This window comes from Amblyomma mixtum, chromosome 5 (assembly GCF_055824585.1).
Source record: "Amblyomma mixtum isolate Tamu chromosome 5, ASM5582458v1, whole genome shotgun sequence".
In the NCBI taxonomy this organism is placed as follows: Eukaryota; Metazoa; Arthropoda; class Arachnida; order Ixodida; family Ixodidae; genus Amblyomma; species Amblyomma mixtum.
Window position 1 is genome coordinate 172,807,514 of NC_143016.1, and position 72,089 is coordinate 172,879,602.

The window sequence follows — 72,089 nt, forward strand, 5'->3', positions numbered from 1 at the left end:
ATAATGTGCCTGGAGCTATCAAGGTTTTCCGGTTTCTACTTTGCTGCCTGCCACTATGCACAGAAGTAGTCCATAATGACGAAGCGTTTTCTTTTCTGAACATTTTTATCCAGATTTGTTATTCGCAACGACTTGATTTAGCAGGGCTTTTACTTGCTAACCAAAGTGTCCATATTAACGAGGTATGACTGTACAAGGCAGTTTGTAATATTCCTTTAATCAAACAGGTACCAGAAGGCCCACATAAAGACACGTAACAGCGTCGAAAGGGCCTTTGGAGTGTGGAAGCGCCGCTTTCCTTGCCTGGACATGGGGCTGCAGCACAAGACAGAAAAAGCGGCCTGCATCATAACAGCCTGCGCAGCACTCGACAACTTTGGCTGCTTGATAAAGGAGCCGCAACCTCCTAATGGCAGAGCTGCAGTGAACCCCTCCACAACTACAGCGGCAAGGTGACCGCTGCACCTGCCACCTGTTAAGGACCTGATTGACAGCACAACAGGGATGCAAGCACGGCAGCTTCTCATCCAGAAGAGCTTCACTTAGGTAAGAAATGCAGAATTCTCCACACTGTTCCATGCATTTGGAGTCAAACATGCTTGCAAAGTGCAGGTACATGTACTGCCCACACCCTGCATTTAATTTTGCAAGGAGAAAGCCTTCAGATTTCTTCTCAGCTTGTACCATTTTACAAAGCTCTTTTCCTTGTTAGTGCTACTGAATTTGTTGACAGAGCGTCTGTTTTTGTCATGCCATTCTTCAAGAGTGCTGCATTGTCCTTGCAGGAGGAGAATACAATCAAGCTGCTTCTACAGAAGGGCAACTTCTCCAAATGGGCGACCCGTTCTATGGGAGCTCCATCATTAATGGCCACTGCTGTAGTGACTACCGCGCCATTTCTGCATCTTTCTGCAGCAGGATTGAGGACACTGTTGGCGCTCACACTGCAGAAATCGGTGCTGCTGTAATTATCTTTTGCTTGTGTGGCTGTCATGGCTGATCTTCTGTGGCTGCCATTTTAAAGGACTACAGACACAAAAGTTTTGCTTTCATGTTTTTTCTTTCAAATGATGCGTTACGTATATACATGAATCACCTCATGGTATTCACATATTACTGCTAATTAATTTATAATAGAATTTATTGAGGCTGTTTCAGCTTATCAACCAAAAGATGGCCGTAGCGTATTGTTGAACTTTAGGTTACGAGAGACAGGAAAAAAATTGACATTACAACTGCCGATATGTCGTTTGTTGTCACTCCAGGTCTTGAAGCAGGCTGGCGAGTATTGTAGAGATTTTTAAAACTACGCATCAGTGTTTATATTGTCACAGATGGGTCCTTAATCACACAAGCTAGGCACAGGCCGCAAACAGAGAAGCAGAGTCCCAGCTCCGAGAGCACGCGAGTTCCTCACTTCTTCGTCCTTTCGGCGCTGCCTGGGGACACCTGGCGGCATTATTCCCCCTCCCCCAAAAAAGAAAGCAAAAACGTGGGCGCACATTGAGTGAACGGGAGGAAGTAAGCAAGTGAACAAACGGTCACATGCCGCTCAACGGCTGGAGGCTACGTCCCTTACTGCGTACAGTAAGGCTTCATGCGCAGTACGTGCACGACCTCAGGCTGATGTCGACGGCGCGAACTCGGTAGAGTGCCATCGGGGAGGACTTCATTCGTCACATCCGTGATACGGCGCAACAGTGTTTACGGTCCAAAGTAGCGGCTCAGGAGCTTCTCCGACAGGCCTGGGCGACGTACTGGGGTCCATATCTACACTTTGTCGTCGGGGTGGTACTCTACGTGTCGATGTCGTTGGTTGTAGCGTTGTGCATCCGTGGCCTGCTGCCGTCGGATGTGCATACGGGCCAGTTGCCGGGCTTCCTCTGCGTGCCGGGTAAACTCCTCGGCGTCCGACGTGAGCTCCTGGTCGTCAGGGGCGCACGGAAGCATGGCGTCGAGCATTGTCTGTACGTCACGCCCGTAGACGAGGCGAAACGGCGTAAAGCGAGTCGTTTCCTGAAGCGCCGTGTTATAGGCAAACGTCACGTATGGGAGGATCTCGTCCCAGGTCTTGTGCTGTACATCGACGTACATGGCGAGCATGTCCGCTAAGGTTTTGTTGAGGCGCTCCGTGAGCCCGTTTGACTGCGGGTGGTATGCACTAGTCTTGCGGTGGGTAGTGTGACTCAGCTGGAACACCTCGTGCATGAGCTGTGCAGTAAACGCAGTGCCTCTGTCGGTGATTACGGAAGACGGGGCGCCTTGACGTAAAACGATGTGGTGTATGAAGAAATGCGCGATTTCCGAGGATGTACTGCGCGGCACCACCTTGGTTTCCGCATAGCGCGTCAAATAATCAGTCGCAACTATAATCCACTTATTGCCAGATGCTGATACAGGAAATGGGCCCAGAAGATCAATGCCGACTTGGTCAAAAGGTGTGCGAGGTGGTTCAGTTGGATGGAGAAAACCTGCAGGCTTTAGCGGTGGCGACTTACGACGCTAGCACTCACGGCAACCTCTGACGTAGCGATAGATGGTCGCTGCAAGTTTAGGCCAATAATAGGCCTGACGCACTCGGGCGAGCGTGCGTGAAAATCCCAAGTGGCCTGATGTGGGCTCATCATGACACGCTGAAAGGATGTCGTCGCGGAGGTCTGATGGCACGACTAGGAGGTAGGTCCGGTCACCGTTACGTGAGTTTTTCTTGTAGAGTACGCCATTGCGAATACAAAAAGAGGACAGGTGGCGGGAAAAGGGTCGAGGTACGTTGGAAGCATGGCCCTCTAGGTGATCCATGACAGATCGCAGGTCAGCGTCAGCACGCTGCCTTGCCACCAAGTCCGAACTGCTGACCACACCTAGGAAACGATTGTCGCCCTCTGTGCTGTCATCAGCTTGCTCGACGGGTGCGTGCGAGAGCGTGTCGGCATCTTCGTGTTTACGTCCGGACTTATAGACAATTGTATAATCAAATTCCTGAAGGCGAAGGCTCCAGCGTGCCAGGCGGCCTGATGGGTCCCGGAGATTGGTCAGCCAGCACAAGGAATGGTGGTCTGTGACGACTTTGAAAGGGCGACCGTAGATATAAGGCCGAAATTTCATCGTGGCCCAGTTGACGGCGAGGCACTCCTTTTCTGAGGTGGAATAGTTGACTTCGGTGCGCGAGAGTGTGCGACTCGCATACGCGACCACACGTTCCACGCCTTCTTGATGCTGAACGAGGACGGCACCAAGCCCAATATTGCTAGCGTCGGTGTGTATATCGGTAGCAGTCTCCTCATCAAAGTGAGCAAGCACAGCGGTAATGTGCAGTCGTCGTCGCAGCTCTGTGAAAGCAGCCTCTTGCGCGGCAGTCCAGACGAACAGTGTATCTTCACGCGTTAAGCGGGTCAAGGGTTCAGCGATGTTGGAGATGTCTGCGATAAAACGGCGGTAGTAGGTGCGCAAACCCAAGAAGCGCTTGAGCGCTTTCTTTGTAGTAGGACGGGGAAACTCGGCTACGGCGGCAGTTTTCTCGGGGTCGGGTTTTACACCGTCGGCGCTCACAACATGGCCAAGAAACGTGAGCTCTTTGTAGCCAAAGTGGCACTTCTCGGGTTTAAGTCTCAAGTCAGCCAACCTCAGGGCATCCAGCACGGTCCGCAGTCGTTCAAGGTGTTGGTCGAAGGTTTATGAAAACACCACCACGACATCTAGATAAACTAAACAGGTTTGCCATTTGAGGCCAGCCAGGACAGTGTCCATCATGCGCTGAAACGTCGCAGGCGCTGAACAAAGGCCGAAGGGCAACACCTTAAATTCATATAGGCCGTCGGGTGTGATGAAGGCAGTTTTTTCGCGGTCACGTTCACCAACCTCAATCTGTCAATATCCGCTCTTTAGGTCGATCGATGAAAAATACTTGACGCGGCGAAGTCTGTCGAGTGAGTCGTCGATGCGAGGCAGCGGGTAGACGTCCTTTTTCGTTATGGCGTTCAGCTTATGGTAATCAACGCAAAAGCGCAAAGTCCCATCCTTCTTCTTTGCCAGAACAACAGGCGACGACCACGGGCTCTTAAAAGGCTGAATTATGCCGTCTGTAAGCGTCTCCTTCACCTGCGTTTGGATGGCGTCGCGTTCCTTCGGGGAAATGCGGTACGGCTGCTGTCGTATGGGGCGAGCATCATCGGAAGTGATGATTCGATGCTTTGTGACCGCCGTTTGCCGCACTTTCGAGGAGGATGCGAAGCAGGTTTGGTATTGAAGCAGTAGGGCGCGTAGGTCGCGCTGTTGAGTCGCTGATAGCCCGGAGCTAATATCGATGCGATCCAGCGACGTGTCCGGTTGTACCATGCCTTCGGACGCAAAACACTCAGTAACATCTGCCAATTGGTCGGCCCACGCGATGGCAGTAGCTCGGAAAAGGCGACGAGGTTCGTTGGTAAAATTAGTAATCAGGAGCTCCGACCGACCGTTATGGAGGTAAACAAGGCTTCGGGCCGAGCAAATGCCGTGTATCAGTAGCAAGGAAAGGTTGCCCTCGGCGACTGCAGGTCCATCACGTATCCTATCACCGCATTCAACTCTTGCAAGAACACTGGCGCGCGGCGGGATCAAAACACTCTCAGTAGAAATACGAAGGGCGGAGCTGCGTTGACGAACATCGGAGGTGTCGTCGGTTTTCGCTGTAGAAAACGTAACGGTTCTGTTCCGCAGGTCGATAACGGCACCATTCTCACGGAGAAAATCTACACATAAAATCAGGTCACGAGAACAGTCGCGGAGCACCAGGCAGCTCACTACGGATGTCGAATCGATGATCTGGACCCTAGCCGTGCACTGTCCAAGCGGAGTAATGGTATGGCCCCCCGCCGTCCGGATCTGCATGCCAGAGCAGGGAGTCGTGACTTTCTTGAGAAGCGCTGCCAATTTGCCACTAATAATTGAAAACTCTGCTCCTGTGTCCACCAACGCGCTAATGCTGTGACCGTCGAGAAGCACGGGTATGTCGAGTGAGAATCGCTCCTTTAGATCAACTGCTGTCGTCGACGTCGACAAACCTCTATCATCGGATGTCGGCGTCGTCAGGGGGTCCTTACAGCATCGATATCCAGCGACCACGCCCCCGGAGGCCGCTGTCCTCAATTTTCCCGGCGAGGACTGGGCGAGCGGTCCGCTGTCGCTCGCGAAAAGTTCTGCGAATTCGGTGAAAATGATGACCGGCGAGGGGACGGTGATCGGGACTGACGGCGCGCCATGGACCACATAGGTTGCTGCGTCACGTACTCTTCAATCGCAGGGGGCCGTTGACCAAATCGGGGTCTTGGCGCATCGGGGGAAAAACCCTGCAGGCCAAGTTCACGATATGGGCACCGCCGGAGCAGGTGACCGGGCTCCCCACAATGGAAACAGAAACGTCGTCGGTCTGGGCCACGCCAGACGTCCGCTCTGAGCAGGGATCGTCGGTCACTCGGGATGTGCTGCACTGGCTGCACGGAGGGTAGCGGGACGTCGTGATGGGCTTGAACAAACGCCGTTGCATTTGGGGCAGGGCGTCGTAAAGCGTCAGCATACGTCGGATCCCAGTTGAAAATCCACCAGAATGTTCTGGTGTGTTCTGGTGTTAACACCAGGATTTCCTGGTGTGGCTGGTGTGGGCACCAGGCCAGCCTGGTGTGCACACCAGACCAGCCTGCTGGTGTCTGGTGTGCACACCAGACGAGCCTGGTGGTGCTGGTGTGCACACCAGACCGGTGTGGTGGTGTCTGGTGTGCACACCAGACCGGTGTGGTGTTGTCTGATGTGCACACCAGACCGGTGTGGTGTTGTCTGATGTGCACACCAGACCGGTGTGGTGTTGTCTGATGTGCACACTAGACTGGTTTCATGTCGTCTGGTGTGCACGTACACTAGACTGGTTTCGAGTCATCTGGCGTATATGATCCAGCTCAAGCACACCAGACCTGTTGCTGTATTCATGTGCGGGAGCCGAGCGCCACCAAAAAGATCTGTTCGGTTCATTCTAGTTTGCATGATGTACCAGATACAATCTCAGGCACATGCCAGACATGTGGCCAAGGATTATTTCATGCACTGACCAACATGTAGGTTGGTTTGGTACTTACTGAGATTAATGAAAGATTTCTGTCCTGCTTAATTGCATAGTCCATTGTTGCAACTATGGGTGTTCATGTCTTCACACCACAGTCAAACCGTAAAAAAGTCCAAGGTAAATTGTGAGGTGCATTTGCATATCATACAGCATATAATTTAGTATTTATTACTATTACACTAAGGATGAATGGCAGTCTGTTTATTATGTGGACAAAAAAGGCACACTTTTTTAGCTTCCAGGTATAGTTAAATGCTCATATCAGCCAGGACAACAAAAAATTTGTATCTGGTGTGACTATGAAAACATAAAGGCATGACAGCAGGTTGAACTAAAGCTTGAAAGAAATTAAAACACATTTATTCTCAAAATTCAGCATAGAACTCCTTCGTTTCAGAGTTGCAGTAGTGCCTTCGCGAAATGGGCATTTGGGAAAGTGCCCCTGAAAGCATCACAAAAGAACACCATCAATTCATTCCCCTGAATTGTAGCAATGTGGGGCCTTTCATACAGCCAGGCAGCTTCCACAGTGCTTACCAGTGCCTTTCACAGTGATCAAGGCAATGAAATTACTGGAATCAGAATGGTGATAAAGAGGTGGGCTTTTGTGCAGACACAATACTTGACGGGCAGGTGGGAAAGTACTGAAGTGCTGCCAGCTGCATTAAGCACAACAGCAAATGCCAGCTCAGTTGATAACAAATTTTGCAAGGGCATTTGAAGACAACTTCACACAGCACTGTGCATTTGCTCATCGACGCAATGCCAGAAACCATAAGGAACAGCAAGACAGGAACAGGCATGGCTGAGTTGGCAACAGTGAAAAGTGCTACACGGCAAAACAGCTGAAAACATCCTAAGCTCCCCCTGTGCTATAGATTCTGCCTGTAAGAGCTTAATTTTCTGACTGACATGAGAGCTGTACATTGTTAAGAGATGAAGAAGAGAATGTGAACTATCAAGTTTAAATGGCCAACGATTATTTCGTGCACTGACCAAACACCACCAGTTGCATAGCTGCTAAAAGGAGCATGTTGCTACTGTAGTTTACTTGTTTTAACACCCGCTAGGTGAGATGCCCCAGACAACTTTTTCATCAACAGCCAAACAAAGTCTCAAGGTCAGCACATGTAGGTAAAAAAAACAAGCAAAAGACATTTTACATATCATTATATAAAGGGTCTTGGAAAACAATGCCCTTCCAAAGTTACATGCACTGAAAAAATTCCCCGCTGTACATTACCACTGAAGGCTATGGAAAGGTGCAAATGAAGTGCAAATACACTGTAGAGAACATCTTCAGCATGAGTTGCTGTTTTTCATGACAATGCCTACTTCGAAGCATGAAGGACAAGAATAAAAAAACTCGTGCTCAGCAGCAGAGCAGCAAATAATGCACAAGACAGTACACCGCAACTTGACATTACTTAATAAGGCACAATATTATATAAAAAAGGGCTCATATCACAGGATACAATGTCAGTCAGGTTATCCAGCTGAAGTAAGCAAAGAATAAAAATAAATGGGTGCAGTTTTCACTGGATATAAACGAATGCATGAGAACTGCTTCAAAGAACTGTTCATGAACTCGGAACAGATTGAAAACACAGAGATAACAGTCCCTGATAAGTGTGTTCATTTAACAGAAATGAACACTTACAAAAAAGCTGGCTCATTCGGGTTGCTAAGTCATATATATAGGGATACATCTTGTAGAGAAATCATCAGCTAAACTGCATATACTGTGGGGCAAAGGCTTCTCCGAATACTAAGTTCCGAACCTCATGTGAAGCACGGCACTGCAAGAGCATTCATGCTTTGGTTGGTCTGTCCAGCGGGCTCAATATTTAAGGCTACGTGTTCCCTTGATGGAGACAGTTGGCAAGTACGTATGTGAATTTTGTACTAAGCTGCCATTGAAGCATGTATGTGTTGACGTGTTGGCAAATGCAAAGAAAAACATGCCTATCAAAACATTTTCTTGCTGAACATGCACAAGACAGTGTACTGGATGCCACTGCCATGTGACAGTGAACATGCACAACAAACAAGACAGTGTGTTAATGATAATGCAACACGCTGCAACCTCAAACAACACTAACTAGGTACCTTGCAATGTGCTGCCAAGTTTCATGACATTTTGAATTTTGTAAAACGCAATAGCAAGTTGGCCACAATCATAAATGGAGATCAGCGAAAAAGTGGATGAGTGAAACTGCTATGAGGAAGATGTGCAACAGACTGGGCAAAGGGTATTTTGTCTATGTCGAAAAGATCAGCATCATCATTTTTGCATTTTTCACAAAGCTGTATTCGTGTCTCAAATGCTGCATACATATCGTAAAACTGTGCTCAGAATGACATCGCTTTGAACCAGTTTTGACCACTGGTTTTGTAGAAAAAGAGAGGAACAGAGCTGTAGCAATCACTTCATAAAAAGACCTCAAATATGGTAAATATCCATACCGCAGTCTTTTGGATGTATAAGACGACTTGCTTGTACACTGAAACTTGCTTCAAGAAGTATTATGTTGCAGTTCACCGATGAAAAAAGCTCAAAAGCTGAAGAAGTTTAAATTTTTGTTTCCCTGCAAAAGTGGGCCGTGTCGAACTGTACGCCCCTGCTTGTAAAAACATAACACCAAGGAGGCCTAAAAGTTAAAAATATGCTGAATGGTTTGTTTCATAGCTCGGTAGTATCCAGCATGCAAAAATATGGTGCACAGGGGCGACATTTTTCCATTTGACAGCATTTGAAGCAAGTGGGATACAAGTGTCTTACTCAAGAATATTTTCATGCTGTTCCCTCATGGTACTGAAAATGACTAATCACTTTCATGAAGATTAGGCATCTTCACTAAGAATGTGCTCTCTTGTTCCACAAGCACACAAGATGAAACAACGCTTTCTTCGCAAAGCATGCAGAGAGCGATGCCAAATGGAGGGTGCTCGATTCTTAACAAAAAGGGCAGCTCAAACACATCAGTAATCAATTCTTGACACAACAGCAAGATTTTGCTGTCAGCAGCAAACACCTTGAGAATTCTAACAAGTTTGCCGTTACTTGCTTCCAGGTAGCATGAACATGTTCTTTCTGCTTGTTGATAATGGGCGCTGTGTACAGTGAACCCCTTGACACGAGCTCTAAGGTACTCACTTACGCATGCCTCGGAACCAATGTTTTGCCTCAACAGTATTTGGATGGGTTCTTCATAGACACAAGGTGGCAAAGCTGCACCTAAGACACTAGATTTGTGTTGTTTAGAAATTTTACCTGAAATTAGCTCCTGCTGCTTTTTCAAAAATGGAGGAAGAGGTACCAGACGTTTCAAAGAATTTAGAACTCCATTCATAATGAATCTTTCTGATATTTGCCGAGGAACCCCTTTCGCAGCAGACACAAGCTTCAAGATGTCCCCGTTGCCCCCTTCAAATGGGAAGGTTGACGTGGCCCACAGTGGACCTGTCATCCTAACAGATTTCGCCAGATGTAGAAGTTGATGAACATTGAATGTTTGCGCACTTTCATCATAAAATATTTTCACTTCCTCCACAAACTGTTCAGCAACCTTTCTGCAATAAAAGTGTCACTGCGTTCAACACTTTCTCTCAGCAGCATAAAAATGCCTTCTACCGGCAATGAAAAATGCCTAATATATCTATCTGGCAGAATGTTTTGAAGGCATGGCACACTGTAGTATAGCAACCAATACTTCCATTCTGTGGCTTTCCAGAATGCCCTCTCTGAAATTGGCCTTGGCAGTCTCGAGAAGCTTATTGGTGGCCGTGCTTTCAATATACGCTGATTTAGCTCGGCAATTCTATTTCCTACATACCAAGGCTTCCCAGTTGCAGACAGCCAAAGCTCTGTCATTTGTGCAGTCACACCCTCCAGGACACAATGCATATAATCGGGAGGGAAGCCCCAGACCAAGTCCAATGTTCCTAGCTTCGTAACTGGAGATGGCCCCTTCACTCCATCGACAGAGCACTTTCTTGTAACTGCAAGGGACATGGCTGACAGCACAGTGTCGTGGGACCTTTCAACCATGGCACCGCCTTCAAACGTGTACTTTACTGTGCCTACAACAAAAACACAACAAATCATTAAAATCAAAACTCACTTCATGCCGCACAGATCAAAGCAGTAGTAAAGAACAAATGAAAATAATTAAAAGCATGAATATAACACCGGCAAAGTATAAAACATCCAACTAGCCAAGTAGGCTGTTATTCCTTACTTTTACCGCTGGCAACCAATCTGCCATGTAAAACATATGCTGTATATCTGTGTCCTTCATAAGACTGAATGAAAGCAGGAGTCTCACCGTCAACTAAAGTTCCCTTGTTAAGACACCAAGTGCAGCCGTAGTACCCGTTGTACTGCTTTGCATTGAGCAAAGCAGCTCTGGCCGGTGAGTCGACACAGCAGCACACAATTCTGACTGCAGACTCCACAACTTGATCAGCAAAGGTCCACATCAGGCTGCCAACCTCTTGGAACTTGTCCACAAAGGTTTTCATGAAGAGATGTGCAGGTGGATGCTCCTTGCCGAACCACACTGCTCCAACCAAAATATTCTTCCACCGCAGAGGAACGGGAAGCTCATTGAGGGCAACTTGTATTGGCCACACAGAACCTTTGCTTGACTTAAATACCGGTGCACCATCAGTATTCATCGTCAAAGTTAGGTCACTCCACTTCATTTTGTGGTCGCTGCGAACTTTCTTGTAGAGCAGGCCATCTGTGATATCGGTGAAAGCCTCTGGGCATGATGAAGCAAGCTGAAGCAGGTTGCTTCCAACTATTTTGCCCATGCGTTTCAGGAGCTGTTGCAGTTGTCGTTTCAAGTTAAGAGTGATGAAAAAGCTCCCCTTCTTCAAAACCTCTCCTAGGCTTGCAACTTCTGAACAAATTCGGCAACGCCGGTGGCTGGTACCATTGCCATCAATTAAGAACTGCCAAGTCGGGCAGAAGGCATGAATGCTCACCATTTTTGACTGCTGAAGCCTCCACAGTTTTCGAAAACCATATTTGGTTGAAGGAAAAACCTCTTCAGCAAAGAGGGCGTTCAGAAGCTTGAGCAAGCTGTCAACTTGTGTCCATGGTAGCTTAGCTGCCACAACAAATGATAATATCAGGAGCATGGCTTGCAGTCGAGTTGTGGACTGGCCAGGAAGAGTCGTCTTTGAGTTGGCTGCGATGAAATCAGAAAGATCATCATCTGGGTGGTCAGCTTCCGCATACACATCAGGGTCTCCCTGCTCAGCATTCTGGTTAAAAGAGGCAGCACTTCCTGCTTGTTCAGAGAGCTGAGGTAGTGGCAGCAGACATTCTTCACTCTCAGTTTGTTCGTCTGTAACCTCAGCGTCCCCTCTTGGTACCTCATTTACTGCAGCTAACTGCAAAGAATAAACAAAAGAGGAATGTATTAGCTACATCAGACAGTGACGAAAGCCCGAGTGGCATGCTTTGAGAAATCTGGCCGATTAGTGGGTCAGCATCTTATCATGGCATGATGTGAGCCCAATTAATGCTGAATTGCTACTCCATCCTCACACCGCTTGTTCTTTACCCAGATTGAGCATTTGAGACTATTCCAGCTGACGAAATGGGAATGGATGTGAGAGGGCAGCAGTTGTAATTGCGTCCACTGCACACAACTCTGCCATTCGCTGTGATAAGATGCTGACCGAGTGACCGGCCCTAGCTCTCACAGTGCTATAAAGTGAGCTTCACACACTGACATGAGAAGATTTGTCTGAACCGGTGTTCTGCTGGACAAAGAGAGAGACCTGAGAGATCCGCTATGTTGAGGGCTCAGTGTTTTTGCTTTTTGTCATTCTTACTGGTATGCACAGGAATTTTCCATAAAAATTACTACGGGCTTTAAAAAGTATCAGTGCAATCCGTGCTGCTCACAGATGATGTCAGAGCAGAATTGCATGCATACTTCCCGGCATTTGTAGCATACTTAACCAAGTGTTGTCAGTAATCAGAGCTTTATTTCCTCGGATGTCTTTTATGCCATCGCCTAGGATGGTGAGAAATGATAGGTGGTGGCTAATGTACGACACGTAAACTCAAGTTTGCCACATCTACATATAGTATGCCGATGTAGTCGACACCTCTGACACATTTATAGTGTTCAGTTGGAGTTCGTGTTTGACTGCATTTATGTTGATGAACTCTTCTATACGCAGCATTTTTCATTGGCGTCTGTGCTCAAGTCCCCAAATGATGGCGGCTACATCCAATTTGGCTGCTATTTGGCTGTATTTCAGCCTGGCTATGTTACAAAAGGCCCTCACAACGCAATATTTCGATCCACATTTCACCTCACCAGTCTCCTTCTGCTTCTGTTTCTTGTTCCTCTTAATTCGATGCTGCGGAGTGCTTTTTTTCCTGATCATTGTACACCCGCGCTCCATTGCTCTTCTGCCACAATCTTTGATGCGACAAACTTTTTTGCCATGGTTTCATTCATCACATTCATCATTTCCGTTTCCTAGCCCTGTTTCTCATTTCTGCATGTTGCGTTCTGCTATCAGCCGTCTGCATCCATCACAGACAATATTTTGGACGTTGATAGGCCATGTAAGCAATGTAAGCTCCGCCTTTTCAGGAACTCTCTTTAGATGCTTACCGCGCAGGTAAGAGCATGACCACTGCCTGCGGTGGGTGTAAGGACGCTAGGTTCTCGCGATTCCGCAAAAGAAAAAAATCTGACTTTAGCTTAATCCCCCCCCCTTTCACAAAGAAAAAAAAAGTGTGTGTGGTGGGGGGGGGGCAAGTTGAAATACAGAATAAACGAATAGGTCCAAGTTATTCAAAAGGCAACGCTTCAAAGGAGCGCGGCACAGTCTAGCGAAGCAAATCTCCATTACGGTAATGCACGCACAACGCACAGCAGCAGCCGCGCCGTCATGATCCGTGCCGCCGGCGCTCGGCGTTTCGAGCTGTCCTGCTCCAGCACCCGTTTGCCCTTCTTTGCTGTCCCTACTTCACTCAACTTCTGCAGTGCCTTTTATTTCGCAGCGACCCGTACCTCTTTTCCGCATCCACACCCACAAATATTCACTTGCTCGCCCCGCGTTTTGCTTCAAAAATTCACTGAAAAGCGGGCTTCTCCTCACGGCTCGCAAGCCTAATGGCAAAGGTCTCTTTTGCAACATTGCACAGCTCGGAAAAAAAAAAAAACACTTGCGGATTCTTTATGAGTTCATGGAATGTAAAACTTTTCGCCGCAGAAAGTGAATGGGCCCTAGCATATGACGTAAACAAGTCGGTGAATTACCTGCGGTGCTTGAGACGTTGCAGCGGATTCCTTTTGCAGCCGGCTCCATGTCGTCTGCCGCGGAATTTTCAGTGATAGCGCATTTGGCTCCAAATAGGCGCGGTAGCGTTTTTTGGGAGGCATGTTGGAGGACCTCCTTTGCACGCTTGTAACAGGCTTGTACAAGTAGATGAGGCGTTGGCTTGTATAAGGTGCAAGAACGACACTGAAGACAGATGGAACGTACAACCAAGGAGGCGACTACAGACTGCGCGGGAAATTCCGCGCGCCCGCCTCTCCTTTCCTTTTTTTTTTATAGCTTCAATGTGTGCCCGCCTCTCCCAGCAAGGCAAACGCTACAATCTAGCCAAAAAGAAAGTGGCGCTTACAAAGTTAACTACTACATTTGCAACATCTACAGATAACTCAATCTGTTTCAGAGCAACGCGCTAAAGCAGTCTCATCAGCATGCAATTTTTTATTTGACAAGACTGCAGCGCCACACACCATTACGTTGTCAAAACATCATGTAGATAGTTTGTTCCAACCGTTTCAACATCCTTTTTGTTCTATACTGCGCGACATTGGTGACTTGCTCCCGAGTGTGCATCAGTGCAATGGTGTTTTACATTTACGTGAAGTTTCTGCTTGACAACGTGAAAAAAGTCACTTCATCGGTTCTTGTGAAAAATTTCCACCCAAAGAGCACGGAAGATTTTGCGGCGGGAAATATCTATCAGGTCTATTGGGAGGGGGACGACAAAACAAAGGGCGGATACTACGACGCGGAAATCCTACAGATGACAGGTAAGAACACTTTTATTACTGTCTGAGTACTTTTGTAATTTCTACTTTGCGGCAGCTGTAGCTACCCGTGTATTTCCAGTGCCTTTAATGTACAGGGCGTTGATTGATATTGAAACTTCATTCAGCCTCTATGTATGTACCGCCGTGAGCACGCTTAACACAGACGCTCGAGCGATTGTCTTTCACTGACGTTAGTGCCGCTGGGCGTCAGCCGCTGCGTCTGAGACAAAATTAAAGTGGAAGCAGGGCACCAGCTGTCTCCAACGTCCGCAAACATACCGTGCAGTATGGCCTTGGACTCTGCGCCCAGCGCTCAGAGGCTGTAATATCAGTGCAGGACGCGCAAGCGAGCGTTCATCCAAGCAACCACAGATATCCGTCGGACGTACGAGCTAGATCCGAACGTCCTTTGCCGAGATCGGACGTCCATCGGACGTACGAGCACAATCCGATTTCGGATATCCGTATTCATACATCCGCCGGACGTACACACAGTATCCGCTTTTCTCTATCCGCATTAGAGACAAGGTGCACGTCCGAGGGATGTACGATGGAGTATATTCTCCGGATATGAGTATAAAGTTTTTTTTATAATTGTTCACACAGAAAAGTCGCACCGTTCGAGTATGTATACTGTAGAGTTCGCTTTTTTAACCTAGAAAATTTTATTCGCGAAGGAAATTTTGTCAGTTTTATTGGCTAGTGTGCGAGAAATTGCGTTAATATCTGCATATAAGCTTTGGAGAAATTATTTCCATGAGCTACACGGTTTGACTTGAGGACTTTTGTAAATTCGCACAATTCCCTAGTCATATACTTGCAGTGCAAGGGCCACTGCTGAACTAAATTTATTTAAGGGTAGGAGCGAGTGCTACACAAATTTACAGTAAATCAATTACTAATTTACATCTAGAAAACATCTAAAAATCAGTAGCGACATCGTGTCCGCCGTGGTAGCCACCCTAGCCGTGGTAAAACGCGATTGAAACCACTTGTAAATTTAAAACTCCCGTTTAACTCCGCTATCATCATCATAAATGCAGCTTGTAGTCAGCCCAATCCAATCCATCAGCCACAGAGTGCAGCGGCGTAATGGCGGCGTTGCTGGTTTGGTGCGAAGTGTGGTGCCCCTTTTTAGCTCTGTTACTAGAATGTGTGGCTTTTTTTAGTCTGCGGACGAAAGTGGTGTGTAACTTGAACAATTCGAAGGATGCGGCAAGTGCCTGAAGCCCTCCTGGAACGCTGGAATATCGTACTACACCGACTTCAGATGAAAGAAGGCCTAGTGTGATTGCCTACGGCATTGTCCTACGGAGGTAAGTGCAGTACACTGCTTGGGAATTACTTTTATGACAGTGGAGCAGGATCTGTAACATTCTCTCGCGGGAGAGTTGGAGTTATGTTATGGCTATACTGTGGTGTGGGCTACGGATGGGTTGAGACTTGTTGAGAATGGGTTGAGAATACCAATAACAAAGTTGCCAAGCATTTTTGAATTTATCATGGTCTACTGAGATTTGGCGTGGACTTGATTACTAACCTTTTTCTTTTCATTTTTTGCAGAAAGCTGTTCGCTTCTGCTTCATCATGGAAGTAGGAAGATGGATGCGCGCTCGAAGTTTTACGTCTTATTGAGGAGTTACACACTTCACATTAACTCAGTCCTGTGCTGATGTACAGTCACAATAAAATATTCTCGCTGTACTTTCAGTTGCTTTTTCATTTTATTGCCCCGAGGACACGAAGAAAGTATGCATGTGCCATATATGCAAACATGCGAGAAAGATCCGGGAACGGACGTCCGAAATCGATGTCCGTCCGGAACAACCGAAACGGACGGCCAACGGCCGGCCGATGGATAGCTGTGGTTGCTTTGTTAAGCGTGCTGACGGCGGTACAGCACTCGAATTTGCTTGTCAGGGCTATAGGAATGTGTTCTTGAGCTTTTCTGCCTTTCGTAACGCGCACCGCTGTTGTGCAGTTCTCACGTTCAACTTGCAGGTTTGCGAATTCCGTCCTGTTTGCAGCATGTTGCATGTTGATGGATGTAACGAAATTAATCTGGCAGTGTCCGGTAGATGGTAGAGTCGCCCAGCTGAAATTACCCCGGCACCTCCATCAAGTGGGCCTCGTGAATACGTTTTTTTTTCTCACTGGCGCCCCTCCAGGCATTCTTCAGTTGTAGTAATGAACTGTCTTATGTACAAGTGATGAGTGGCTGGTCTTCCCAGGGTGAACCCGTTGCTTTTTTTTTGGGGGGGGGGGGATGTATCACTTGGGACTAGTTCGGAAGCATAAAATGTATACTTCACTGCTCTTTGTTATAGCTCAGTTGATGACCATGTCCTAGCTACGTGTATTGAATATTAAACTGTGAAGACCTCTGTAGCCGAGAAAGCTGCCAAATGTGACAGAGGTTCTCACGCCACACTAGGTAGGAAGTGTCGATTCTGCATTGTTTCTTGAAAACTTGACATGAATGCGAAATTCTAGAGGCCCCCGTGTACTGTGCGGTCAGTGCACATTAAAGAACCCTAGGAGGTCGAAATTTCTGAAGCCGTTCACTGCGGTATCCCTCATAGCCTGAGTTCCTTTGGGACGTTGAACCGCCATAAACAAAAAAGCCTGGGGCTGCAGTTTCATATAGCAATGTTTGTTACTGCTGCTGAACAATGGCGAAAATGATTCATTCTTAAAAAAAGGACAGACTACTCAATTGAGCAGCCAGTCTCTGATGAGTGTTGGGGGAATTCTGGCTGATGGCCAGATAGGCACTGTCAATTAAATAATTTAGAATAGAAGCTGCTGCAAAAGGCTCGGTGCAGGAAACATTATCTTGCATTTTATCATTACAATCAATGTATGGAAAATTGTGCGAACATACTGCTAAAAGAGATTTCTTCCCAGAATCCAAAGAAGAAATGGACCAACATATTTCTGGTCAACGACATCGTGGCGCAGTCGCGCGCCCCGCAAAACGCCCAAGAGACCTGGCACGTGATAAAGTATGTATGCGCAATTGAAACCCGAACCTTATAATGAAATGTGATGTTTAATAGGTTTTCAGTAACGTTGTGTCACATGCAAGCATTTGTGCAGTTTGTGTCCAAAGAAATTTAATTTTTTTTTATAATGTTAAAGACAATATGGGTGAATATGTGTTTTGACACTGTGTTAACTACTGCAGGTTCGAAACATCAAAAAGTTGCGGATGCTCGCGCAGCAGGCCGCAACGGACGACCTTAGCACGGAGACAGCAGCAGAGAAAGAGGTGCAGAAGCTGAGAAAAGAAAATGAGGAGCTGCGCCAGCTGAACATCAAGCTGCAGCACCAGCTCTTGCGCTTCCTCTCAGCTGATGGTACACTCCTTATAAGGAGTTTTTTTTCCTGTATTTCCTGCTGGTCAAGCTTATTGATTAAATGTTTTCAGGTCACATAACCTGGAAAAATTTTTGGGTGGTTTAAGAAGGAAGTGTGTGTGTGTTGGGGTGGAAGGGGGGGAATAGCTTACGGCGCATATTGAAATCTGCGGACTGAAGAGCAACTTGCTCTCACTTTGAAGGATTTAACCTAGCCATGACTGCCGACAAATCTTTTTGTGTTACTCTTTTACTCTCTTCCCTTGCTTTAAAACACCATACCAAGAATTGTTGTACCTGCTTCGGTGGCTGAATGGTCAGGGCACTTGGCTGCTTAGCCAGGACACCTGTGTTCAATCCTGGCCGTGGTGGCGGCGTTTCGAAGGAGGCAGAACACAAAAAGGGTCCGTGTACTCTGCAACGTCTGCCCATTAAAAACCCCATGTGGTCAAAGTTATTCCGAAGCCCTCCACTGCGGTGTCCCTCATAGCCTGTGTGTCGCTTCGGGACATGGATTAATTGTAAATTGTGGCTAAGCCATAAATCACAATTTTTTATTTGTTCACAAAGTCAACACGCTAGTAGTTCACTCAGTCATGTTGGCTTGTTGAATAAGACCAAGCTTTCCATTAATGTCAGATTTAAAATTCATTACTTCAGGTGTTAGAAAAAAAAATAATAAATACCTGACAAAGCCATATCTAAACATGCAGTTTCTTGTGGGACACGAACTGATAGATTTTTTGGCACAGCAGTGAGCCATGCCGCAAATAATCCCAAGCTATGGGAAGGAATAACGGGGGATAAGGTTGTAGTGGAGCTTATTTTGGAGGCACTTTTCGCACAGATGCATGGCTGATTATGTTGGAATCAGTGTAACATCTACCACAAAACTGCGTCTAAACTTGAGTCGGGCATGAATCTGCAGTCGAATTGTCAACCAGCACATGCATGAGCGTGTATGAGGGCTGTTTGTGGAGTGCGAGGCGTTTACCATGGGAACAGGCACACAATATTATAAATACACGGGACATGTGCCTCGCGGCCCGCTCCTAACAAAGACTCAAGACTCGTCCTCTGTGGCTTCAACATTTCTCTTTGAAGCACTGAGGCGACCAACTTGCAATGCATTCTCGCAAAGAGCAGTAAACACAGGAGAGGACGCTGCAGCCAGGCAAGGGTTGTACTGCTCCACTCCGCACCGCTGAGGAGCGTTCTTTCAGTGTTGTAGTTTAGAGGCCTTGCACTGGATAAAGCGTGAGTGCTCCACATTGTACTCTTGAGGGTAGCTTAAGTATTGTCTGTTTTCTGCCTCAATACATAAAAAAATTAAGCTGTGCTCAAATTTGGCATTACAAAAAACCATGATCGTTGGTGAAGTTATTTTCATTGGCCTACATCTGTGCCACCCTTAGCAGCACTGCCTGCTGCGTCTGCATCTTCCACGACCGTGGCGGCTGCATCTGCCAGTGCTGCACCTGCCCGTGCTGCTTTTGCCTCTGCTGCACCTGCCCATGCTGTATTTGCCTCTGCTGCATCTGCACCTGCGGCGTCTGCTTCTGTTCCACCTGCGACATTGGCACCTGCGGCATTGGCACCTGCGGCACCGGCACCTGCGGCATCAGCAGCTTCGCCACTGATGGCTGCTACATCGGCAGCTGCTACCTGGGCGCCTGCAAAAGATGCCCCTTTGGCTGAGGTGTTCCCAGCTCCCTCCTCTCCACCTGCAGCCACCTCTGAGCCCCCACCGAGCCCCATTCCTGGAGCCCTGGTTCATGTGGAGTTCACAGAGGGTGGTTTGGGCAGCCAGGAGGAAGGCCCCACCAGGGAAGGCACACAAGTGTGCACAGTAGCAGAGGATGGGAGGGTATGGTTAAAGATACAGCTTAATAATATTTAATATTAGTAGTAACGTTACCACTTAGTTGTTTCACATAATAGCGAAGGCGAGACAATGAAACTCTTGTGAGCCGCCGCGGTGGCTCAGCGGTTATGGTGCTCGGCTGCTGACCCAAAAGACGCGGGTTCGATCCCGGCCGCGGCGGCTAGAATTTCTTTGGAGGAGAAATTCTAGAGGCCCGTGTACTGTGCGATGTCAGTGCACGTTAAAGAACCCCAGGTGGTCGAAATTTCCGGAGTCCTCCACTACGGCGTCTCTCATAGCCTTAGTCGCTTTGGGACGTTAAACCCCATAAACTAAACTAAACTCTTGTGTCTTGTGCCACAGGCACTGGCAAGGTGGCAGAAGCAGAGTACATTCACAACCAACAAACTTGCCGGGCAATTACTATTCAGGCAGCTTCATTCCTTCAATGACAGCCATAACATTAATGGTCCACTGACCATGTTCAGATATTACAAACAAACAAGTACTCTGGATAAATTGGGCCGCTAGTGGCAACATCTGTACATCATTTTTTGGTGTTTTCTAGCTGATAAAAGCTCACATTTTGAATGAGAGTGGTCTCTGAGAATATAACGGGATGCATGCCAACTCAAATTTATATTGTGTGTTCCTCTAAATGATAGCGTAGGAATGCAACAAAAAACACACCTGTACTTCCATCTTTTCATGGCTTGCAGTGTATGTGTCCGTGCTTTGATAATACTGTACTTTTCAGTTGCTGGAACCAAAACAGAAGGCAGCGAAATTTCTTGATTGTGATAGCTATATCTCCAATATTAATTGGTCAATACAGAAAATTTTTGTGGGAGGGCATTCTTTGAAACAGGCTGGAAAGCATTGAAGTCAAACAAAAATCCAACCAGATGGTGGTCAGGTGCACTCGGGTGCGACGAGAGCAGTGTGGAATGAAGCACAACTCTTGGTTTGCAATATTCGAGCTTAACAATAGACTTGCATGGGACCTGGGTATTGATTTAGGCAAGATGTGTGGTATATAGCTGGTTGTCTGCGAGCGTGAAAGCTTCGACAGCTAGTAAGAGGACACATTCTGAAAATATTTGGGGCTGTGAATTCCTCATGTTTGTTATTGGAAATCCGTGGGGGAGGCATTTGTGTTGCAGTGGACGTAACATGGCCAATTTTGATTACTGTAATTTCTTGGAAGTGCCTACCTTTTTCTGGTTTTGTTGTTTTATTACTTGGCCAGAGGCCGCAATATTGTCATGAGCTGAGGGCAGATAGGAAAGTGACGTAACCTTTTTTTTGTGCTGCATTAACTGCTATATTCCAACCTACACTGAACACAGATTGCCTTGAAGCAGCTGTTTTTATGGGGTGTATGGCTTTGTGTGTTTTTTCACATTATGAAGTGGTGTTGAAAGTAGTTTGGTTTGATTTCATGCAGGTTCACCTGGCCAATGAGGTGCATCTGACCAAAGAGGTCTATGAACAATTGCTCACAGTGCCCAAGGACTCACACTTCGTGAAGCGAGCCGCGACTGCCATTTGGTCGACAGAAGTGCTCGCTAAGCGGAGTGTGACGGGCACACTGTCGAACCGCTTCGTGGCGCAAGGCGGAGAGAAGCCGCCTCAACAGCCCCTCACCCCCCACAAAGTTGATGCACTGAAAGGTGAATGCGGTCATCTTGCTCTCTGTTCTGTGATTTAACTGCAGTTTAACTCTCAAATTTATTAGTAAGCAGACTAAAGTTTTCACTCAATGTGCTCTGTGTCCGCAAAAATTGATTGCTGTTAGTGTTACACATTCTGTGTGATTGATATTGTGCTTCCACCTTCAGCCATGAAATTAAATATTTAAGTGTTTTTAAAAGAAAATAATGCCTGAAAGGTTTATTGTTCACAGTGGGAAAGCAATTGAGGAATTTTGATAGCAGATAATTTGACAGCTAGTGGAAGAAAGGACCATATGTTGTGGCATCATCACAACATCCCGACTGGATTGTGAGAAAACTGCCCATCATGGCAGGTAGCAGTGAAATTAATGATTGGTTGTGAGAGGTGGCTCTTAAATAAAGAAAACTGTGAGCCGCAGAGCTTAAATGCCCCCTCAAATTTTTTTGTTTGTTTACAGCTGCATTCTAATGTACCACAGCTAAATTAACTAGTGCGGAGATCCAAATGTGCGGCATTCTAACACTCATGGTGCATTTTCTTTTCTACGCAGTGTTTTTCACGCACTACGCGTCACGAAAAGGCTACGGAGAGGAGGACGTCGCCAAAGCCTCGAAAAACATTCGAATGTGGTTGTCCCAAAAAGCCTGTGAGCTGCGGCGACAGAGGCCCCCGAAATAAACATCTTGCGTAAGCATAGAAAATTGCATGTTTCTTTATCCAAGAAGTGGCATGGGATTTTTTCCTATGCAACTTTCTCCATATAATGCACCATTACGTCTCACCATACATACCGAATGCAGCAGGGCACATGCCAGGCTCGTGATACGAGCCTGTATGCCTGCATGCATGGAAACGTCGTCTGGTGTCACGGCCTGGTGGATTTTTATGCCCATAAACATCAGCCCGGAAACACCAGCCCGGAGACACCAAACCGTATTTTCTGGTGTTAACACCAGGCACAACCTCGTGGGTTTCTCGGCCCCAGAAACACCAGCCCGGAAACACCAGCCCGGAAACACCAGCCCAGAAACACCAGCCCGGAAACACCAGCCCGGGAACACCAGCCCGGAAACACCAGCCCGGAAACACCAGCCCGGAAACACCAGAACCGTGTCTGAATTTCCACTCTGGTGTTAACACCACATACGGCCTGGTGGAATTTTCGATTGGGATGGCAGTAGTCCGTCTGGATAGGCTGTGGAAATGCCGCTGGATTCGGGGCGGGGCGTCGCAGAGCTCCAGCGTACGTCGGGCGGTAGTAATCTGGCTGTACTGGCTGTGGTTCGCCGCGTAGTAACTGCGGCCTGATAGCCTGCTGCACCTCGTCGCGGATAACGCCCATAAAGGAGCTGGCCGTGGTCTGCGACGTACCACAGATCTTCTGCAGCTCCTCACGGAGGACAGTGCGGATCATGTCACGGAGGAAGTCGGTATTGGTGTTGAACGCCGGGAGAGGCTCCGTAACAGAAGCAGCAAGGATTGCAAGGCGTACGCGGTGGAACGCTGCCGGAGAACCTGCTCCATCGTGACAGCCTCTGCTAGAAACTCGGCAACAGTGCTTGGGGGGCTGCGCGCGAGGCCGGCGAAAAGCTGTTCTTTCACACCACGCATTAGGTGGCGCAGCCTTTTGGCTTCCGACATGGCTGGGTCAGCCCGTCGGAAGAGACGCATCCTGTCTTCCACGTACATGGCAACCGTTTCATTGGGCATCTGCATGCGGGACTGCAGGGCGCGTTCAGCTCGCTCCCGACGATCAGCGCTGGCATACGAGGCGAGCAATTGACGTCGGAACTCATGCCATGACAAAAGAGCGTCCTCGCGGTTTTCTTGCCACGTCCGAGCACCGTCCTCCAAGCTGAAGAAAACGTCTCAGTTTGGCGGCGTCATCCCACTGGTTAAATGCGGCGACACGTTCAAACTGGAGGAGCCAATCTTCCACGTCCTCCAGCTGAGTCCCGTGAAAGGATTTTGGTAGCCGTGGGTTGTGGAGGGTGTAGTACGCGGCGCCTTGCATGACTGGTTGAGGGGCAGGCGCCGAGGTAGCGTCAAATGGCCTGAGCTCAGGAGGCAGCCGGCCAGGTGCCGAGGTAGTCTCCAACAGCCCATGCTCAGGGGGCAGTCCTAGATTGCCGCGACTGACCCGATGCACTGGCGTGTCGATAAGGAGAGGTCTGGGGTCCTCGGTCTTAGGAGGGGTGTGCGACATATTCCAGGGCGATGTACCCAGCACCTCCACCACAAATGTCACAGATGGGTCCTTAAAGGCCTACTTGACCGAAATTTTTCAAACCGTAAAAACGTTGTTTTTTCATAGTACACCCCCCTATTATGCTACCCACAAAACATTACTCTCCAGTTTCAAGCAATTACGGTGAAAAAGGCACGCAAAAATCGGAGGTTTCAATACCGAAACTGGAAAAACGGGCGCCATTGCCGCCCGCCGGAAGTGACGCATGTTTGAGACTGTACTCCGGACTGGTTCGGAGCGTCTGCTCGTTGCGGCTCGAGCAAAGCGCTGGTAGCGGTAGCGCGTGCAGCACTTTGTTCGATAAATACTGGTTATATGTGAAAACACAAATCTTGAAGCAGATGAAACGCCCTAGAAAAAGTTTTAAACGTGTTTTATTTGCTGTAGTAGACTAGAAAAGTCCTGGCTCAACCTCAGTGAACATGATCGCGCCGCAATGCTTGTGAGCGCTGTTTGCCTGGCAGTATTCGATTACAGCTTGTGCAAAGTTCGGATATAGCGGAGGAAGGAAGCATATTCAAATGGAGGCCAAGTAGAAGTGCTTGTATTATAAAGTCGGCTTTTTTGAGCGGGCACGCGCGTGCCAACAGCACATGTGCGCTCTGCTGTGCGTGCAATATGGTTGCTGTCTTGATAAAAAAATGACCTGCCTTCTCCTTTTCCTTCTCATTTTTCTCCCCCGTCGAAAGGTATTCCTGCCTGTGCACAGAAATTTGGAACAGGTGCTGTGAACGCCAGTTAAATCAATAAAAACAGATGGATGTGTAAAAAGAGAGCTGAAGAGAATTAAGTGCTGCGTTAGGCGAAAGAATATGCCAGAAGCAAAATTTCTGTTGCAAAATAAATATATATTTTTCTCTTCGAGGACCGTGGCATCAGTGCGGTGCCGATGGTGGGCTGGTTCATCTTTGCGCGCCTCGGTCGGGCAAGCCACTGCGCGTTGCGAAATACATGTCGATTCAAATGAACAAAAACTTATGCGTTGCGTTCATTACAGTATTTACCTAGAACCACTTAAAGCCCGTGTACTGCAGGGGCGGAAAGGTTTTTCTAATCTTTTCAAACCACACAGCTGGGCAGAACGACGTGGTTGCCGAACCCCAGTCGACCGTATACGCCCACCGCGCAAATTACCGTAGGTGTCTCTAACCAAACATATAAATTTGATATTTATATGTTATGGTATTTATATGTTATGGATCACCAACTAGCCCTTACCCTACTGAATAAAATCAAAATTATTTGAAAAGATTATCATTCAAATAACATGCGTGCAGTTCTCTGGGGTCTTGGAGACGCGTCTCGAATGGTAACGCTGAAGCTTCCTGTAATCGACCTCAAGTGTGAATGGCGTGAGGCAGTAAGAAAGTCGACGTTTTCAATAACGCTTGTGTGGCCTTCCAGGATTCTCAGCCCGGCCTGCAAATCTTCGAGGCAGCAGATACACTCGGCGCACGACGGCATTATTGCGCATTGGGCAGAGCTGTACCTGCAATAAACGGGTGTGCATATGTTGATTCCTTTTCAGACGAAGCAGACCTCTCCTAGACTTCTGCCTGGTGTAAATAACGTGCCGTCAAAAGGGCGTTGCTCGATGAGCAAAGCCGTCCACTTTAACTTCTGGACCGGCTTAGCTAGCTTGTGACAAGCGGTTCGCCCCTCCTCTTTATTCTCCCGATTAGAGACGCCTCAAAGCCTTCGGTTCGTGGCATGCTTTGCCGATCGGGCCAGAAAGACGTAGGTGCTCTGATGCATGATGTAGACCTGGACAGGTCTATTGACAAAGCCCAACCCACAAAAGGGGTTAGCGCGAGGCAGAAGCGTCAGTCACCCACCATTATCTTTTTTGAAGAAGAGAGGGGAATTCACGTTAAAACCTGAGCTCCAGACAGCTGACACCAGCTTTCGAGATCGGGGGTCAAGGGCAGCGGCCGAGAGGTACACATTGTGCTTTCCGCATTCCTCGTATTCCCTTCCGCGGCCATGCACTTCGTCTACATGATGCCAGCAGTTTATTTTTCTCAGATACCATCGAGCTTCGCGGTGAAAACAGCCAGAAACGCGCCAGAAGAAGAGCTTACAAGGGGCGCGCACTCACATCAGAACGCCTGAAACTGGCGAGCCGGTGATGCCGGTGTCTCAAATCTGCGTCATTTCCGGTCAGGTTTGTTAGTTGTTCAGCACACCGTTAGGGGTCTGCGTCGTCTGCTACAGAGGTTTTTGAACGCTTCTAACTAAAATTCTAGACGCTTCACAGCCCTAATATTAAATATAAATATTGTTAATAACATATCACACTATATCGAGCGCTAAATTAAGTTTCGGTCAAGTAGGCCTTTAATCACACAGGCTAGATACAGGCCGCAAACAGAGAAGCAGAATCCCAGCTCCGAGAGCACGCGAGTTCCTCACTTCTTCGTCCTTTCGGCGCTGCCCGGGGACACCTGGCGGCAATATTGCAGGCTTTTTGTGCCTCACGTGGCCTGAAGGCCAACTATACGTCACAGCCATCGTTCGTTCGATGAAACCAAAAGAGCATGAAAAATCAAATTCAATTATAAATTATTTCACAGTCGTAGGCAAATGCCACACGCTCTTCCATGTATTTTTTAATGTCTAACGCATCATTTAAAGAAGGGAACGTGCAACTTAAATTACGTTTTTTTTTTCTGCGCGCTTTTTCACATCCCAAAGCGGCTAGGGCTGGGGGGACGCCGTAGCTGAGGGTTCCATAATATCGGCCACCTGAGGTTATTTAACGCGCACTGACATCGCACACTACACAGGCCTCTAACATTTCGCTTCCACTGAAATTTGACCGTCGCAGCTGGGATCTAATCTGCGTCTTTTGGGTCAGTAGCTGAGCACTGTAACCACTGAGCCACCGCAGCGGCAAACTCAAATTGTGTGTCTAAAACCTTTAATGTTCTCACTATCGTATGCTTGGACACTTTGTTGGAAAGACTCAAGGTGCAGACCCGTTCATTCATGAACAGGAAAGCAACTGTGTATTCAGAGTTAGGCTGTAGATTTTGTTACATAGCCGGCGCTAGCTGCAGTGCTCCAGCTTTCGTAAGGCGGTGGAGTTGTTCTGTGTTTCGCCGAGTTGTCTCTCTTGACATCTCTTCGAACCCAGGCTCTATTTGGTAGCATGTCTCGAGTCTCCAGGCTGAGGAAGGACTGAAGCGTTGAACTTTCGAAAACAAAAACAAACAGGTTTAATGGAACTTTTACGAAAACTTATTTACGTATTGAAAAGGTTTCACGAGCAAAGGGACAGGAATGGAAAGTTCATAGTGACGAGCGACTGCATCAGCCTTTTTGCCAAGGCTCAGAGTATCTTGGCTCACTCAACATTACTGTTTAATCCCCTGAGGTCCAGCCCATCCCTCAGCCTGTAGGCAATGAAACGCAGGGCACATCCCTCGCAGGATGGGAGCGGAACAAAACAGCACAACGCTGCAGCAGAAGAAACAAAGCACAGTCTTCTGTCAAAGTCGCAATAGCCTGGCAGTGCTGACAGTACAGTTTATTACATCTACGTAGATGTCGTCATGTTGATGACGGTCAGACTGGTGAAAAATGGCACACTGATACGCTGACAGACGGCACTTTGATGCGATTCACAGCTTTTACCCAATGCTGAAATGTTGGTGAAATGTATTATATGCTCTTATGATTATTATTATTGTTCACTTTGTTGTTTACCTCTGTACCCTTCTTGAATGTAATTCTTTGTAGGTTCAGTGCCGTGCTAATTTTATTCACTGGTTTTTTTCTCAATAACGAAGGGTTTCTTGACTTCTGTGCTTTATCATTGCATCTCATTTCTTGTTTTGCGTTCACTTTATTCTTATGTTTTGCAGTCACTGACGATTCTAATTAGTTGTCACATGCTGTATGCTATGTCTTGTAGAGATCTCTTGGACCTAGACAGCTGAGCTGCCAGGTTTTATCCAGGAAGTCACATTGCGTGGAAGTTCACACTATTCTTGCTGTAGCCAGTATCTAGCTTGAAACTGATGCTTTCACCATGCATTCCAAGGTGCGATTGATGTCAAGGTGGTTGCATACCAGGAAAAATATTTCAGGTTATCCTGCTGTGAAGAATTTTCAAGGAACACAATTAACTTTTTTAGGACCTCCTACCTCATTGGCTTTGCTTTAACATGCATTAAATACTGCTCGGATTTGCTGCAGGTGTAACAGTCATGATCGTAGGGCACGGCAGGTGTGCAATTTGTGCGTTGTTGAACAGTGCGGAATATTGCTGCTTTGGCTGCGAGAACTGTGCTGCATCTTTAATACTATAACATTATGGTCCCAAATCAAGGTGCATTTTTCTCATTGCTTCAGCAGGTATGCTGAACTGCTTCATCAAACTGCTCATTTTCTTTTGCTGCACAGTTCAAGACATCAGATTCATGTATTAACTTCTTCTGTGGTCTGTTTCCACAGGATATTGAACTGTTTTGATAGGAACTTTTGTCATGCGTCCTGCTGTTGTTCCCTACAGCGCATTTTGGGAAGCCAAATAAGGTTCTGGCCTTTCCTCTATAGCATTACAGCTTCTTCAAAATATAAACACAATGTGCAATTTGAGTGCACATCGGCAGCCTCCACACAGTGATACCAGCAGGTGAAGACAACAATCCTGTTTGCCACATGACCAACCTTCTTTTGTGCGATAGCTTGTCTAGCATGCACGGTAGTGGTAGGGCAACATGTTTGCCCACACTGTGCCATGCGCTTAAAGGCACACGTGTGCAAACAAGGTGTAGTTATATGAACTGCAACATACTAGCGCAAACATTCAGACAGCATTCCATTTTCAAGTCAGCTGGGGCACTGTTTAATTAGAAGCGTGATGCAACTCCAGAACCAAGCGGCTTTTCCCCGTCAAAGGACGCTGCTCTTCCAGCAAATGGCGCCGGCCAATTCTCATGGGCCTGCTAGCGTGACAATGCAGGCAGTAGCAATGAAATGGGATAGTCCCATCCCTCCATGGATGAGGATAGTCGTCGCTCTGCAGTGTCATGAGTATGAGCAGGTTCATGAGCAGGTTCATGAGAATTGGCCGACGCCATTTGCTGGAAGGGCATCCTTTGACGGGGAAAAGCCGCTTGGTTCTGGAGTTGTCCAACAGCATTGCAATTTCGCCCAAGCTGGGCACTGTTCAATTTGGAGCCTCTTGCAATCTGCGAAGCTGTTCCTGCTTTATCGCCTTCTCAGTCTGCAGGATTTCGAGGTCAAGCTTCACTTTTTCAATCTCTATTTCTTGAACTTGTTCTTCAAACTTGTTTTTTTTTCGTTGCGCTTCAAGTTTTAAATCGTTGATTTCATCATAAAAAGTTTTCTTGCGATGCTGCTCAGAAAGCATGTCTTTGTGGTCCTCCTGCATGAGTTGCAGGCGGAGCACATGCTCCCCCCGAAGGAGAGCAGCTCGTGCATCATTTTCGTCTGATAGGGTTCTCTCTAAAAGGGCCATCCGCCCTCTCGGAGCCCTACTGTCCCCAGTGGCCACTGCTGCAGCAATGGTGCAGTTTGCATCAGCTCCAGATACAACTGTGTTGGAAGCAGCATCAGGCTGAACGATGGGTGACGAGGTGCTGTTGTCGTTTTCAGTGGCCTCTGGAGCTACTGCAGCTGTTCCGCTTCTTCCAGGAGGGGTCACTGATGGCTGTGACTGGCCTCCATCAAGGCTGGTTGGCTCCCACTGGTCGTCTGCAATCAACCAAAAAGACCAAAATATGCGGGACGAGATAAATGCAAGGTTATGAAACAGTATCCATTGCGTTTGCTAGCTTCACGTACAAACTGCAGTGCACCACTGTTTTTTCTCATGACTTCAGATGTTAGTCCTGCATCAAAAAGCAATTGAAAACTGCTGCAGTGTTCTTGTTTTACACTGCCCCATACAGCACCATTCTTGTAACCAGCGTCGCAACTGCGTACACAGCTGTGTTGTAAATAATGCGTGCACAACAGGCAATTAAAACTAAATAAATGACTGAATAAAAGCAGTAACAAAGCTCTTTTCTTCACCTCTCTGCGCTGTTCTATTTTTCGTGGCGATGCTGCCCACACAAACTATTGCTCCACAGTTCCCCTGTGAGCAAATGCACTGCCATCAGTGATGCTATCTTCAAAAGCCCAGAAGCTTTCCAAGTTCATGCTACATACACAAGGTAAACAGCAGCCTACTATATAACAGGAAGGACCATAGCCTATGAAGCAACTTTCTAAGACGCAAAAAATCAAATACTGTGCAGTAACATCTCTGCATACAAAACTAAAAACATGCTTAAAGAAGCAGCCAGGTTACGAAGAAGGCTTTGAACATTGCAAACAGATCAGCTGCAGTAAGTATTTGGGACAAGAAGTCGGGCATTGCGGCATGGAAGTACATCGATATGGCACTGTACTAGATAAGCAGCACACATTTCAAAGAATTGCACCCAAATGAAATCTGTTACTGCTGAGAAAGTGATGCAAGAATGCCTAAACAAGATGCACAAACAAAAAACATCCAGATGTGAGAATGTTGCAGTTAATTAAGACCGCAGCACTGACTACGCTCACCACGTACCACACCACCTGAGCTTACTCCCCACCTTCTGGTGCAGAACAGCAGCACTTCACTGGCATGCTTGTAAGGAGCCAAGGCAAACGTGTCCTCTGTGACAGACGTTGCTTTGAGCAGCCTACCATTATAATGCCCATTGATGCAGCCTTTCTCTACTTGCCCAAACACTTGCAACCCCATGCACAACAACTTTATCCAGTGTTGTTTCCAGTCATGCTTTACTGTTTATTACCCATGAGAGATTCAACCCTTTCTGTCCTGCATAGCACCCCATGGTGTTCATAACGAACACACAACACAGTGTCTACTGTGAAATTGCATGCTGTATGTGACATTAAAAGAAGTGCACAGGGAAGGAAATGCTTTTCTTGCTACTCCAGTACATTACTTATGCAGAATACCTTACCTCTGTAGTGAAACTCCATGTCATCTGTGCCGTCGATCATTGGCTGAAGCAGCCTCACGACGGGCAGAGTGTGGACGAGGGGCAGGTCAGGTGCACCATCAGAATTAAATTCATTCCGAATTCTGGTGCTCATATGGCTTGCCACTGCTCCCACCTGCTCAGTGACAGGATCCATGTCGGCCGGTGCGGGTCCTCCCCCTAAACAAGAATAGTGATTTAGCACACAGGGAAGCCAGCTTTGAAAAATAAAGTATTTGAATTAAAAATAAATTATCCTCGACCACTTTTCCTTCCCTCACTTCACTTTATTACCTTAAAGGACCCAGCATTTGGGGTATTTCATAACGGGTGGGTTTCATTGAAAAAGCAGATTGAATAAACAAAGAAAAAACGTAAGGTACAAATATTATTTGTTGTTAAAGGTCGCTGCTAAACTGTTCGCAGATGTTGATGGGCAGGTGATTGCGGTGATGTGTGGAAGACCTTTCCAGTCCTTGGCTGAGCGTGAAAAGAATGATCTTCCTCACGTTTATTGGAAACTACCTCTCTTAAACTGCTCGCATACGAAAAATTGTACACACTAGTCTGTGCTCCTACTTGTTTTCATGCCTATATACTCGAAAGAATTAATAAAAACCAGTAAAGGCTAGCTGCTCTCTGCGCATGTCTCTGCTAGAGAACTTTTGACACAAACACAGGATGCATGCAACATCTTCGGAAAAAGCAGCAAAGATGCCCTTTCCGATTCTCATGCTGTCAGGAAACCCAGAGGGGTAGAGAGCGCGCTCACGTCACGCAGGTTATCCTGTTAACTGGTGACCGCGGCGTCGCCGCTTCGTCGCCGGCCGCTTTTTACGCTCTCATGGCAGCCTGATTACTTCTCGCAAAGCCGGCACATGGAATCATGAAGAAAGAAGCAAACAGCACATTTCGTTGAAAGCACGATTTCCACCGTATATGGGTGCCCTACAGTTCCATAACGCATTCCAGCACTTGGTGCTTACAAGCGTATTCCCGCTCAGTGTGCTGAACTGTCACGCGTTAATCCGCGAATACAAATATGCAGGCAAGTGAAATGTAAACACGGCCCAAATGCGCCAATCGTGTGCGATTCGCAAAGTGTGCTTACTGGTCTTGTGGCGCTCCCGCTTTTCCTTGGCAGTCGTCTCCTTCCACTTCTGTTTGAGATTCGCCCAGAACTTCTTGAGCTCCAGGAAGTCGCGCCGGGTAACACCGTGATGGGAATTGAATACATTCGACACCTCCTTCCATGCTTGATTTTTTTTTTTTTGCTAAAGACGCGACATTCGTTCTTTTACATTCCAAAACATGTGCGCGCTGCTTCACGATAGAGGTTAGCAGCGACTTCTCTTCCGCCGTGAATCGCGGTGCGCCTTGCGTTGCGAGGGCGCATTGTCTATCGCCGACAAAGGTACCTAGTTCGGCTGCGACATTTTCTTCTACTGCATGCGACAACACCACGACGAAAACTGCGTGAGCGGCATGTGTTCGTTAGCACATGGCTGAACACCTGTGACGCACATTGCAAACCGAAAACCTCATTCGCGCCATAGACGCGGAGAGCACTGATTTGCAGTGCCCGCCGGAAGCTCTTTTCTCCAAAAAGCGCTCATACTATTTATGCGCCTGCGAATGTTCAGTGAACTATATACTTTTTTGGTCACGTAACATGCGCTATGGTAGGGAATCAATTGTTAATCTCGATCACAGACGACGAGTGTGTCCTCGCATCGAAGCACGCCCTCGACTTGACGAAGCAAGTCAGGTTGAGCATCTATGAAACACGAAACCGAAATGGAGGGTTCTGAAGTCGACTTGGTGCTTCAAGTCGACTTACCGTAGTCGAGTCCAAGCGCGATACAAGTTCGAGTGAAGTTAGATTTCTGCAATCGGGGGTAAGTAACTTACTGTGCTGCGCACCTTGCTCCGTTGCAAAAAGTAAGACAAATACTGCCGGCCGCTCAATGAAACGTATAAGCGTGAAACTCTTTTCACGTGTCTAGTGACCAACAGCCGTACGCCATTGCCAGAGGATGAGAAAGCTTGCACCACTGCAGCGAAGCTGAATTTAACCGAAACCATTAAAAGAACGCAGGCCTGCGCTGAAATTAAGCCTCATTATCCCTTTGTACGCGTTCGTCTCTCGGCACGCTCCCATGGATACTCTGAGCTGCAGCAGGCGGCGTACGGATTTGACTTCATTAGTTTCAAAGATGTGCGTGCTTGAGATTTGCACACAAACTTTTCCCTCTGTAGCTTTTAGGGTGTGCTCGTCAGAAAGACATCTCGGTTTCATTAAACTTAGACAAGTTGAAATTGTCAGGAATAATATCGTGCTTTATAGCGCAGTATAAGCAATAATGTTGGAACCACTATGAGTGTTTTCAGCCTGCTAAAACTATGCTCCCAGTTGCTCGCGTGGTGGTGGTGAAAACTTTTATTTCGTGAAAAATAGTTTGGGAGCCACAGAGTGGCCCCACTACATGGTCGGCGTCCCTAGTCCGGGACACCGCATGACGAGGCCCCGTCTCTCGCCCGTTTCACCAGAGCCCTTTGGGTCTCAAGCGAGGAGCAGTTGAGGAGGGCAGTCTCCCATGCCTCTCTGGAAGGGGTAGGGGAAGGGGGGAGGTGGGGATTTTGAGTACATGCCCACACCATGTGGAAGATATCACAGGTCTCCCCACAGTGTGGGCATCGCCCATCCGTGTTAGGATCGTAATGTTTTATTATTGCAGGAGAGAGTAGAGTACCTGTCTGCAGGCGCCTTAAAGTTCGCTCCTCCGTCTTACTCAGCCCTTTTGCAGGGGCCGGGAAAAGGCGGTGGTTGTCGCTATAATGTGTTAATATTTCCCTGAATCGCAGCAGCGGCTGGTTAGTCTCCGAGCCAGAAGAGCTGGGATGAGGAGCCCGGTGCGTAAGCGCTCGGGCAGCCGCGTCAGCGGCCTCATTACCTCGTGAGCCCTGGTGGCCAGGAGCCCAAATGATTCGTTTGGGTGTTGGACCAGTGGCAGTCCGTCGTAGAATACAAGCAGCTAAGGGGGAGATCTCCCCTGCCAAGTAATGTTCACATGCTTTTCGGGAGTCCGTGATGATTATTCTCGAATTGGCGTGGGCGGCAGCAAGCGCTATCGCTACTTCCTCGGCCCGCATTGAATTCGGGGCTCGAAAGGAGAGTCCATCAACGTGCATTTCCTGGTGAACGACAGCGGCCGAGTAAAATCCCGTGGGCGATGGCCCTGCTACGTCTACATAATATATACCGGGTCGGGAGCCGTGTTGTCTCTCAAGAGCCCGAGCCCGCGCTTGTCGTTTGTTTTCATGGATGTCGGTGTCCATTTTACGGGGGAGCGGGGAGACCCAGAGCATATGGCGCCATAGTACTGGGATACGCTTTAGCGGTTTAGCAGGCGGCGCCCAAGAGCCGTCTGCATGAGCCGCGTGTATTGGTTCACGAGGTGGGCCTCCCGCAGCTCCTGGTAGGAGTTTAGCACCCCCAGTGCCTTGAGTTTGGCATGAGAGGTAGCCCCCGGGAGATCCAGGGCTCGCTTAGTTGCCTTGCGGATGATGGCGTCTATCCGCGCCTCGTCTTGCTTAGTAGTGCGGAGATAAGGCAAGGCGTAGAGGATCCGGCTAGTCACGAAGGCATAGACGAGCCGAAGCGCGTCCCAGCCCCGCAGACCACCCCGCTTGTTGGAAACGCGGCGGATCATGCGCCCTACCTGTTCGCCTGCTCTCTTGAATTTCGCAATAGTGGATTCCGGTCTGAGTCGCGTAACACGTAGGTGAGATCTCACTTGTACCAGCTTTTTTCTGGTTTCTTTTATCGCATAGCAAATTCGTTGTTGGTTAAATGTAGTTTAACGTTCCAAAGCGACTTAGGCTCTGGGGGACGGTGTAGTGAAGGGCTGCAGGATAACTTTATCACCTGGTGCTCATTAACGTGCACTGTCATCCCACGGTCCACGACCGTCTAGCATTTCGCCTCCATCGAAATGCGACCGCCGCGGTCGGGATGGAACCAGCGTTTTCTGGTCGGCATCCGAGCACCATACCACTCAGCCGTAGTTCAAAGATGTTTGGGTTTTTTCCCGTGTGTAGATCTGCAGAACGACTATTAAGACGAATTCCTGCCGCGCCACACACGGTCGTGTTATCTGGCAGTCCTTCCAAGAAAGTGCGTTTTCCCAGCGGATGTGAAGCAGTAAATCGATGACTTTCAACTCTTGCTGGTCACATTTGGTCGTTTTTTGCGCGCTCTTACACGCACGGAAACGTGAAAAAAGAGGAGTAGGGCATATCAAGATTTCTCCAGCGCCAGGCTACTTGGTATTCCTGGAACAGATCCAGTTATTTCCCTGTCGTCGAGCGAGCTCGGAGCAAAATTTCACTAGAGGAGGCAGAACGGTGCGCCTAGATGATGCCACGAGGCTAAAAATTGTAGCTTTGTGCATGGGTGGCCGAAGCCGAAGAGCGATAGCTCGAGAGGTTGGCTGCTTCAACGCTGCGGCGGACCGAGCCATAAATGCGTGCAAGGATCGAGGAATCGTCAGCGATGCCCCACGGTAAAGACGGCCGCGTATAACATCTGCAGAAGAGGATTTGGAAGTCGTTGCGGCCTTGAAACTGCAAGCCCTCACTGACTCTGAATGAGCTCAAACAGGAACTTGTGCTCCGGGTCTCGCTGAGCACAATCCACCGTAGGTTGCAGCAGGCCGGGATGCGAAGCAGAGCTGCATGCAGGCGTCCTTCTGTAACCGAAAGGGGAAAAGGGAGCACGCCTGGAATTCTGTCGTGAGCACATTTCGAGGGACGAGGACAAGTGGCAACTGGTGATTTTCAGCGACGAATCAACGTTTGTCACAAGATGGGATCAGCAGCGGCGAGTGCGGAGGCTCCTTGGTACGCGGTGAGTGCTCTTTAATGTCTGCGCATTTTGTCGCCCTTTGTTTCGATCGTTATACGGTTATCGTAGAGACAGTAATTGATCATCCTTATTCCAACTATGCGTATCAAAATACTGGCCTAGAGCACGCAACCAGAGACGGGACAGTGTATCCTGCGGAATATTGGCCATGAAAATACAGCTTCCATACATTTGCAATTGTTTTATGCAGAGATAACTTAACGAACGTTGACTTTCCACGTGACTTTCTCTTTCATTTTTTTATCCCCTCACCCCCTTCCCTCCGTGCAGGGTAGCAGACCGATTATTCTTCCGGTCAACCTCCCTGCCTTTCCTCTTATTCCTCCTCTTCCTTATGCGCAGCAATTCAACAACATAGTCGCTGTTCGGCTATTCTAAACACGTTCGTTTTGAGTTTCTTAAGAGAGAAAAAAAAAACTGAATGGGCACTTAAGCTGCGTCTTAAGCGTATGACGCGATAGAGTTAATGAGTTAACCTCAATATATAATGAATTGGCCATTTTGTACTTCGCGCTGATAGATCGCTGGTAGCCCTCATCTGTCGCAGTGGTGCTGCGGTTAAGCGATGCGCCTCTGGCCCGGTATATAGGTGGCTGTATGAAAATCGAAAGCGCATTAGACACTCATTTAGAATGTGGCTAAGAAGGACCCCAACTTTTCGCGTATGGTTTCCAGGAATAGTGGTAAAACAAAACGTACACTCGCCATAGATGGTTTGTAAAACATGACGTTTCCGGACCCCTACGGGTCCCTTGTTCACAATGAGAGATGGATGGAATGGGCCGCTTCTTATACGCGCACTCGACAGCACAGTGAGTGGGCGTAGTTATCCGGGAGATTACCCTTCGTCCTGTTAATAAAAAAAAATCCGTAGTCTGTATATAAAAAGATTCTAAAAGCACTCGGGACGATAAGGGTTTCATAGTATCCAAGATTGTGGCGTTCTCCCAGTCAATGGTGTGCTTCATTTCTTGAGCATGCCCTGCCAGCGGGTTGGATGACGGGCGACATTTGTTGACGTCGTTTTTGTGTTCTCTTAATCTTCTGTTGAGATCGCCTTACTCGCCAATGTATGATGCATAGCAGTTTTTACAGGAGATTTTGTACACGACTCGGGGTAACGTGGGCGCTCCAGACGGTCTTTTACTTGACACAGCTGTTGTTTCAGCTTGATGGACGGCACGTGCGCAATGCGGACGTCGTGTTTTGCAAATATGCGTGCCAGAGCCTTACTTGTCCCCCGGGTGTAAGGAACGCTCGCGCGCTTCTGTTGTCCGAGGAGTCGGGGCTCGGAAGGTTGCAGAGAGCGACGTTGTTCGTTTCGCAGCAGTTGTCGAGCATAGCCATTCTTCTCGAGGTCGACGCGGTCTTTTTCTGCTCGGAACAGCGCAGACCGGGGCTGGAGCAAAGACGAGCTGCACGGTTATATAGAGCGGACGCGACGGAACATTTATGGCCAATGTGGTGGGCGGATTGAAAATCCAAGTACTTCCCAGTGTGTGTGTGTTTCCGGAAAACAGTAGTGGCAAGACCATCGGGAGTGCGTAGAACAAGGACGTCAAGAAAAGCAATCCTTTCGGAGACTTCTTCTTCCATTGTGAATTGAACTTTTGGTTGAGAAGAATTTAGATGGTCCAGAAACGGTTTGGCGTCCTTGCGGGGAATTACAGAAACAGTCGTCCACATACCGCAAGAAGAACTTCGGACGAGTTTGAAACGATTTCAGGGCCGAATTTTCAATAGATTCCAGAGCGAGGTTGGCACAGGTTACGGATAGCGACGCACCCATAGCCGTGCCAAAGATCTGCCTGTAGAAGTCGTTGTTGAAAGTGAAATATGGTTCTGCAGACAGAATTTTAGGAGACGGCACAGATCAGCTGTTTCAAAAGGCGCCCGGGATGGCAGCGATGCGTCTTCTTCCAGTATCCTCTCGCAGCATTCCACAACGAACTGAACAGGAACGCATGTAAAACATGGATTTCACATCAAAATAGACCATGTTGTCATTGTCGTCAACCGCCACAACCTTCCTCGTAGTAACAAAATCAGGCGAATATTTCACACATGTCGGTGTTTGTCTAACAAGGGGCCTAAGGACTTTATGTAGATACTTGGATATGCCATGAATGGCGAACGCGTGAAATCAACAGTAGGCCTGAGAGGCACGTCCGATTTATGAACCTTGGGTAAGCGGTAGATAGCTGGTGCTGACGCGTTGTGGCATATCAATTTGTAGTAGATGTATGTACTTCTTTGAAGGAGGGAAAAACTTGAACACATCGGTTAGCAGTTTTTGAAGCTACGCTTCTACTTTTTTCATGGGATCCCCGTTCATCTTGGCGTATGTTATAGCATCCTGCAGCAGGTCGGACGTCTTTTAAATATACAGAGTACGGTCTAATCTCACGGTGGCGTTTCCTTTGTCGGCCGGAAGGATTGCTATCTTTTGATTGTTCTTGAATCTCTTGAGGGCATGCTTCTCAGAAATAGGTAAAGTGCTGGGCAAATTTGAACGTTTGGTAAGCGCCCCAATAGCACGCGAGCGTGCTTCTGCTTTAAACTTCGGATCTACTAGAAGAACTGCCTGCTCAACGGCACAAGTCCTTTGGCCTACCCCTGGTGCGGCGCCTGTGTTGAAACTGAGGCCACGGCTCAGGGGGGCATGTTCCGCGGGATCCAAGTTGTGCGACGGCAAGTTCTGGATCCCCGGTACAGTATTGCTGCTTCCGCTGGTGCCGAGTAAATGCTGGAACTTTGCGTCCGGGCTGGTGGCCCTTTCATCTTCTGTTCGGGATGAGACGAAGTTGGCATAAAGCAACACGTCGACGAGATCAGTGCGCAGAAGACCCTGAAGTCTGCTTTGCGAGAAGAACGCTTCATTATCAAGGCGCTTGGTAATGGCTTTTGTTCCATGATGCGGGCCGGAAGGAGACACCGTTGTGTCTGAGCAATTTCATTTCTTCCGAACGCTGTCTTTATGAGCAGGGGTAAACGAAGATACTTTGGAATAAGGCCATGTGCCTTGCAAAGGGAGTGATTTCTAGTCTTGATTTCAAGAAAATGAACTGACGGAGCTAGGTGACTGCAGCGGGCCCATGCTTTCCTCAGAAGGCAACGTAGTGGAGGGTTCGATAGAATCCTGTCTGGCTGGGAGAAGCATAGTGGTAAAATAAAACGTACACTCTCTAAAGATGGTTTTTAAAACATGACGTTTCGGGACCCCTACGGATCCCTTGCTCACAATGAAAGATGGATGGAATGGGCCGCTCCTTATATATTCCTTTTTAGGAATATTTCCATGGCAGTTGCAACGTATCGCTCTCATAACTGTGCCTCAAGACTTCCCAGACAATATGGGGCCTAGAGCAGAGATGCTTGACAGTTTTCGCTCTGCGGGAATTATGAGCAAAATGCCAGGGTGGGGAATTTAGCTCATAATCATGAAATAGGGGGGGGGGGGGGGGCTGGTCGTGATGACGTCACAAGGTTATGAGACCTAGCTGGCACCTCCTAGGTTGCCTATCTGGGAGTTTTCTGCTCACGCCGCTGACGATGACTACGCCGGGTTTTCCGCTTAACGGGACGCTTAACGATATCCGGTTAAGATTAGCTCATTGTGCAGCAAAACATATTAAGAGTTTCGCATAAAATTTAATTTCTGAGTGTGTGAAAAGTCTAAATGCCTGTAATTTCTTTTTGCAGCTTCGATCCCCAGTACATACTCCAGGTGACGGCTAGCGGGCGTAGTGCCGTAAGTGTTTGGAGCGCCATGGAAGCGGACCGACTCAGGCCACTCCACATCACAGACGGAATCTTAGATTCTGACCAATATGTGAATAAAACTGAAGAAATCCTGCTTCCGTGTGCACTTGACGGACCTTTTCCTGATGGGTATTTTGTATTTCAACCAGACAGAAGCCAAATCCAAACTTCCAGGTGAGCACTCACTTTGTACCGACATTTCAGCAAATTATCGTCCCTCTACTACGCGGACAGAAACGCGTAGGTATAAATAATACCTTGTGTTAACAAGCTTGGAGTAGATGAGATCAGCTGCCGTAGAGAAATTTTTCTTGCCGGCATATTTGAGTACTTTAAAACACACAAATATTTTTTTAAAATATAGCCACCGGCATGTTGAAGCCACCAGTCTGAGGCCTTCCGTCTGCACTACCTCTCGCTATGCAAGAAATAACGCGAGCACTCTGCTAGCAAACCAAAAAGAATCTACTGCCGCTGGGCAAAAAACAAATTGTCTAAGTACAGGTTCACAGAGATTATTCATACAGGTTATAAAAACTGTATAGTTAAAGGCGGCACATAAAAGGCGCTTTCTGCAGATTTTTGAGGAAAATCTATCAAGACGGCCACCAAAATCTTGAAGCTCATCACTACTTCAGTCTTGCGTTATAACTTCATGATGTGGTCCGGTCAGCCGGGCAAGGTGCGGGACGTCACAGGAGCAGCGCAGGGGCCTTTTCTTTCTAGGGGCACTGCAAGAGCGCTAGCGGCCTCCGACAGCGGTAGCTTGGCATTGACGAAAACTAATCTATGTTCCATTAACACTGTCAAAACACCACCATTTCCGGCATTTAAGTTCAAAATATTTTATATTGTAACTGCACTTTTTATGCCAAAATTCTTTAAGCACCTTGTCTTTACCACTTGTACTACATCGTCCTTCCGATTTTTTTTTTTGGACTGTACTCTTTCCATTTTTGCTGTGACCATAAGTAGAGAGGACATTTAATGCGGAACTAGCCTTTCTTTTCTAACTTGTTGCTGCATATTTCCTAGCCGCCGCGGGGGCTCAGTGGTTACGGCGCTCGGCTGCTGACCCGAAAGGCGCGAGTTCGATCCCAACCGCACTGACATCGCACAGTACATGGGCCTCTAGAATTTCCCCTCCGTGAAAATTCGACCGTCGTGGTCGAATTTTCATGGAGGCGAAATTCTAGAGGCCCGTGTACTGTGCGATGTCAGTGCACATTCAAAGAACCCCAGGTGGTCGAAATTTCCGGAGCCCTTCATTAAGGCGTCTCTCATAGCCTGAGTCGTTTTGGGACGTTAAACCCCATAAACCAAACCAAACCATCTGTATATTTCCGAGCTGGAAATAAAGGGGCATCTGTTTGCTTTGCGAATCGGCCTGGTTTTCATAACGTAGCTGCCGGCCTTTGGCCGAGTTGAACGCAACAGTGGCGACGAGGATTCTGCTGCAGCAAGGAAGAAGCCAGCATATACGCCCAAGCACGAGAGCCAAGCAGAAGGAGCCCACCACCAGCCATGGCACACAGGCTACCGGAAATTGAAGACGCAAAAGATAAGTGGCAGGCGTACCTAGTCAAGGTGGAAGCCTATGTCGAAGCGAATGATGTGGAGGACGATGTTAAGAAAAGAGCCCTCCAGGTAGCTGCGCTTGCAACAAGAACAATAGAAATTTTGAACGGGAAGGTAGCACCGCGAACGCCTAGCGCCCTGATCTACAAAGAAGTTGTGCAGACCTTAAACAGCTGCTACGACCCGGTACCGAATGAAATTTCTGAAAGTTTCAAGCTCTTCCATCGCTGCCAGCAAGAAGGAGAACCTGTACATGCATTCATAGTGGTAATACGGCAGTTGGCACACAATTGCCATTTTGGAACTGCGCTGGACAGAACGATAAGGGACCGTATTGTGTGCGGCGTCCGATCCAAGAATGTGCAGAAGCAGCTGCTAGCGACGAAAAATCTGAATCTTGAAGAAGCCGAGGCTCTTGACTTTGCCGCAGAGAGTGCTGAATGCGATTCGCAAGGTATTGTTACGGAACAAGAACAAGCGAGACTTCTAAAGCTCTCTGGTCAATACGAGTCGCGCGCGAAGTCGCAGGGCGTGCAACAATGCAAATGTTGCGGTAAGCATTGTCATGGCTTGTCGACTAATCAAGCGCAAATGTTACAAGTGTGCACAGCCAGGGCATTTAGCTAAAATATGTGTGGCAAATGGAACAAGTAGAATGCTGGCAGTAACGGCACAGACGGCAGAAACCGATGAGAGTGATAGCAGCGTGTCACAAATTTGGTCCTTGACCACACCGCGCTCTCTCATACCCCCCCCCCCCCATCAAGAAATCGTCTACGTGGAATGGATTCGAAATAATGATGGACATCGATACCGGCTCCTCTGTTTGCGTCATTCCCAAGAGCATTTACAAATGGCACTCTCATCGACGGCCGCAGCTACAGAAGTTGGAAGTACAGCTTACGTGCTATCTGGAAAAGTTACCGCTTCTCGGTGCACTGACGATGCCAGTTTCATATGAAGGTACAGCAGTGCAGTGCAGTCTGACTGTTTTAGACTGCAATGGCTCCAGTCGAACGCATTCAGGTACTGAGCGTCTATTCGAAGGCTCCCGTGTCAAAACAAACCTTGGAGGACGTGCCGACGCTGCTCCAGCAACACTCCGACCTTTTCACTGAGGGAACTGGTCTCATGAAAGGCCCGCCAGCCCGACTGCACGTCAAAGCTGGCGCAAACCCCAAGTTCTTCAAGGCAAGGAAAATTCATTTTGCACTGCGTGATAAAGTGTCTAAGGAGCTTGACAGATTAGTTTCAGCTGGAATAATATCTCCAGTCCCTCATCCTGAATGGGCAACGCCCATCGTGCCGGTTTTGAAGACGGACGGCACAGTGCGCATTTGTGGGGACTTCAAGGTAACCCTAAACCCTGTGTGCGATGTGTAGCAGTGCCCCTTGCCAGTCATACACGACAATTTTGCAAACCTATGTGGAGGAGAAAAATTCAGCGTTCTAGATCTTCGTGATGCTTACAATCAGGTCGAGCTAGATGAGACTCGCGGAAATTAGCGGTGATAAGCACACAAAAGGGGCTCTTTTTCTACAACAGGTTACCATTTGGCATATCGCATCAACGGAAAATTGAATCGGTGTTGCAAGGACTAAAAGGGACTCAGTCTTATCTAGACGATGTCCTGATAGCCGAGAGCAGCGAGGCTGAAAACGTAAACCTGCAAGCGGTTGTGCAGCATTTCCGCGAGAACGGTATCAAACTTCGTTGCGACAAGTGCAAGTTCGGTCAACAATCAGTGACGTATCTTGGCCATCTTATTGATGCTGAAGAGCTACACCCGATCGAGAAGTACGTGGATGAAATCAGGCTAGCTCTTTTACCGCGAAATGTTGCCGAGTTACGGTCCTTTTTGGGACTGGTTACATTTTACACTAAGTTTTGCCAAATCTTTCCACTATGATTGCACTCTTGTACAGTTGTCTTGAATAAGGTGCAAAATGGGTTTGGCGAGAAAAAGAAGACGCGGCATTTAAGAAAGCCAAGCAAGTTTTGTGTTCAGCCCCAGTGCTAACGCACTTTATTCCGCAGGTGGAGTTGATGTTGGAAAGCGACGCTTCGCCTTACGGTGTCGGTGCTGCCCCTTTCCACCGAATAAATGGAGAAGACAGGCCAACTGGTTCCCGATCACGGACGCTTACCTCAGCTGAGAGAAAATACTCCCAAATTGAGTGAGAAGCTCTAGCCCTGGTATTTGGCGTGGCACGGTTCCGCGATTACCTGTTGGGACGTGAGTTCACGCTTGCAACGGACCACCGCCCCTTGTTGGTTCTTCCCAGACAGGATCGTCAAACTTCAGTCATGGCTGCCGCCCGATTTCAGCGCTGGGCGCTTTTGCTCGGAGCATACAAGTACAAGCTCCTCTGCAAACTTGGCAAACAGATGCTAATTTCTGACGCTTTAAGCCGTTTGCCTCAATCGCTGCAGGAGACGCAAGCGGAAACCGAAGATCTGTCGGAAATGGTGCTTATCATGGACGAATGGGACCAGCCAGCCATTCCCCACCAAGAGATTCAAGCACTTCCACCACCTGACTGATTTCTGCAAGCGATATGCAGGTACGTGATTGACGGATGGCCCTCCGTCGTAGAAGGTGACAACAGGGAAATGTCGGAATCCGGACGCCATCTGCTGCAGCTCAGAGTATCTATGAGAGAGTGAGTGAGTGAAAACTTTATTAGCTCTAGATTCGGTTGTGTTCGGCGGTTTTGAGATGGCTTCGTCCATCTTGCTCAAAGGTCGGTTGCCCTTAGTCCAGGGCTCCGCTGGATGCTGCTGCCAGTTTTGCTCGCCGAATCAGACCTCTTTGTCGACCCGGCGATCGCTGGAGAGCACTCCCTCCCATTGCTCCGCACTCGGGTTTATCACTGGTACCACGCTTATCCTCTGGCATGCCCACGTTATGTGGTACACCTTGGGGGGGTTCTTGGCACCAAGGGCATTTGTCATTGTATTGTGTTGGATACATTTTGTTGAGTACGTGTAGGCTCGGGTAGGAGCCCTATGAGAGCGTGCCGAGGAAGGAAGCCATATAAAGGGATTGATTATGAGGCTTAATTTCAGCGCAGGCCTGCGTTCTTTGTAATGGTTTCGGTGAAATTCAGCTTTGCAGCAGAAATGGCACAAGCTTTCTCACCCTCTGGCAATGGCATGCGGACACTGGCTACTAGACACATGAAGAGTTTCACGCTTATACGTTTCATTGAGCTGTCGGTAGTAATTGTCTTATTTGTTTGCAACGCAGCAAGGTGCGCAGCATAGTGTTAAGTTCCTTAGGGTTGCTGCTTGAACTTAAGGATGGATATGAAAGGTTCACGAACGGACTAGCAACAAGCATATAAAAGAAGCCTGAAAGAAATTGGCCACGGCGCGTGGCTTTTGCCAGGCGCTGTATGCGGGGCGTCAGACCTTGTTCACTTTTTTCAGTGGCAAAGCACGCGCGAATCTGTTGGGCCACTGGGCGCATTTGTTTTTCAGTCCCGGACTGTCCGGGACTACTTGCGGACTCGAGTCCGGTATTTGTTTTTCTCGGGCAGCCCGAAAGCTCCGCCTACCTGCCTGCATCGCCATAGCAACGCGTTCGTTTTTAGCCTATGACAGTCCGCGGGCTGCTTGGGGCTGCTGAGAAGGCAGCAGACGATAGCTGCGCGCCGCGCTGACAGCCATATTGAGTTAGACTCCGTGTGCATTTTGAGTATTTTTCGTGTTCCTGGAGGTCGATATCATGCGTTAAACCTTCACATGAGCTCCGTAGCTGCTCTCTCAGCCATCGCAATACTTTTTGTTCTTGCATCTTCGTTTATTTTCTTGAAATCCACCGCACACGGACGCGCGTTCGAAGCTGCGAGCGCGTATTATTTGCTCGTGTCGTCAAGAGGTTCTCGTTTGCTTGTTTTGCGACATGCTGTCTGTACGCTTACCTGAAAGCATCGCAGGTGAACCACTCGTATACTGGAGCAGCTATAGAGCTTGTTGTCAACATTTTTGCGAAGGCTTTCGTCTATCTGCCGATCCGCAACGAGTTGGGCTACTTTGTGCGACTTCGCCGCAAGCAGTAGCGGCGAGCATACCTCCGAAGCTGAGTTCTGTAATGCACCTACGCTAAGCTGACAGTACAGTCTTTAAATCGACTCAGTATCATGATCGAGCGCACGGCGTTGCTTCGGCGTCGTGGTGGCCGTGGCTTGCGTCGTCTGCTAGCAGATGACAGCGTCCTTGTACGGTAACCGACGAGGAGCCCGGCTCTGGCGCCGAGTTCGAAAGCAGCTTATGGCAAGTAGTTCATGTGACCATGACGTTGTTTCCTGTCAGAGCGGAAGCCGAGACCTGTCAGCAAGTAGTCCGGGGGCCCGATTCTCGATATTCGCCAATCCGCCATGAGCGGGGCGTACCCGTGACGTGTGAATCGGGGCGGTGCGAAAATGCGTAACAGCAGAATAGAATGACGACATCGAAGAATAAAGAAAAAAGTACGACAAAAAAATGAAGTGTCGTCTGCTACTTGGCGCCAAGTACAAAAAACAACGCCGAGTTGCAGCGCGAAGGTGAGTTAGCACAGTAGCACCGTAGAGATGGACGGTGAAATGCGTTGCGGCGGCGGTCTCGGCGTACTCGCCGCACACATTAGCTGAGTGATGGTGCTGAATGCGACGCTAAAGACCCTGTGGCCGGTCGTCACGGAAATAAGAGCGACCGCTTATTGCCCGAAGCCACCGCGCAGCGTGTCGCGTCTCCGTACTTGAGATGCGATCAGCGTCACGGGGAGAGGAATTGGCGGAGAAACGGCTGGCTCTCGATCGTAACCTCAACGCGTCAGTGGCGTTGGAAAGCTTTACCTCACCGTGTCACTTCTTCAGGTGCATAGAACTTAACGCTACCCTTGGTTACGTTTGCAAGCGGCCGCGCACGAAACGCGACTGCGAATCGCGTCAAGTGCAACGCTGTGAGCGCGTACTTCTTATTATCAAAAGCGTCAAATGCGAAAGCAAAATAGGGAGATATTGTTTCCCGCCAGTACTTAAAGAAAAAGACACAGCTAAAAGTCCACTGTCAACAGAAGCATGTATTTCACAGTGTTGGCGTTTCACTTAATCTGAATAGGACATGGCACTCATCTTTTGCTTTATGAACATTAACTAAGTCTGCCTGCAAGCAGACTTCACGGACTTTATATAAAAGCACCTCACGAATGCATGGCGTAGAGTGGCAGGTACATTATTCCATTCAAATAAAAAAAGGCTCTCAATAATGCTATTTAATTTCAATGTTTGAAAAGGCCTTAAATCTCTTTAATTCTGTCTAACAATGAGCACACAGCACTTACCAAGGGCATATAGGCAGCTACACCACTCGTGTGATGCAAGTACGCACCAAAATGTGAGAGGTGAAACAAAATTTGTCATGCCCATCCCTACAATTCCTTTGCTGTAGGACAACAGTAATGCATCTACAGCAGCACCAGGCAGCTCCTTTCAATGCAGCAAAATTCCTTGTAAGAGGGCAACGTATGATGTCAAGAGAGATGAAGTCGGCTGGAAAAAGATATCTTCACATATGCTACTCAACATTGGGGAGTGGGACGAATATAGAAGAGGATAGTGAAAGTGGAGGGTGATGCCACATTACAAACAGCTAATGCAGTGTGCAAGACACTTGCTTTATTCGCTTCATGCAAGTTATTGGTTTGGTTTATTGGGGTTTAATGTCCCAAAGCAACTCAGGCTATGAGGGACACCGTAGTGGAGGGCTCCGGAAATTTTGGCCACCTGGGGTTCTTTAACGTGCATGCAAGTTATTATCATAGGATGCACATACACGCGTATTATCTAGTGCACATGTCATATTAAGCCTGAACATGCCTCGGTGTCAGGTAAAGGAGCTGAAGGAGAATAAAAACAATGCTGAGTTAAGAAGTAAGAACAGCAACACAACAAAAAGAGCACAAGCATTGCACAGCAGCAAGATAACACACAAAGGGGCATGAAATGCAAGGCTAACATGGCCCACAGTATTTGAGGGAGGCAGCATCACAGACAAGCAGTGGTATTCTGGCAGAAGGTCCATTAATGCAGCATAACACTGGATAATGTGGATTGGTTTTGGCAAGCCATGTGCACTCCATGAGCAATCTACAAGAGGCCTCAGTCATGTTTCTAGCCTGATGTGCAAGTGCATGACTTTCCCTCTGTGCAAACTCCTGATCACATACATATCAGGGCCATTGTTGGTTCTCTTTGAGCGGTGGATCACAATGCCGTTAGGCAACATTTACACCATACGCTGATGCAATAAAGACCCTGTGATGCCACTATTGTGCACTAATGCTCAATGAAGTAATGCTCAATGAAATGCATTCACTCTCAAAGTACTTTCCTTTACTGTGAACTAAAATAGACAACCCTCTATGTACACTCAAAATATGACATCTACAGTTCAGTGAAGGGCACCATACCAGATGTAGGTGCTGAAATGTCGGCAAATGTCTGAAAGGACACTGAGGACCAATCAAAGTTGTTCTGCAAAAGTAGATTACCACATTCCGATAACAAAGGGCCTACCTGTACTGAGAACATAGCATGCATACAGCTCAGAGATTATTTGTTCAAAGGAGCAGTTCAAAATTACCGTGGTGAAGTGCGTTGGCAGGAAGGAGCCCTTGGTTGGTAATAACTTTATTAGTCCCACTTCAGTGGATCAGGTGAGAGTGGGTGGAGGGGTGTTGAACAGGTTGGCGCCGGCCGTCAGGCCACTCTAGGTGACCAGGCACTGTTTGGCTGCGGTGACCTTCAAGGCCCAGACCATGATGCAATGCGCAGGGCAGCCTCCCATCGCTCCTGTGATTCCATCCCTTGGAAAGGAGGTTTCGGTTTGTTTGGGCAAGCCTGATATGTGCATTTAAAATCCACTCTGGTGCTTGAGCATAAGTGACAGGTTGGAGATTTCTCCCTTCTATGTATGTATTACACTCCACTGCATGAAAAAAAAAAATACAACACTTAAAATGCCTAGTGGTGTGTGCGCATGGAGGGTAAATTGTTTTTTTTTTTGAGCATGATTAAGGCAGCTTGAAAAATGTCAAGCAAGTTTGACTCAGAGTTTCCCCGAGGAGAATGTTAAATTAATGAACAGAAGCTATTCATCACCAATATAATGATAGAACAGGTTGCAAAATGTTGATGAAATTGGAGTCATTGCAAGTGCCTGTGCATAAAATTTAAGCCCCCTGAAAAATTACCGTCTTGTGCAGCTTTGCTGGCTAATTTCTCTTTAAGTTCTAGCAGAAGTATGAAACCAAACCAAGTCAGTTGGAAACAGGCTGCTATTCTTTTTTCACACTGTAAGAATAATTTTTTTTTTCTGACTACCACCAAGTAATATCATTAGTGCTGTATGGTATATGATGGCATCGCAATTAGTGCTAAGAAGTTATTGGGTGCCATGTGCAACCAGAAAAGAAAGGTACGTAAAGCCTGCACACACCACTGTCAAGGAGAGAGGCTGCGATTCTGCAGAAGACCCAGTGTTATCCAGCCGGCATTGTGTCAAAAAACGTGCTTCACGCGTGTATGTCGGCAGGGAAAGACACTGAAAAGAGGATTTGTAATCTGAATCAAACGTCAGCACATGTCTGAAACTACTTCACTTTATAAAATAATAGATTTTACGTACAGAAAATTAATAAATTTATGTCTGCCTTGAAACCCATGACCCCTGGATCGCCAGCCAGGCACGCTACCAACTAGGCCATGCAGGCACATTGACTTTACTGAGGTACAAAGTGGGAGGCAGTGATGCGCGGGTGCTGTTGGCTTAATTTGAAGCCTAGCATTGTAATTACTGCAGTGAACTAGAGATGTGCCAATTAGTGAGAAACTAATTACAATAACATTATGTAGGTGAACTACAGTGTGGAAGAGTTCAAAGAACCTGTGTTGAGGCAACTGTGATAAATGTGTGAACACGAATGAAGAACAGTGACTGTGTGTGTGAAGAGAAACCGCTGCAGGGAGCCATAAAAACTGTTGTGTGATACCCACGAATGCTGAGCTTAATTGTGCCCCTACATTTTTGGGGAGCGAGACAAGTTGCATTGCCTCTTAGGTGTTGCAATTTGCTTAAAAAAAGTGAGGTGTCTTTTACATGCAGAGTGAAAAGTTTGTGGAAGCCATTATTGGCAAATTAATTTATTTCCATCACTGAACTTCATACATCCTAGAATTCATTATGCAGCCTAACTGCGAATCATTACCTAGTGCAACAATACACATTGACGAATATGTCTCGTCTACAAAGATAAGATTTTTTTTGGGACAGACTCGTCTTTCATAACCGTTTGACAGTGGTGTACATGCACATTAGTGTTTCCTAGTTTGCAAACTTAAGTAGCCAGCAGTCGCCTTTGCTAAACAGAAAAATGGCAGCACGTACACTGATATGGTCCAGTCACACTAAGGGTTCAGGGGGTGAGCAGGTTGGCTAGGATTTTTCATGAATGACCAAACAGCATCCCCAATTTGCATGAAGCAAAATGCAAGGGAACATGTCAATGAAAATGGGATCTAACAGAGTTTCACTGGGAGGACAGGTGGGCAGTGATCTTCCAATGCATGCATTCAAGGTTGATGGCCCAGCACAGAAAAAAAACACAGACCGCAAATCCTGGAAAGAGAAAAAGATCCCAAACCTGGGAAGACCGCCTGAGTAACCCAGAAAGATCAACAAAGTTTACTACTACTACTACGACTATTATGATCCATTTCCAGTTGAATTATTGAACCGGATCATGCCCTTCCAGCTACAAAATGCCATTTGGAGCTTTATTATTGGAACACAAATTACGTCCAGCTGCATAATTTATACCTCCATTTACCTTCAACTGAATTAATATACAAATTCTAGGTTTTCGTCACAGGTACAAATTTGAGCTAGAAGATGGGAATGGGTAGACGTGTGAAGACGCTGGCCAGGCCTTGCATTTTCATCTGGGAAAATGACCATGAAACAATTACTGACTTCTCCTTCAGGAAAAATAGTTCACTGCTGTATAACTACAAGCAGCTTGTGAAAGAGGCAGTCAAAAGCAAGCACACAGAGGCAACCAGATGCCATGAGACAAAGCATGTTGCGATCTTATCACACAAACAGTGCCACACAAGGCATGTTGCACCCTGAAGAACAGATGTTGTAAATGACTAGAGACACAGCGACCATGCTGTATGTTGAGGATGTTGTGGACTGCTGGCTCTCAACAAACACCAAAGCAAACAGAAAAGCACTGGTGAATGCATGTGCAGTGAACACCGTGGTGCTAGAAGGAGAACATTTTGGTGGCTTCCTGTCTTTCACTGAACTTAGGCACCAAATAAAATGTGCGTTGTGTACAAGCAGAGCACATAGGGAGGCACCACTCGAAGGAAAGCACTTCTTCACAATCACCAAAGCATGTGTTGAAGCACGCACTCAGCAAGTTGGCAGACGGTAGGCTGAAAACACTTGGGACACTTCCTGACTCACAAAAAACTGCAGCATCAGACAAAACTGATTTCTACTGTCATGGATACCACCAATATGGTCTAGTTTAATGAAGAACACCGAAATGATGAAGACTTCACCGGCTTCCTAGCAGTATGCCATCAAACTTGAAGCAGAGCAAATGTACACTGATTACTTGTGGCATAGCTACACGTGAAAACCATGGCAATGAGTGCAATTCCCGCACGCAGCTGCTGATCAAGCACTTCCGGTCTGTCAGGCAGAATCCAAATGGTGCTGTGTCCTCCTCCTTGTTGTAGATGTTGGTGCTCCTGCTATTATCACCACTTGCCAGAGGTGTCATGGTCCTGCAGCTGAGTGTGGATGAATATGTTGGGTTGCACAATGCAAGCTGTGGTGACCTTCGCAGAGGACTCTTGATCATGCTGTACCATGGCCTTTGCAGACACCTCAGGAGCCCGGTATGGCCACCCAGCTGGTAACCAGACCAGCTGGGAAGTGACCAAACATGAATCTGGTATCCTGGCTCCAGAGCACATGAGACCCCATGGTGAGGGTGGTCTGCCACATCTGCATAAGATGCACACCATCACCTGCACACTAATCAATGCTGTGCACTGAAATCTCCCAACGAGCTAGACATAGTGTTCAGAAATAGTCTAGTTTTACGTACAAATGTAAAATACGCTCACTGCAAAACCAATCATTAGTATCAAAGAAAACTGTTTCTATATAGCTAGAGGTACTTGATGGCAGATTTCCCAAACTGATGCACAGAAATATTTACTACAGTCTTGTTATGCTCAAGAATACCGCTACAGAATGCACTGCAAGGAAGGGCACAAGTTTAACTGTTTATGACTACCTTGAGTTTTTTAGTATATGCATGCTTTCGCATTTTGCACCAATCGAAATGGGGCTACCTTGACATTGCGGTCACTGAGAGAAATTCAAAACCACAGAACAACACTGCGTGTCATGCACACCTATCTCCGCTGTCACCTGAAAAGTACAGACATGATTAATTTACATTATTTCCATATATGGTTCTATTTACACTGTTCTTGCTTGCTGAATAAACTATATATAAATGCAATGAGATATCATTAGCCGTATGCAATCTTACTAAAGGCAAACATGTTATCCCTTAATGCTTGCCCCAACACACTAAGCGCGTGCTCACCAGCTTGACGATTTCCATGCGGGCAGCACATGAAGAGAGATTGCACACAAACGGGTCATGGATGGATCCCGCACAGACTTCGAGTGAGCTGGAACCTTCACCAGCAGGAACAACACACCTGTAAATAAAATGTACAAGAGTCGTACATATTTGTTTTTCGCGCGCCCTAAAGAGTTGCTTTTTTTCACCCTCCTACGGTCATTTCCACGTGACTGCTGTGTAACTGATGATGTAACACTGTTATGAAAATATTACCTCGAATAGCAAAATCACTTTTGTCTGCTTGACTCATAATTCTTAAGCCAGGGTATAGTATTCTTTTAGAGTTTCACGCAATTTTTTTTTCCACACTTAAGGAAACGACGCCTTCCAGCTGATTTCCCCTATGCTGCCTTTCCCATTCATCAACACCAAAAACAAAGAAATCGACCAACGTACTAGCATGCTAGATTTTGTTTTCTCAACTTGAGCCGTGTGCAAAAACTGAAAACAGTATGATGAAAAAAAAAAGCAACGCGAAATGCCGAATAAAAATTTCGGATTCGCAGCATGCATGCAAAAGGAATGAGAATGACGCTACACACACACGGATGTCTCGTCGAGAAGCACGACACATTCCTGAAGTTTGTTGCTCGGCCGCGCGAACACCTGTCGTGTCATCCGCTCATCACGCCCGCAAAGCCCATCCGTTCTGAGAAGTTTCACAGCTGGCGATCGCCCCTCAGAGCTCGACAGTTCGGCACTGGTTCTCGCCGCAATGCATCCTTGCATAGCCACCACACCATATGCCTCGTCAGGTGATTGCACAGACGAGCTGTCTAGTCAGAGACAACTCGAAAGCATCGCGGTGACCTCGAAGGTCGCTCACCTTTCCCACTTATAGGATTTAACAAACGACGAATGAATGCAACGAGCAGCAAATCGCAGCTATCGCAGCGCCGGCACCGCCATTCGAGCAATTTTCGCGCTTCACTAACCGCACGGACCGATGATTTCTCACTGCGAGCGAAGGATTTGCAACGGGAGAGCAGTTAGCGCCCCTATGCGGCTGTACGCTTAAGCCTTCACTATTAACGCTCTCAAGGGTTGCTTATTTCAGCTGTGCTCTTATAACGCCATACCATTACATTGTGCAATCAAAACAAGACTTTTGTAAGCTTAGTTTTGTCTTGAAATAAATACCCATTAAAGTGCGGCTACCTAACGCCGTATAAATCAACATTTCACTAACTCATTTGCATGATTCGGGTACCTTTCGCCGGGCGAAATGATGGCGGCGAATTTCAGCCATTTTTTGCAATGGCGGCACAACGTAAACGTGATGAAACGTCATTCTGACATCACTCCAAAATGTGTGCCTATCACATGCTTTACGTGATATTGTTCCAACCAATCAGATTCTAGGATGTTACCATTTCCGGTGTGCAGCTATTTTTTCCAAATTGGCAAGTCGAGCGCAAGTGCTCTCGCGGCGGACCACTTGTAGCTTCTTTTCCCTTCACAATCACATATATGTACCAGCCGGGCACCAAGAATAGCGCTACGAAAATGCATTTTCAATGCCACGTCAAATTGACGTCACCGCAAAAAGTGCTCGTGTAACCGACCCTGATTGGCACGCCCATTGACGGCGATTGACACTTCTGACAGCCAATCAGAGAGGCAATATGGCGCCGACAGGCGAATGTGAATATCGACAATCGGGCCCCGGGACTGGAAAAACAAATACGGCCACTGCAACATTCCTCTCTACTGCGAAGCACTTGCCGCGGCTCATTTCCGAGCGCCCGCGACCACTTCGGTGCTTGCACCGCGACCCTCCGCTTCGGAGCAGCTTGCGAAGGTGACGCTGCGCTGTGCATCGATGCAAGCGTCCCCGCACCGGCGCCGGGAAACAAGTAACAACACGAACGCCGCACTTGCTACACCGCAGCCAGCGCGATTTTGTTCCCTCGCCAGCCCAAGAGCAAGAGAGCCTTTCGCCCTCACCCAGCGCGCGCTTGGAAGACAGGGAGGCCACCACTCCACTCCGCAACCGCTCCGCGGCCGCCGCGGTGGGCTGTGCAGGGTTGCCAGGTTTGGCTACTTTGAGCCAAATTGGCTAGTTTTGGGAGCTGTTGGCGACCAAAATTTTAGCTTGCCTACTTGGCTACTTTTTGGCTACTTTTGAAGTGTTATTTATGAACACCATTATCCGGTTGTACCTGCCTTGTTGTCGATAAATGGGGAACAATTTAGCGGGGTTAGGCCAAATGGGAATTATTTGTGCAAGCACTTCGGTTTTTACTTCGATTTCTGTTCGAGGTTCGGTTTTCCACGTCAAGCAGGCTGCACACAAACGTCGGCGACTTAATCGGACTTGATCTTCGTCTTAAGGGTGACAAGGTAGCATTAATGGGTTAATGCCCAGATATGTGGAACTGGTCATTCTCTACATTTATTGATCGCTGGGAGTCCTACCTCTCCTGGCGCCGTGGTGCAGCGGTTAAGCAATGCGCCACTGCCCTGCGATGGCAGGTGCTGCCATTGGTGGGGCTTGTGCTACCCAGGATGCTCTTACCAAGCAACCAGTCACAATCGACCAGTAATTTAACTTCCACAAGCCACGGCGGGGAGTGTACTCATAATTTGGTAGGCAGGGCTTCACTCCTAGAGTTTCACGTACGCCTTTACACCTTCACGCAGGGCTTCACTTTGTTTACTCATCACGAAATCGCGACATGCCCGCTCTAATGTTCACGCATTAATAACTATGATAGCGTCAAAGGAACACAAAGTGTTTGCTCTGATGAAGAGAAAATGATTTGTTCTGGTCACTTTCCAAGTCCTCCGTGGTGTTAATGTATTTTATTTCATCAGCGATTCTCTTATGCTTCCAAGTTATTTACAAGCACTGTTGCCCTCTGTCTTTAAATTTTCAGCCTCTGGTGCCGTTTTTGTGGTGTCTTGGCGCCGATTTTGGCTACTTCTGAGATCGTTGCCATAGATTGGCTACTTTTTGGCTACTTTTATCATTTTCGCGGCTATTTCTTTAGATTAGGACCTGGCAACCCTAGGGCTGTGCATTTTGTTTGTTTGTTGGGGTTTAACGTCCCAAAGCAACTCAGGCTATGAGGGACGCCGTAGTGAAGGGCTGCAGAAATATTGACCACCTGGGGTTCTTTAACGTGCACTGGCACCGCACAGCACACAGGCCTCTAAAATTTCGCCTTCATCGAAATTCGGCCCCCGCGGCCGGAATCGCACCCGCGTCTTTCAGGTCAGCGGCCGAGCGCAGTAACCACTGAGCCACCGCGGCGGGACGGCTGTTTATTTTCGACGGGCGCTGTATCTTCGTGTACCATTGAAACACGCATGTTCATTAGGATCCATAGAAATGGGATGTTTAAAGAAAGGCGGCTGTCATTCGAGCAAATTGCGGAATGAGACAGTATTCACGAGAACCTTTACTGGGTCAAGTGTTGCGTTCACTCGACGCGAGGTTGTGGGTAGCAAAAAAAAGCGCCAACAAGACACCACCTATATACACTGCGTATGGACTACTGGGCCGGAATGAAACGCGAACACGGGAATCCGTGGCCTTCGCATAATTTTGGTACAGCGCGACGTCTTGCAGCGTCCACGATAAGGTGCTGTCTTGTGCGCTGGGTTTGGGGCGAGCCGCCCGATGTGCAGCCATCGCTTGACTTCCCGCAAGCTGGTAATCCCCCCCTAGTGCCTGCTTGCGCTAGCCGCGTCGTTTTGATACCAATGCTTTCAATGTCCACGGTCCACTCGAGCGGGATAGCGTTGCGTTTTTCTCTCTTTGACGGACGCGTTATCTCGCTGTGCGATGACAAATCTTCGACTGCCTAATTCGCTCGGTTATCAGCGTGCAAGGGACGGTCGCTTCGGTGTGATGTCAAAGGCTCAAGTTGATCTTTTGCATATGTGTGAAAAAAAAAATCCAAAATGATTTTAACGTTCCGAACCACGAAGGGGCTAAAACTGATGCCGTGGTAAACTGCTCCTGATTTTCTAAGGCGTTTTCTTTTTATTTTGCCTTCATTGAAAGACAGCCTAGGCGGCCGCGATCAAACCCGCGGCTTTAGCATTAGCAGCCCATCGCCGAAGCTAAGAGCCACTGCGGGGGCTTGAGCAATTTCAGTGCAAGAAACAAAAGTTGACAGCCCTTTTGCAAGCCTGCGATGGCGAGAACAAAAGGAGTGACCTTATGATACGACCCGAACTGCGATTGTATATGCGTTGTTCTCGGAGTTTACTAGGGGAAGGCGGCTTTGAAGCGAATGCAATAGGCGCTCGCATGATTAGTTGTGGTTTTCACGATATTTTAATTTGTACAAATTTGCGGCTGAAGCTGGGCGACTGATTTGGTTGTTTTTCTACAAGGGACTTTTCTCGAGTAACGGGTTGGGGCTAGCCGGTAGCGCAAGGCGTTGCGCTGCAGTTGAAGGGCTTTGATTGATCGTTGCTAACTGGAATCATCGTATACACAAAGGCTCGTGTTCCCTTGGCAGTTATATTGTGACGCCCATGAAAACGCGATACCTATTTTGCGTGGTCGGCGTTGCTGGATAGGCCGAAGATGAGGAGAACGAGATTGGTGGCGTCTCGTGCTCGACAAGCGGACCCAGCTTTTTTCAATCCTCCATCCCGGTCTTAATAAACCACTGGGCGTAACATCTAGGTAGGTCTCGCTTTTACCAGCGTATGCCTGCCATATATGACGAGAACTTTCGGCTCAGTCGTTCGTATGGTGACTATGTGAAGGTGTAGGTTGCGCAACCTACACCTTCACAAAATCATGTACCAACTAGGCCCAACGCAAGTTTTTTGTATGGTGACTACTTGCCGGCGCATCCTGCTCCCGGTCCCTCTCTTGTGCGTTACCGCTCCAGTCAACCCGGACACATCTCCCGATTTTGTCCCCGCCTACAGCCATCCCGTTACGGCTCCTCGACCTATCCTCGGCGGCCGGATTACCAAACCGTTCCTTCTCGATACCCATCCTACCCGCCTGATTCCAGGATCTATGGCCTGCACAAATGTGGAATCATTCGCCGGCATCAGATAGAAGTGTGACGCCGCTTCCAGTTTTCCGCACTCGTCGATCTCCATCACCTCGACGCCGCTCCTCCTCGCCTCCGCCGGAAAACTAGTCCGCGCGACCGATGGGGTGAGGTCGCTGGAAGTCTGCCGTCGGAACTGATATCCTACTTGTAGTTATGTTACAGAACAAAATGCATGTGCTAGTGGATGGTGTACCTGTGATGGCTTTAGTGGATCCCGGTGCTACTGGTTCGGTTATGAGTGCTGCGTTTAGATGTCGCCTCGGACGAAGTTTTGTTTCGATGGTACAAAAATGTCCAGGTTTGTGGTGTGAGTAGCGAACCGTTGCCAGCAGTTGGAGTGTGTAGCGTTAACGTTTCCTTAGGTGGTGAAGTCTTCAGCACGGAAATGGTGGTGCTCACCCGGTCGACGCAAGACGTTATTCTTTACCTCGACTTTTTGCAGATGTGTGGCGCTAACATCCACTGTCACACAGGTGAGCTCAACGTCGGCAAATGTTGCACCACTGACCTTCTGGAACGTTCGTGCAGTGAATAGAGAGTGTTCTCTGTTGCCTGAGACACTGTCGTGCCTCCTTCTTCGGCTGTGCGCGTACCGGTTTCCTGCCCCGATACCGCTCTCGACGTGTTTGATGCGACTGTGGAATCGAATCACTTGAACTGCATGAAGAAGAGCATCTTGGTTCCTCATGCCATGGTTTCCGTCATCAACGGAACAACTGAACTGTGGACAGTGAATAGTTCGACAGAATCTGTAGTTCTGCCTGAAGGCCTGAAGCTTGCGTCATGCAGCCAAGACACGCCGGTATCCGTTGCCTTGGTTACCGACACCTTGGGCGCAGCAGCACCACAGCTTTACGACGAGTAGCAGTTGCTTCGCATGATTGACTACTCACTTTCCACGCATGTGCGCCGTGCACTGTTGGCCATATCCTCCTGCGATACTCCACTCTGTTTGACCTTTCACAGCCCGGCGGCGCATCTTCGATCCCCTCGTCTCGAACCCTGCACGGAGTTGACACTGGTGCCTCACATCCGATTCGCCAAAAGCCTTACCGAGTGTCACCGTCTGAACGCGAGGTTATCAATGAACAAGTGCAGGAGATGCTAACCAAAGGTTTTATACAAGAGTCCTCAAGTCCCTGGGCTGCTCCAGTTATTTTTGTTCGGAAGAAGGATGGATCATGGCGTTTTGCGTGGATTACCGTCGTCTGAATGACCTCACGAGAAAAGACGTACACCCCCTACCTCCAATCGACGATGCCATCGACTGCCTTTTTTCAGCGTCCTACTTCTCTTCTATTGATCTTTGGTCGGGGTATTGGCAAATCCCTACGCATCCTGCGGACAAAGAAAAAACAGTTTTTATTAGGCCTGATGATCTTTATGAGTTTAATGTGATGCCATTTGGCCTTTGCAATGCGCCTGCCACCTACCAGAGATTTATGGACACTATACTCCGCGGTTTGAAATGGGAAATATGCATGTGCTACCTCGACGACGTTGTAATTTTCGGAAAGACGTTCATTGAGCACAACGACCGTTTAGCTCTCATCCTGGACTGTTTGCGCCAAGCTGGCCATGTGCTTAACTCTAAAAAGTGCCACTTTGGTGCGCGTCAAGCGCTAGTGCTTGGACACCTCATTGATAAAGACGTCGTCAGACCTGATCCAGCCAAGACTGCAGCTGCAAGTCCGGAAAAGTCATCATTCTGGGTGAAACACCTATTCCACAACAGCACGAGAGCCTGCTACAAATGGGACCAAAGTTCTGCATAAAGCCGCATCTGCGAAAAGAGGATAAGGTGACTATCGCCCGGTCAGTCTCGCATCTCGCACAGGACGTTTACCAACCGAGATGCCTTGAGGAGTGTACCGCGGTTTTGTCAAGAACACCGACTGACAAATATAGGGAGGGATACGGTTCTCTAGTCAATTTGCTGCACTCAAATAATTTGAGGCTACTGACGGCTGATAGGAAGGATGTTTTGTGGTCCTTCCGGAAACAATGTTTTCTTTGAAAGCCATGGAGGCTGTGCAGAAAAACTTCGTCCCGGTTTAGAAAAAACCAGGAAAGGTGAAGGCCGGAGCTCTGCGCTTGCTGGAGGGTACGAACCTGGAACGGCTTAAAGCAAGTGTCAATAAGGCAAAATGACTTAGTTTAAGGATTTTTTTCTCGGCGAAAACGCACAAAGATGGTATGCCATTTCGGGCTATTGTAACTGAGAGGAGCACTTGGCAATACGACATTTCAGGGTATTTACAGAAATTTTTGGCTACCTTGGCTATTAAGGACCCATTCAGAGTCCGATACTCTGAAAGTGCGGTAAATTTTATGCGGCTTCAAAATCCAGGCTCATGTACAGTGTTCAGTATTGACGTCGTCGATTTGTTCTATCCCCTCCTTCACAATGAATTGATGAAGGCGGTTTCAAAATGTGTAACAATTGACAATGAAGAGCAGTTTATTAGAGGGTGTGGCATTTCTGTGGCTAGCTTTCTTGAGCTGCTGTCTTTTTATTTGAAGTCAATGTTCGTTGAATGGGACGGTAAAATGTATACCCAAAAAGCGGGTGTTTGCATGGGATCTAGAGTGGCACAAGTGATTACCGATATTTTTTTGTCCTTTGTTGATCGTGGCATCCAGGAAAATGTGTCTGGAGTGGCGTCACGCATCTTTCGTTACGTCGATGACTTCTTAATTTTTGTAGAAAAAACTAACTTTTCTAGGCGCATGACTGATATACTAAAAGTATTTAAAGAAAATGCTTTAGGTCTAGAGTTTACCACTGAGGTCACGGTCGGTAGCAAGCTACAATTTTTAGATCTGAGTTTGAAGGTGGAGACTGGACACGTCTGTTGGGAATATCGTGCAAGGATGGGAAAACCGCTGTTAAATTATAAATCGCATCATTCGAAAACAGTTAAAACAGGAATTGTTGTCTCATCTCTTTTGTCCTCATTATCAAAATCTTGTATCCATATGGCAACCAATAGCTTCAATGAAGAAGTTAAAAGTTTAAAGGAAGCTGGATACCTGGATGGTGTTATGTTATTGGGCTGTAACAAGGTAGCCAAGAAGCTTAAGAATCCATATTTGGTGCCTAGTCCAGGAAAAGAGAAGGAAAAAAAAAAGTTTGCCATTCTCCCTTATGTACATCGCCTGTCACATAATCTTAAAAATATGGCAAAACGGTATGGCGTAGGGGTTGTTTTTTCTGCACCCAAGAAACTTAAAAGGGTTTGTGCTGTTTTGGAAAAAAAGGCTGAGCAACGAAAAGAATCTGAAACAACTTGTGGGATTAAGCACAAAGCAATATATGTGCCAAGCGCAGAAGAGGTAGTTTACAAAATCCCAATGTCATGCGGACAAATATACAGGGTGTCCCAGCTAAAAGTAACCAAGCTTTTAAAGAAGAAGAAGTGTCTTAGCCCCTGAGACCAACTGAGGGTCGTTGCCAGTAGCGTGTCCTAGTCTGCGGTATTTTTTTATTGTGCAAACGTAATTAATTAGCTGAGACTGATTAGCTAACTTTTTAATTATTGCCTTTAGGAAGAAATTGTCAATGCAAGAATCGTAGATCCCATAGAAAAATAACCGGTTGCGGTGTTTCCAACCAAGTACCACTGATACAGCTTCTTTTATTTGCCTTAAAAGAAAACCCGCGAAATACAAAAAGAACCACGTGATAGGGAACCAGTTTCACCGCTCCCAGACGATCGATCAAACAACGACATTCGCTTATCTTTGCAACGCTGTCCCGAACGGGGTTCGGCGTTTTGCGATGGTTGCGAGATATACGCCAGCAACTCTCGCATGGGCGCTAGGGCGACCGCTCCTTCAGCGCGTGACGGTGCAAGTTCGGCGGCATGACCACATGCACATCACTCGAGGCGAGGTTTCGCGTGAAAAAGCGCTCCATGCGAGCCGCGCTTCACTTCCTTGGAAAGCAGCGCCCGCTTTTCAAGACGCATATCTCGCCACCACCTCAAAACGGCGAACCCTGTTCGGGGCACCGTTGCAAACATAAGAAGATGTCGTTGCTTGACCGGTCGTTTGGGAGCGCTGAAACTGCTTCCTTATCACGTGGTTCTTTTGTATTTCGCGGGCTTTCTTTTAAGGCAAATAAAAGAAGCTGTATCAGCGGTACTTGGTTGGAAACACCGCAACCGGTTATTTTTCTATGGGATCTACAATTCCTGCTTTGACTCTTTCTTCCTAAAGGCAATAATTAAAAAGTTAGCTAATTAGTCTCTGCTAATTAATTACGTTTGCAGAATAAAAAAAATACCACAGACTAGGACACGCGACTGGCAAGAACCCTCAGTTGGTCTCACGGGGCTAGGACACTTCGTCTTTTTTAAAAGCTTGGTTACTTTTAGCTGGAACACCCTGTATATCGGGCAGACGGGGCGTTGCATCAATACACGTTTGAAAGAGCATGCAAATAATCTGGAAGCTAACAAATCTAATAATCTAGTTGACCATGTTCGAGACTGCCAATCTTGTTTTCCTTCATTGCCTTACTGTGATATCCTCTACAAACACCCGTCCCGATTAACACGTGAGATTACGGAAGCATATCACATGAGGAAAAAAACAAGGTTATGCGTCAGTAAGCCATCTGTTTCATTATATGACAGTGAGGTTTCATTCCTCGATGCCACGTAGAAACATGGGTTTTGTTTACTAGCTGATAAGTTGGCCACTTTTTCTATAAAATGTACTACTTTCGTTGAATAAAATTTCATTTGTGAGTCAGCGCTGGTCCCGTGTTTTCTTCGACTTTGTCTGCGTCATTTGCGCTGTTGGCCTTCAATATGTACCACGAACTCGCTCGTTTGGCTATAGTGTCAAGTCGTTCAAGCCACCACAGTCTGTTAAAGAGCTGCGGAGTTTCTTGGGCTTATGCTCTTACTTTCGCCGCTTTATTAATCGCTTTGCGGACGTAGCTTACCCTCTGACAGGTTTACTTCAGAAAGATGTGGCTTTCGAGTCGACACCCGAGTGTGCCTCCGCCTGCCGCCAACTAAAATTCCTTCTGACGTCTCACCCTGTACTTCGCCACTTCGATCCCTCCGCGCCCAGCGAGATTCATACCGACGCCAGCGGTGTGGCCTCGGCGCTGTTCTCGTCCAGCGATGCGACAACAAAGAGCACGTTGTTGCGTATGCGAGTCGCTCGCTCTGCAAGCCGGAGCGCAATTCTTCAGTCATCGAGCAAGAATGCTTGGCAGTCGCCGTCGCCACGCAGCGCTTCCGTTCCTATCTCTACGGACGCCCGTTCACCATCGTCACCGACCATCATGCCCTCTGCTGGCTCGTTAACCTTCGTGACCCGTCCGCACGCCATGCACGGTGGGCTCTCCGGCTACAAGAGTTCTACTACACAGTCGTCCACAAGAGTGGTCGCCGTTACGCTGACGCGGACTGTCTTTCGAGGCTACCCGTTCCTAAGTCGGAGTCTAACATAGATCATTTCGACCACTGCGTCGCGTGAGTGTCACCTGCTTTTCCTGATGTCGCAACGTTCAAAGCGGAACAGCAGACAGATTTAACCCTATGGTCTCTCCTTGCGGAGACCGAATACACTTCCATTGTCAGCGACTTTTGTGTGCGAGATGGTCTTCTGTGGAAGCAAAACTACTCTTCTACGGGCCACCGCTTCCTGCTGGTAGTTTAGAAGAGCCTGTGCCCCACTCTCTTGCAGGCCATGGATGATGACCCTACATCTGGGCATCTTGGTTCGGCACGGACGCTGCACCGTACCCAGGCTCGCCTCTATTGGCCGAAAATGTGGGCCACGACTGAGCGGTACGTCGCCAGCTGTACTCAGTGTCAACGATACAAGCGATCTACTAGCCTTGCATCTGGTCAGCTTCACCCCGTGACTCCGTCTGCAGCACCATTTGAGCAAGTGGCCATAGATCTGCTGGGCCACTATAACCCACTATACCTACTGCGGAGACAAATTTTGAATTTGCTCTATTTATGTATCAATTGCTCGAACTGAGCTGTAAAATGCAAATTTCAGACGTTTTCTTAGCTGCAAGTTATTACTCCTATTGGCGCTAAAGCTTTATATTGCGGAGTCGATGCAAGTATAGGAATTGCCGGTAAATCTCTTTTCTTGACTGTCAGTTCCGTCAGATAGGTCATGTCAAGGATGTATTTTGCGACACCAAATTGGGCACCAAAGCTTGATTGGCTTAACCTAAGTTTTTCAAGTGTTTATTCAATGAATGAGTGTATGAATGAATGAATGAATGAATGAATGAATGAATGAATGAATGAATGAATGAATGAATGAATGAATGAATGAATGTTTATTGATAAGAAATAAGAAAAGTAACCGGCACAGCAAAAGGGGACAAATTTCATCCGCTGCTTCTAACCCATGAGCAGCCGATATCCACGTAAGCGGCTAGTACTTCGTCAATTTGCCACCGACATCTACAACGGCTTACATGCGGCGGGGAATGCTGTCGAAAAGTCTGACTGGGGGGTTGCTGGCGCGATGCCACTCCCATTCTGTCCCCACTGCCACCCACAAGTCCTCAGCTGATCCCCTGCTTTGGTGGATGGCGGGAAAGTGCTACCTTCATAGCCCCGCCGACATTTTCTATTCATGTCGGCCCCTTGGGGAGACCATTGTAGCAACATGATCCCCCTGTCCTCGAAGAGCTTCTGCACCGTCCGCGACATATGAGTGGGGCTGCGGTCTTGTAAGAAATAGAGCCCATCATGGAAGACGTCAGCGGCGTACGGTATAATAAACGTGTGAATGAGGTCTTTGTAGACTGATCCGTCAAAGCGGCTTTCCAGGCGTACCAAAGGGCCGAGTCCTTCTTTGGAGATAGCGCCCCAAACAGCCACGGAGCAGCGACCGCTTCTGGCGACGCGCTGAAAGGTAGCCGGGTTGTACCTGAAAAATAAAAGTTAAATCCCTCAACCTGTGGTTCATAATTTTTTGCTTTACTGCTAGGCGGTGGCCAACAAAAAATGCTCTTATTCTTGAGTACTTCTCTGGAGTAGGGTGCAAGCGGGACGCACCTGTCCATTGCCAACTGTTTTTTTCTTTCATCGGAGTTCTGCTGCGTTATGCGCACCCAGCTGATCTCGCAACGAAAGTATACACAAGCAGTAAGTTTCTACATAATTACCTAGAGCCAAGAGTGGCGCTACTATATTTCATCCAGCACAAAGAAGCGCAGGAATGCCCGGAAGATAAGGTTTCGTACTTGGCTTGGATAATGTTCGGTAGAAACGGTGGAGCCAAATACAAAAACTTGTCCTCCCGCTAGTCCCACATTAGATGCAGTGCTCTTTAAGAAATTCGTATAGAAGGCGACGGTACATTACGTACTCTTGGTAATACTGAGAAACTCCACGCTCAAATGGTGCCTCTGGAGAGAGGCCTTCCTCTCCTAATCTGAACGAACAAACGTAGCGTTTAAACAGGACACAGAACGATGAGGACAGGACGGGGCTACAACTTACAACTGAATCAAATCGATAAACGAAAGACACATCCCTTCTCGAGCAAAGACACGAATGCGCAAACTTGAAAGAATGACAAAACTGTGATAATCTAGAAAAACCGGGGAAAAGAAAAAGAGACGAAAAGGCGAGGAATAGCCACCGGTCAGGAAGACTGTTTACAAACATTAAGTGCGTCTTAGAAAGTTTCTTTCTTTTTCCATTAGATAAATAGATGGTGTGCTAATGCACGTGTCACTACCGCGTTGTGATATTATCCGAAGGCCACGCGTTCCCGTGTTCGCTTTCATTCTGGCCCGATAGTACTACATGCGTGCCGCAACACACCTGGCACGGAGATCCGCGTAACGTAACAGGAGCGACTGCGTATTTTCTCCGCGCCGCGGCTCCCTCTATCATGCCGACCTTATGACTAGGAATAACCCAGGCAATAAGCACACCAAAGCGTCTCATGCAGATAACGCGATAAACAACAGTCGTAGCTGCGTGTGCAGAAAACCTACTGACATTCAGTATATCTTGGCGGGCAGAAAGCTGCAACGGGATTTCGCAGCAGTGTCATATCCAAGGGCCCCCGAATGTTGCATGTAGCCTCCATTCCTCGCCATACACAGAAAGTACGAAGGCGCTCGTGCCATTGGATGAACTCAGGGTAAGAGGCTTCGCGGTGGACAGCAGAATCCAACCCTGCGCAGCACTTCTCTAAAGCCCACTAGTGATCTGTGAGAACACTTTGAACGTAAGTGAAGTGCATGAATTAATTTCCAGCATCTGAAGCACTCACTCAGTAACGTTGCAAGACGCTTTCAGGACTAAACAGTCCTCTACAACCACGGCACAGCGAACTTGAACGACGACACGTACGAAAACGCAGGCCGCAAACACAGACTTGCTGAGCACTACCACCAGAAGGCACTCGCGCCGGCGACGACTCTGGTGGTTCTGGCAACTGCGCGCCGGTGCATATACGCAACATACACGTTTGAACAGCACTGGGGAAAATTTAGGTATTTCTAGGTTCATTTTGTCGTTTTCGGTACTTTTTAGCTACTATTGCGTCACATGTAGGTACTTTTTGGCCACTGGATTTGAGAACGCTGGTCAGTGCTTCTTATGGCATCTTCGATAAACTCGCAACACAATTGCCCCAAAACCACTGCGGTGCTCAAGGACCCGCGGTAGTGGAGCTTCAAGCCGGGGCAACATCGAATACAAACTGCATCGCGCCGGTGCCCGTTTCGAGCGCCGCCTTGCGTGCGTAGGTGGAGTTGGCCCGGAATTGCGAATACCGTCGTCTGCTTTCTTGCCGCTCTTGCATGCAGCGACAGCCCGAAGCAACTTTTTCTTCTGAAATGTCAGCGGTAACAGTTGATATCGTTATTGACTGCAAGGTGCATCGTCTTACCATGTCACATGAACTTTTAGAAGAGCTGATGGCTTGTGAGTCGCTTTTGGTCCAAGAAAATCACAGTACGTCGTAGGTCGGCACGCTCGTATTCCGGTTCGAGCTAAGCCATGTGTGGTCGCAAGACAATCGAAATCCGCTATCCAGCATATAAATGCAGGTGCACCTAGCTTTCATGATGTAAGGGTAATGATACAGATTGCATACGGCAACACCATACAATGCTTTAACGAGCTGCAGCAACTGCGAGCCGCGCGTCTCGAGCGTGTACGTGCTTTAGTTGCTGCGGGCTGATATTCCAATAGACCACAGTCGCAGCTGCCTAGTCCTATAATTTTTAAATAAGGATTTGCATCCTAATTTTATTTGTCCAGAAATTTCACCACTTTTGGCCATTCACTGTCAGTATGTTTTCATCTTCGCTGTGTTACGACCCATCTGGAGACCCGCGATGAAACGGTGGTGGATTCAACAGTAGCGGCAATTTCGACGGGTCGTTTGACCCCCAACATGACCCCACGGCTCGGTGCCAACGACCTTCTAGAAGGACCAACGACCGGGGAAAAACGGGTGCCCCCTCGTCTGAAAAAAAAAACCTGGAACGAATCAGAGGAAGCCGGCGCAGCTGCGGCTGCGACGTCATCAGGCCACACACCTAATTTCGATGGACGCGAGCTGACAACAGTATGGCTGCCTCGCAGTGCGACAGAGATGCGGACTTACGCTCCTCCTCGCCAGTTCCCACGTGTGGGCTCTCAACAGGTGCCTTCGTTGGCTGTGACGTGTGGTGCCTAACTTTTGTGTCACGATGAATTGCCGCCTCAACAGGTATCTTCGTTGGCTGTGACGTGTGGTGCCGATCTTTTGTCTCACGATGAATTGTCGCCTGGTGAAACGGCGGAGCCTTGGGCTATTTAACCAGCGCCCAAAGTGAGCACGAACGCTCTGGGCCCTGGGTAAAAGGCTCATCCAGTCGTTCGACGTCATGAACTGTTAAATTTTGATTCCTTGCTCTTCTTTTTGTACATTTATGTAAATAAGTGTCTTAGTTTCTTGCCATTAAACCTGCTTGTTTCGTATTTCCCCAACCTTCGAAGCTTCAGACTTTCCTCAGCCCGACGACTCAACCTGCTACCAAATGGAGCCCGGGTTCGAGCTTTCCTGTGCGCCACAAAGGCTGCCAGAAGAGCTTGAAAGGACGCCATCAACGGTCGCGGCAAGTAGATCGGGCCTTTTCCGTGCGGACGCCATTTGTCGTCCGCTTGTCTGCTGCAACGCCTGCTGGGGTTGCTCCCTTTTGCACCGCCGATTTTGTCGGTGCGCCTTGGGGCAACAAAAAAAGTGCCCCCAGACGGTGCGCCCATTTATCGAAAATGTACGGTGCGCACCGGTGCAATTTATCGAAGATAACACTTCGCACCAGTGCGCAACGGTGCGCACCAGTGCTGTTTATCGAAGATTCTTTTAGAGAGACAGTATTTTCTCCATGTTAGAGAAGGCCTACTCAGAATATCTGCGACGAAAACAGAGTATTCGGGGGAAATATAGCCACGGCTAGGGAATGACCGGGCATAGATCTTGCCTGTAGCTGCCGGCTGTGTCGTTTCATATGCTCTTATTCAGGGTTTTTTTTTAATTTCGGGAAGCATAGTCTCTGGAAATTATTGTTGTTGTCATCAAGAAATATGTGCCTAGTGCATCTTTCAGGGCTACCTGTTCGGAGATGACGGCGCGCACTTCATGACACCAAGCGACGAAGCGGTCTGGAATTAGGCCTGCTGCACGCCCAACCGATGCTAGCGGTGTTGTGTGCGTGTTTGTGTGTGCGAGTCTGTAACTATGAAAGCGCAGAAACGAAATGGAATCTATGCGGCTGTGCATGAGTTCTTCACGTTCCAGGGCTTCACGTTCCAGGCAGTAACTTCAGAATGAAGAAAAAAGCGGCCTGACTGCACAGGTGTCTTCCCGCCCGCTGGGCTGCCGTCGGTCGCGTAATGCAGAGAATTGTTCGAAACAAGTTTATCGACAAATTGCCAAGGTGTGATTGGTGTCTCGTCTTTCGCCCTTAATTTACGTCGTCTGCAGTGCTTGTGTCTTGGAAGCTGTCATGGAGTATTTTTCAAGTATGAGGCGAGCTTCAACGCTCCGCAGTGTTCGTTCATGCGTTTGTAGGTACTCGTGCTTTGTGTTGCGTTGGGATATGCGAAGCTCGTGAGTTTGTTTTCTGTCTCCTGTTTGATAAATATGAGAATATAGGTAATCGTTGCAATTATTTACATTGATGCATAACCAGTGAGAGGTTTGTTTACAATCTGGTCTGGGAATGACACTCTAAGGCACTTTTTTGCTTCCGGCCTGCACGTCCTTCACGATGTGCGTACCGTATAAATAGAGAGTTTTACTATAGCGTCAGCGCGCATAGGGTGACCCCATCTGCACGCGCATAGCGTCAGCGTTACGAGTCCACTTTCTCGGCTTATAGAATAGCGTCGGAAGCGGTCGCATAGCGTCGTTTGCACGCAGCGCCATGACGGCAAAAAAGAAAAGGTAGTAGAAAAATATATTTTATGCAAAATGTTTTTGTTTACAAAAAAGTAATATAGTAACATTCCAATCAAATTCGAAATGTAACAGTACGTAATAAAAATAGTTAATACATTTTTCTCTTCTTAAGTCAACTTTGTAGTCAAAAGTGGCCATCATCATCCAAGCGCAGGACTAGCGCTACCATACCGTACGCGCGCCGAGGTACCGAAGTGAGCGCTTTCGCGCGTTGCCGTCTGTCCGGAGCGCAGTTTTTGTTCTTCGGAAACGATGCTGAGGTTAAGCCGAGCGCAAGCAAGCTTGCTTTGCGACCAGTTGCTCTACCTGGATTTAAGTTGGAGCGATTTAGAAGACCTTTTTCTCGGGTGTCGGGAGCCAGCGACCCGACGCAACGTCTCCTGTAACGGGCTCCTCATCGTCAGCGCCTTGGAAGAGGAGACATTCCGACGAATGTTTCGTTTCGAGAAGAAGCATCTCGATAACTTGAATACAGCGTTGCTCATACATTAAGCCGTCGAGAGTAGCCAAGACGTCAGAGTTTCCGGCGAAGAAGCCCTTCTAATGGCTCTCCGCCGACTGGCCTACCCTAATAGGTGGTGGGATTTGGAGCCAATTTTCGGCCGCCACTGCTCGGCAATATCGAGCATTGTGTCTACGCTTTTAGGCCACAAAGAGACGACATTTGGCCACATCCTAGATCTGAGGGTGCACCAGTGGTTGCAGCTCGCCGACTTGGAGCGTTTTTCCGAGGTACTTGCACATCAAGCAATACGGGTTCCTGTACGAAGCGGAAGGGATTTTGACCTCACATTCTTAAAACCGCTGCTGCCCTCTTGCGGTCCTTTCCGACTGCGCGTGTCATGATTTAAAAAAAGGAGAAAAACAACAACCGTGCGCCCCTGTGTGCTGGGGCGCTGTGATAAAGAAAGAGAAACAAGAAAACGAGCGGTGCGGGTAACGGGCCTCCCGCGCCTCGCGGCTGTGATTACGTGGATGCTCCTGAAAAAATAAAGCACCTGCGCCTGCTGAGCCCGTTGAAAACAGAACCGTGGGAACTTTGAAGTGCGCTCAAGGGCCCTCCTCAATTTGTTATCTTGAAGACAGTTTTTTTTTTCTTTTTCCTAGAGTTCGAAGTTACGGCCATGAGTTATACGCAAGGGCAAGTTATGTCCTCAGTACATAGAAATAAATGAAGTACGGTATATAAAAAGAAAAACCAAAATAGGAATGTGCTTGTTTTGTTGCAGGCTGTTCATCGCAGGGGTGCCCACCTTTCCAACTGTTGGGGATTTGGGGACGGCACGGCCAGGCCTATTTGTACGCCGACAACAAACCAGAGGATATATTTCTCTGGGCACAAAAGGCTGCATGTCGTAAAGTACCAAGCGATAATGTGAGCTAACGGCATCATATGTCGGCTTGATGGGCCGTACCCTGGTCACAGACATGATGTTGGTGAGTGAAACGTGATTAATTTTGGCAATTTGGAATAGAAATAATGCGAAAATACTATGATTAGGTATATAAAAACCTTCAACAGAAATAAACTCATTACTGAGAAATGTGTTCAGAATCCTATATGTACCAGAACAGACATGAAATGTCAAATTTAAACAATTTATCTGATCTGCTTACTTGGAAAGTGTCAGTTGGGTACTTTGATTTCTCCGATTCTGCCTGCAAAAAAGTAATGAACTGGATGATTTACGGGCTGGCTAGCAGTGCCACTGGCAGGACATCTGATATATCATTGTCATGACAGTAGAGTCTGACACATATCAATGTCATGACAGTACAGTCTGACATCATGTTGTTTTCCAGCCCTGGCGCTGTCAGAGACCAAGAGTGCTGGTGCAAAATTGCATCATGCTGCTTGACCTCATTCCTGCTGTAACTAGGGCTGTATGCATAATTCAAAGCGATAAAGAAAGGATATCTGAAGCATTGTACGCTTTCAACATTACTTCGTCAATGTGAAGAGTTCACTATATGTAAAAAGTGTAAATTATTCATACTGGCTTGCACGTTTGTTTTGCCAGGGAAACATACAGTACATTAGAAAAACTACATTGTAGGTGTATAGCTATTAAGCAGCCTTGCATAGGTTGTGAAAACATCTATTTGTTGTTGGAGAGTGTCACTGAGACCAGTATATATTAGGCATTCATTGCAGTGAATAATTTTGCTGCAAAGGCTAAAAGCTATCAGATAATGTCATGTCAACAAAGGTAGAAAATTATACATTTGCGCCTTTTTCCACTTTCTCTATATAAGGGCTAAGATATGCATTCTGAATGGGGCGTGGTACTAAGCAGAGCTGTGTGCTTTTGCAGGTATTTGATGGGGAAGTAAAAAACACATGCTTCTTGTTCACCAAGGACGGCAGGAAATAGTGCCCTGTCGTGTCTTCGTTGCCTTTTTTTCGCTGTGTCATATTTTACAGCACTAAATGGACTATAAGCAAAAATAAACCAATGCTTTTTGAAAGGAAGAAAAGACAGCCATCACCATAGCTCAGTTAGTAAGCCCACCAGATGCATATTTCAGACATTTTGAGTTCGATTGGCACCGCTGGCATGTGGTTATCCTTTTGTTTTACGTTATTATTAATTATCAGTTTCTACAAGGAAAATGAAAAGACAACTTCTTCAAATTTACCAGAAAAAGTTTCAAAAATATCACCTGTTGTTTCCGCAGCACCGAAGACTGCTGTCTTTGTAGTCATCAGTGCTTTTTGAGTTCCATATCTAATTAGCATTATAGTACCGAGTTTAAAAGGAAGTCTTGTGCAAGTTTTTTACGGGAAGTACGGCGTGGGTGCACTTGAGATAATCCTCTTATGTGCATGTTATATTATGAGCCCCCTTCCTTCTTTTAATATGTTCTTTTTTTGTGCGGCGTGTTTGCTATAGCATGGCAAGACATAGTACGTTTTGTTGCATATTAGGCACCTACCCTAGCAGATAAATGTCTACAAATAGCACTCAGTAACATTCTTTCTTAGGTTAAATTTCATTTTACTGAATGTGCTAGTTTCACAGCTAAGAATTTTTTTGTTATACTCCTCACCTATGTCTTCATACTAGTTACCATATTTTTCAGGCATCCTTCGTGATAGTGGCCTCTACGGAAAGCTTGGGGATTTGGTGCAAGGCTCCACCTTCGCGATTTATGGTGGTCCCGCCTATCCATTGCGTCCCCTCCTTATGCGGCCATATGGCGGCGCCACACTAAGCCAAGAGCAACAGGCATTCAACCGAGGAATGAGCACTGTTCGGCAGGCTGTGGAGTGGGGATTTGGAAAGACAATAGGCTTGTTTGCCTTTCTTGATTATAAGAAAAATAAAAAATGTTGCTTCAGAACGTACCGCAAATTTTTATTTATTTATTTAGCTTTAGTTAGAAACCAGATGGATGACCTAGAAAACAGAGGTAGAAGAAATAACCTTATCATTTACGGTATAGAGGAGGACAGCATTGAGTCTAACCAGGAACTGGAAGAGAAAGTAACAAACGGCGTTTTTCAGGAAAAGCTGGGTTTAACGGTAAGTGGCGTCGAAAGATGCCATAGAATGGGTAAAAAGGAAGCAAGCAAGGTGCGACCTGTCATTTTAAAACTCCTCGATTTCCGTGAAAAAATGTCCATATTACAATCATGTCATAAGCTCAAAGACTCCGGCATATCAATAGCTGAGGATTATTCAAAACGAGTTCGAGAAATACGTAAACAATTATGGAAAAGCTGTAAAGAAGAGAGAGACGAAGGAGCCAAAGCAAAGTTATTATTCGATAAACTAAGCGTTGATAACGTCCTATTTGGTTGGGACGAAGCGAAAGGTTCTCGCTTCAGGCTTAAAAAGAAATCAAACTGACTTCTCACCAATAAACCTCGGACCCTGAAAATATTAAATGTTAATTGCAGGAGTGTTCTAAACAAGACTGCTGAGTTGGAGGCTCTTTTGCTTTTGCACGATCCAGAAATTGCGGTTTTGACTGAGACTTGGCTTAACGACACAGTATTTGACAGTGAGTTTGTACCCATTGGCTACAGTTCGTACAGAAAAGACCGTGATGGTAGAGGTGGAGGCGTTAGCATACTCTTTAAGTCAACCTTGTGAATTTTCCCAATGTCTGATATACCCAATGTAGAGTGTATTTTTTGTAAAGCATACTATGGAAATGTTAGATACGTTATTGCAGCAATATATAGGCCCCCTAGTTCTACCGTTTCCGTTCTAGACGATCTCAAACAATATTTGTACACGAATGTCAAACTTGGTGATCGTA

At 47.5% G+C, this 72,089-nt stretch overlaps 2 pseudogenes; one reads left to right on the forward strand and one right to left on the reverse strand.

Annotated features, from left to right (window-relative positions):
* Positions 1–28,502: 28,502 nt before the first annotated feature.
* Positions 28,503–51,423, reverse strand: LOC149344708 (uncharacterized; annotated as a pseudogene).
* Positions 51,424–68,072: 16,649 nt separating this feature from the next.
* Positions 68,073–71,205, forward strand: LOC149344709 (uncharacterized; annotated as a pseudogene).
* The last annotated feature ends 884 nt before the right edge of the window (positions 71,206–72,089 follow it).